The sequence below is a fragment of the Anomaloglossus baeobatrachus genome, chromosome 10 (genome assembly GCF_048569485.1).
Source record: "Anomaloglossus baeobatrachus isolate aAnoBae1 chromosome 10, aAnoBae1.hap1, whole genome shotgun sequence".
Classification (NCBI taxonomy): Eukaryota; Metazoa; Chordata; class Amphibia; order Anura; family Aromobatidae; genus Anomaloglossus; species Anomaloglossus baeobatrachus.
In genome coordinates, this window is record NC_134362.1 from 187,313,065 (window position 1) to 187,375,413 (window position 62,349).

Consider the following 62,349-nt stretch of genomic DNA (forward strand, 5'->3'; position numbering starts at 1 on the left):
CCGAGGAGGGAGAAGCGGAAACCCTCTTGGATATGCTAGCCCAGGTTAGGGCAGGCGGATCCATTGAGGATGTGGAGGTTGGCCACCAGCTCTTGGAGGACCAACGGTCCCAGCTGTGGGCCACCCTCCTCCCCTTCCGGGGGTTGTTTACCAACCAGCCCGGAAGGACTGACTTGGCTGTCCATCACGTGGACACTGGGGATCATCCCCCGATCCGGCGTTCAGCATATCGGGTCTCCCTGGAGGTGCAGCAACACATGCGCCAGGAGATTGACGAGATGCTGAAGCTGGGGGTGATCCAGGCATCCAACAGCGCTTGGGCCTCGCCTGTAGTCCTCGTCCCTAAGAAGGACCGAACCCCTCGGTTCTGCGTGGACTACAGGGGGCTCAATGCGGTCACGGTCGCCGATGCGTACCCAATGCCACGCATCGATGACCTGCTCGATCAGTTGGCCGGGGCTCAGTACCTGACCATCATGGATCTGAGCCGGGGATATTGGCAGATCCCCCTGACTCGCAAGGCCAGGGAACGCTCTGCCTTTATTACCCCATTTGGACTGTACGAGTCCACGGTGATGCCATTCGGGATGAGGAATGCCCCTGCCACTTTCCAGCGGATGGTCAACACCCTGCTCAAGGGACTTGAAGGGTACGCGGCCGCGTACCTGGATGACATTGCCGTCTTCAGTCCCACCTGGGAGGACCACCTAGAGCATGGGATATTGTCCATAACTCAAGCCAGGGGTGGAGCAGTGCTCCCTCTGAGGTCACGAAGGTAGGAGGGGACCTGGATCTGCCCAGGTTGATAACCCTACTTCGGCCATTTTCCAGTGTTCTTTTCGCTGGGGGCACGTGTAGGAAACATCTGTGGGAAGGATCCTAGAAACCTGGGTACAGCGCCCCCCTGTGGCCAGACGCAACAAGGTAACTGCTGGAACTGTGTATGCCTGTTTGTAACCCATGCTTTGATTGTAACTGTACTCTGACCTATGTATATTCTGTAGATTACCTATTGTATATATTGTAGTTTCTAGTGTGCTTTAGGCTGATTAAATTATATAATTAATCTTGGGCTGTTCTGTTATCTCGATCTTGAATCCCACGTCCGTGTGTTCGGCTAATAGTTACCGTAAATCGGTTGGTGGCAGCGAATTGTGCCAAGGATTATTGTGGGGAGGCCAGTGAGATTCGGGGAGATTTTATATATTCCGCCCGCGGAGGTCGGGGGAATATATACCTTACTCTCACCGGGGACCCTTCAATAATCGGCATAAGTAGTATAGCGGCCTCCTTGCTTATGGTCGGGCAATTCCATAATTGGCCTGACTATAAGAGGGGCGCTAGAGAGCGCGTCACGTGCTCTGTCTGTCGGTCGGGAGGTATAAAGGAGGGGTGACCCCCACTTGTTACCCCCCGATTGTGACGTACTGGTAGCCAGCGCGGGGGATTTCTGAGTGACCCCCCCGGTGGTTTGTGACACCCTTCCTGACTGCTCTAACCGTAAAGAACCCTTCCTGACTGCACTAACTGTAAAGAACCCTTCCTGACTGCACTAACCGTAAAGAACCCTTCCTGACTGCTCTAACCGTAAAGAACCCTTCCTGACTGCACTAACTGTAAAGAACCCTTCCTGACTGCACTAACTGTAAAGAACCCTTCCTGACTGCTCTAACTGTAAAGAAGCCTTCCTGACTGCTCCAACCGTAAAGAACCCTTCCTTACTGCACTAACTGTAAAGAACCCTTCCTGACTGCACTAACTGTAAAGAACCCTTCCTGACTGCATTAACTGTAAAGAACCCTTCCTGACTGCTCTAACCGTAAAGAACCCTTCCTGACTGCACTAACTGTAAAGAACCCTTCCTGACTGCACTAACCGTAAAGAACCCTTTGTGACTGCTCTAACCGTAAAGAACCCTTCTTGACTGCACTAACTGTAAAGAACCCTTCCTGAATGCACTAACTGTAAAGAACCCTTCCTCACTGCTCTAACTGTAAAGAAAACGTCCTGACGGCTCTAACTGTAAAGAGCCCTTCCTGACTGCTCTAACCGTAGAGAACCCTTCCTGACTGCACTAACTGTAAAGAACCCTTCATGACTGCTCTAACCGTAAAGAACCCTTCCTGACTGCACTAACCGTAAAGAACCCTTCCTGACTGCTCTAACCGTAAAAAACCCTTCCTGACTGCACTAACTGTAAAAAACCCTTCCTGACTACTCTAACCGTAAAGAACCCTTCCTGACTGCACTAACTGTAAAGAACCCTTCCTGACTGCACTAACTGTAAAGAACCCTTCCTGACTGCACTAACTGTAAAAAACCCTTCCTGACTGCTCTAACTGTAAAAAACCCTTCCTGACTGCTCTAACTGTAAAGAACCCTAACTCACTGCTCTAACTGTAAAGAAAACTTCCTGACGGCTCTAACTGTAAAGAGCCCTTCCTGACTGCTCTAACTGTAAGGAACCCTTCCTGACTGCTCTAACTGTAAAGAACCCTTCCTGACTGCTCTAACTGTAAAATACCCTTCCTGACTGCTCTAACTGTAAAGAACCCTTCCTGACTGCTCTAACTGTAAAGAACCCTTCCTGACTGCACTAACTGTAAAGAACCCTTCCTGACTGCTCTAACTGTAAAGAACCCTTCCTGACAGCACTAACTGTAAAGAACCCTTCCTGACTGCACTAACCATAAAGAACCCTTCCTGACTGCTCTAACCGTAAAGAACCCTTACTGACTGCACTAACTGTAAAGAACCCTTCCTGACTGCACTAACTGTAAAGAACCCTTCCTGACTGCACTAACCGTAAAGAACCCTTCCTGACTGCACTAACCGTAAAGAACCCTTCCTGACTGCTCTAACCATAAAGAACCCTTCCTGACTGCTCTAACTGTAAAATACCCTTCCTGACTGCTCTAACTGTAAAGAACCCTTCCCGACTGCTCTAACTGTAAAGAACCCTTCCTGACTGCTCTAACTGTAAAATACCCTTCCTGACTGCTCTAACTGTAAAGAACCCTTCATGACTGCACTAACGGTAAAGAACCCTTACTGACTGCACTAACTGTAAAGAACCCTTCCTGACTGCTCTAACCGTAAAGAACCCTTCCTGACTGCACTAACCGTAAACAACCCTTCCTGACTGCTCTAACCGTAAAGAACCCTTCCTGACTGCTCTAACTGTAAAATACCCTTCCTGACTGCTCTAACTGTAAAGAACCCTTCCTGACTGCACTAACCGTAAAGAACCCTTCCTGACTGCACTAACCATAAAGAACCCTTCCTGACTGCTCTAACCGTAAAGAACCCTTCCTGACTGCACTAACTGTAAAGAACCTTTCCTGACTGCACTAACTCTAAAGAACCCTTCCTGACTGCTCTAACCGTAAAGACCCTTCCTGACTGCACTAACCGTAAAGAACCCTTCCTGACTGCACTAACCGTAAAGAACCCTTCCTGACTGCACTAACTGTAAAAAACCCTTCCTGACTGCTCTAACTGTAAAGAACCCTAACTCACTGCTCTAACTGTAAAGAAAACTTCTTGACGGCTTTAACTGTAAAGAGCCCTTCCTGACTGCTCTAACTGTAAGGAACCCTTCCTGACTGCTCTAACTGTAAAGAACCCTTCCTGACTGTTCTAACTGTAAAATACCCTTCCTGACTGCTCTAACTGTAAAGAACCCTTCCTTACTGCTCTAACTGTAAAGAACCCTTCCTGACTGCACTAACTGTAAAGAACCCTTCCTGACTGCTCTAACTGTAAAGAACCCTTCCTGACAGCACTAACTGTAAAGAACCCTTCCTGACTGCACTAACCGTAAAGAACCCTTCCTGACTGCTCTAACCGTAAAGAACCCTTACTGACTGCACTAACTGTAAAGAACCCTTCCTGACTGCACTAACCGTAGAGAACCCTTCCTGACTGCACTAACTGTAAAGAACCCTTCATGACTGCTCTAACCGTAAAGAACCCTTCCTGACTGCACTAACCGTAAAGAACCCTTCCTGACTGCTCTAACCGTAAAAAACCCTTCCTGACTGCACTAACTGTAAAAAACCCTTCCTGACTACTCTAACCGTAAAGAACCCTTCCTGACTGCTCTAACCGTAAAGAACCCTTCCTGACTGCACTAACCGTAAAGAACCCTTCCTGACTGCACTAACCGTAAAGAACCCTTCCTGACTGCTCTAACCGTAAAGAACCCTTCCTGACTGCACTAACTGTAAAGAACCCTTCCTGACTGCACTAACCGAAAAGAACCCTTCCTTACTGCACTAACCGAAAAGAACCCTTCCTGACTACACTAACTGTAAAGAACCCTTCCTGACTGCACTAACTGTAAAGAACCCTTCCTGACTGCTCTAACCGTAAAGAACCCTTCCTGACTGCAGTAACTGTAAAGAACCCTTCCTGACTGCACTAACCGTAAAGAACCCTTTGTGACTGCACTAACTGTAAAGAACCCTTCCTGACTGCTCTAACTGTAAAGAACCCTTCCTGACTGTTCTAACTGTAAAATACCCTTCCTGACTGCTCTAACTGTAAAGAACCCTTCCTTACTGCTCTAACTGTAAAGAACCCTTCCTGACTGCACTAACTGTAAAGAACCCTTCCTGACTGCTCTAACTGTAAAGAACCCTTCCTGACAGCACTAACTGTAAAGAACCCTTCCTGACTGCACTAACCGTAAAAAACCCTTCCTGACTGCACTAACTGTAAAAAACCCTTCCTGACTACTCTAACCGTAAAGAACCCTTCCTGATTGCACTAACTGTAAAGAACCCTTCCTGACGGCTCTAACTGTAAAGAGCCCTTCCTGACTGCTCTAACTGTAAGGAACCCTTCCTGACTGCTCTAACTGTAAAGAACCCTTCCTGACTGCTCTAACTGTAAAATACCCTTCCTGACTGCTCTAACTGTAAAGAACCCTTCCTGACTGCACTAACCGTAAAGAACCCTTCCTGACTGCTCTAACCGTAAAGAACCCTTCCTGACTGCACTAACCGTAAAGAACCCTTCCTGACTGCACTAACCGTAAAGAACCCTTCCTGACTGCTCTAACCGTAAAGAACCCTTCCTGACTGCACTAACTGTAAAGAACCCTTCCTGACTGCACTAACCGAAAAGAACCCTTCCTGACTGCTCTAACCGTAAAGAACCCTTCCTGACTGCACTAACCGTAAAGAACCCTTCCTGACTGCTCTAACCGTAAAGAACCCTTCCTGACTGCACTAACTGTAAAGAACCCTTCCTGACTGCACTAACTGTAAAGAACCCTTCCTGACTGCTCTAACTGTAAAGAAGCCTTCCTGACTGCTCCAACCGTAAAAAACCCTTCCTTACTGCACTAACTGTAAAGAACCCTTCCTGCCTGCACTAACTGTAAAGAACCCTTCCGGACTGCACTAACTGTAAAGAACCCTTCCTGACTGCTCTAACCGTAAAGAACCCTTCCTGACTGCACTAACTGTAAAGAACCCTTCCTGACTGCACTAACCGTAAAGAACCCTTTGTGACTGCTCTAACCGTAAAGAACCCTTCCTGACTGCACTAACTGTAAAGAACCCTTCCTGACTGCACTAACTGTAAAGAACCCTTCCTGACTGCTCTAACTGTAAAGAAGCCTTCCTGACTGCTCCAACCGTAAAGAACTCTTCTTGACTGCACTAACTGTAAAGAACCCTTCCTGACTGCAAAACTGTAAAGAACCCTTCCTGACTGCACTAACTGTAAAGAACCCTTCCTGCCTGCACTAACTGTAAAGAACCCTTCTTGACTGTTCTAACCGTAAAGAACCCTTCCTGAATGCACTAACTGTAAAGAACCCTTCCTCACTGCTCTAACTGTAAAGAAAACGTCCTGACGGCTCTAACTGTAAAGAGCCCTTCCTGACTGCTCTAACCGTAGAGAACCCTTCCTGACTGCACTAACTGTAAAGAACCCTTCATGACTGCTCTAACCGTAAAGAACCCTTCCTGACTGCACTAACCGTAAAGAACCCTTCCTGACTGCTCTAACCGTAAAAAACCCTTCCTGACTGCACTAACTGTAAAAAACCCTTCCTGACTACTCTAACCGTAAAGAACCCTTCCTGATTGCACTAACTGTAAAGAACCCTTCCTGACTGCACTAACCGTAAAGAACCCTTCCTGACTGCTCTAACCGTATAGAAACCTTCCTGACTGCTCTAACTGTAAAAAACCCTTCCTGACTGCTCTAACTGTAAAAAACCCTTCCTGACTGCTCTAACTGTAAAGAACCCTAACTCACTGCTCTAACTGTAAAGAAAACTTCCTGACGGCTCTAACTGTAAAGAGCCCTTCCTGACAGCTCTAACTGTAAGGAACCCTTCCTGACTGCTCTAACTGTAAAGAACCCTTCCTGACTGCTCTAACTGTAAAATACCCTTCCTGACTGCTCTAACTGTAAAGAACCCTTCCTGACTGCTTTAACTGTAAAGAACCCTTCCTGACTGCACTAACTGTAAAGAACCCTTCCTGACTGCTCTAACTGTAAAGAACCCTTCCTGACAGCACTAACTGTACAGAACCCTTCCTGACTGCACTAACCATAAAGAACCCTTCCTGACTGCTCTAACCGTAAAGAACCCTTACTGACTGCACTAACTGTAAAGAACCCTTACTGACTGCACTAACTGTAAAGAACCCTTCCTGACTGCACTAACCGTAAAGAACCCTTCCTGACTGCACTAACCGTAAAGAACCCTTCCTGACTGCTCTAACCATAAAGAACCCTTCCTGACTGCTCTAACTGTAAAGAACCCTTCCTGACTGCTCTAACTGTAAAGAACCCTTCCTGACTGCTCTAACTGTAAAGAACCCTTCCTGACTGCTCTAACTGTAAAATACCCTTCCTGACTGCTCTAACTGTAAAGAACCCTTCCTGACTGCACTAACGGTAAAGAACCCTTACTGACTGCACTAACTGTAAAGAACCCTTCCTGACTGCTCTAACCGTAAAGAACCCTTCCTGACTGCACTAACCGTAAACAACCCTTCCTGACTGCTCTAACCGTAAAGAACCCTTCCTGACTGCTCTAACTGTAAAATACCCTTTGTGACTGCTCTAACTGTAAAGAACCCTTCCTGACTGCACTAACCGTAAAGAACCCTTCCTGACTGCACTAACCATAAAGAACCCTTCCTGACTGCTCTAACCGTAAAGAACCCTTCCTGACTGCACTAACTGTAAAGAACCTTTCCTGACTGCACTAACTCTAAAGAACCCTTCCTGACTGCTCTAACCGTAAAGAACCCTTCCTGACTGCACTAACCGTAAAGAACCCTTCCTGACTGCACTAACCGTAAAGAACCCTTCCTGACTGCACCAACCGTAAAGAACCCTTCCTGACTGCTTTAACCGTAAAGAACCCTTCCTGACTGCTCCAACCGTAAAGAACCCTTCCTGACTGCACTAACCGTAAAGAACCCTTCCTGACTGTTCTAACTGTAAAGAACCCTTCCTGACTGCACTAACTGTAAAGAACCCTTCCTCACTGCTCTAACTGTAAAGAACCCTTCCTGACTGCTCTAACTGTAAAGAACTTTTCCTGACTGCTCTAACCGTAAATAACCCTTCCTGACTGCTCTAACTGTAAAGAACTCTTCCTGACTGCACTAACCGAAAAGAACCCTTCCTGACTGCTCTAACTGTAAAGAACCCTTCCTGACTGCACTAACCGAAAAGAACCCTTCCTGACTGCTCTAACTGTAAAGAACCCTTCCTGACTGCTCTAACTGTAAAGAACCCTTCCTGACTGCTCTAACCGTAAAGAACCCTTCCTGACTGCACTAACTGTAAAGAACCCTTCCTGACTGCACTACCTGTAAAGAACCTTTCCTGACTGCTCTAACTGTAAAGAACCCTTCCTGACTGCACTAACTGTAAAGAACCCTTCCTGACTGCTCTAACCGAAAGAACCCTTCCTTACTGCTCTATCTGTAAAGAACCCTTCCTGACTGCTCTAACCGTAAAGAACCCTTCCTGACTGCACTAACTGTAAAGAACCCTTCCTGACTGCACTAACTGTAAAGAACCCTTCCTGACTGCACTAACTGTAAAGAACCCTTCCTGACTGCTCTAACTGTAAAGAAGCCTTCCTGACTGCTCCAACCGTAAAGAACCCTTCCTTACTGCACTAACCGAAAAGAACCCTTCCTGACTACACTAACTGTAAAGAACCCTTCCTGACTGCACTAACTGTAAAGAACCCTTCCTGACTGCTCTAACCGTAAAGAACCCTTCCTGACTGCAGTAACTGTAAAGAACCCTTCCTGACTGCACTAACCGTAAAGAACCCTTTGTGACTGCACTAACTGTAAAGAATCCTTCCTGACTGCACTAACTGTAAAGAACCCTTCCTGACTGCTCTAACCGTAAAGAACCCTTCCTTACTGCTCTATCTGTAAAGAACCCTTCCTGACTGCTCTAACCGTAAAGAACCCTTCCTGACTGCTCTAACCGTAAAGAACCCTTCCTGACTGCACTAACTGTAAAGAACCCTTCCTGACTGCTCTAACTGTAAAGAACCCTTCCTGACTGCACTAACTGTAAAGAACCCTTCCTGACTGCACTAACCGTAAAGAACCCTTCCTGACTGCTCTACCCGTAAAGAACCCTTCCTGACTGCACTAACTGTAAAGAACCCTTCCTGACTGCACTAACTGTAAAGTACCCTTCCTGACTGCACAAACTGTAAAGAACCCTTCCTGACTGCACTACCTGTAAAGAACTTTTCCTGACTGCTCTAACTGTAAAGAACCCTTCCTGACTGCACTAACTGTAAAGAACCCTTCCTGACTGCTCTAACCGTAAAGAACCTTTCCTGACTGCTCTAACCGTAAAGAACCCTTCCTGAGTGCACTAACTGTAAAGAACCCTTCCTGACTGCACAAACCGTAAAGAACCCTTCCTGACTGCTCTAACCGTAAAGAACCCTTCCTGACTGCACTAACTGTAAAGAACCCTTCCTGACTGCTCTAACTGTAAAGAAGCCTTCCTGACTGCTCCAACCGTAAAGAACCCTTCCTTACTGCACTAACCGTAAAGAACCCTTCCTGACTGCACTAACTGTAAAGAACCCTTCCTGACTGCTCTAACCGTAAAGAACCCTTCCTGACTGCAGTAACTGTAAAGAACCCTTCCTGACTGCACTAACCGTAAAGAACCCTTTGTGACTGCTCTAACCGTAAAGAACCCTTCCTGACTGCACTAACTGTAAAGAACCCTTCCTGACTGCACTAACTGTAAAGAACCCTTCCTGACTGCTCTAACCGTAAAGAACCCTTCCTTACTGCTCTGTCTGTAAAGAACCCTTCCTGACTGCTCTAACCGTAAAGAACCCTTCCTGACTGCACTAACCGTAAAGAACCCTTCCTGACTGCACTAACCGTAAAGAACCCTTCCTGACTGCTCTAACCGTAAAGAACCCTTCCTTACTGCACTAACTGTAAAGAACCCTTCCTGACTGCACTAACTGTAAAGTACCCTTCCTGACTGCACTAACTGTAAAGTACCCTTCCTGACTGCACAAACTGTAAAGAACCCTTCCTGACTGCACTACCTGTAAAGAACTTTTCCTGACTGCTCTAACTGTAAAGAACCCTTCCTGACTGCACTAACTGTAAAGAACCCTTCCTGACTGCTCTAACCGTAAAGAACCCTTCCTGACTGCTCTAACCGTAAAGAACCTTTCCTGACTGCTCTAACCGTAAAGAACCCTTCCTGAGTGCACTAACCGTAAAGAACCCTTCCTGACTGCTCTAACCGTAAAGAACTCTTACTGACTGCACTAACTGTAAAGAACCCTTCCTGACTGCACTAACTGTAAAGAACCCTTCCTGACTGCTCTAACTGTAAAGAACCCTTCCTGACTGCTCTAACTGTAAAGAACCCTTCCTGACTGCACTAATTGTAAAGAACCCTTCCTGAATGCACTAACTGTAAAGAACCCTTCCTGACTGCCCTAACTGTAAAGAACCCTTCCTGACTGCACTAACTGTAAAGAACCCTTCCTGACTGCACTAACCGTAAAGAACCCTTCCTGACTGCTCTAACCGTAAAGAACCCTTACTGACTGCACTAACTGTAAAGAACCCTTCCTGACTGCACTAACTGTAAAGAACCCTTCCTGACTGCTCTAACTGTAAAGAACCCTTCCTGACTGCTCCAACCGTAAAGAACCCTTCCTGACTGCACTAACTGTAAAGAACCCTTCCTGACTGCACTAACTGTAAAGAACCCTTCCTGACTGCCCTAACCGTAAAGAACCCTTCCTGACTGCACTAACTGTAAAAAACCCTTCCTGACTGCACTAACTGTAAAGAACCCTTCCTGACTGTTCTAATTGTAAAGAACCCTTCCTGACTGCTGTAACTGTAAAGAACCCTTCCTGACTGCACTAACGGTAAAGAACCCTTACTGACTGCACTAACTGTAAAGAGCCCTTCCTGACTGCTCTAACCGTAAAGAACCCTTCCTGACTGCACTAACCGTAAACAACCCTTCCTGACTGCTCTAACCGTAAAGAACCCTTCCTGACTGCTCTAACTGTAAAATACCCTTCCTGACTGCTCTAACTGTAAAGAACCCTTCCTGACTGCACTAACCGTAAAGAACCCTTCCTGACTGCACTAACCATAAAGAACCCTTCCTGACTGCTCTAACCGTAAAGAACCCTTCCTGACTGCACTAACTGTAAAGAACCTTTCCTGACTGCACTAACTCTAAAGAACCCTTCCTGACTGCTCTAACCGTAAAGAACCCTTCCTGACTGCACTAACCGTAAAGAACCCTTCCTGACTGCACCAACCGTAAAGAACCCTTCCTGACTGCTTTAACCGTAAAGAACCCTTCCTGACTGCTCCAACCGTAAAGAACCCTTCCTGACTGCACTAACCGTAAAGAACCCTTCCTGACTGTTCTAACTGTAAAGAACCCTTCCTGACTGCACTAACTGTAAAGAACCCTTCCTCACTGCACTAACTGTAAAGAACCCTTCCTGACTGCTCTAACTGTAAAGAACTCTTCTTGACTGCTCTAACCGTAAATAACCCTTCCTGACTGCTCTAACTGTAAAGAACTCTTCCTGACTGCACTAACCGAAAAGAACCCTTCCTGACTGCTCTAACTGTAAAGAACCCTTCCTGACTGCACTAACCGAAAAGAACCCTTCCTGACTGCTCTAACTGTAAAGAACCCTTCCTGACTGCTCTAACTGTAAAGAACCCTTCCTGACTGCTCTAACCGTAAAGAACCCTTCCTGACTGCACTAACTGTAAAGAACCCTTCCTGACTGCACTACCTGTAAAGAACCTTTCCTGACTGCTCTAACTGTAAAGAACCCTTCCTGACTGCACTAACTGTAAAGAACCCTTCCTGACTGCTCTAACCGTAAAGAACCCTTCCTTACTGCTCTATCTGTAAAGAACCCTTCCTGACTGCTCTAACCGTAAAGAACCCTTCCTGACTGCACTAACTGTAAAGAACCCTTCCTGACTGCACTAACTGTAAAGAACCCTTCCCTACTGCACTAACTGTAAAGAACCCTTCCTGACTGCTCTAACTGTAAAGAAGCCTTCCTGACTGCTCCAACCGTAAAGAACCCTTCCTTACTGCACTAACCGAAAAGAACCCTTCCTGACTACACTAACTGTAAAGAACCCTTCCTGACTGCACTAACTGTAAAGAACCCTTCCTGACTGCTCTAACCGTAAAGAACCCTTCCTGACTGCAGTAACTGTAAAGAACCCTTCCTGACTGCACTAACCGTAAAGAACCCTTTGTGACTGCTCTAACCGTAAAGAACCCTTATTGACTGCACTAACTGTAAAGAACCCTTCCTGACTGCACTAACTGTAAAGAACCCTTCCTGACTGCTCTAACCGTAAAGAACCCTTCCTTACTGCTCTATCTGTAAAGAACCCTTCCTGACTGCTCTAACCGTAAAGAACCCTTCCTGACTGCTCTAACCGTAAAGAACCCTTCCTGACTGCACTAACCGTAAAGAACCCTTCCTGACTGCTCTAACTGTAAAGAACCCTTCCTGACTGCACTAACTGTAAAGAACCCTTCCTGACTGCACTAACCGTAAAGAACCCTTCCTGACTGCTCTAACCGTAAAGAACCCTTCCTGACTGCACTAACTGTAAAGAACCCTTCCTGACTGCACTAACTGTAAAGTACCCTTCCTGACTGCACAAACTGTAAAGAACCCTTCCTGACTGCACTACCTGTAAAGAACTTTTCCTGACTGCTCTAACTGTAAAGAACCCTTCCTGACTGCACTAACTGTAAAGAACCCTTCCTGACTGCTCTAACCGTAAAGAACCTTTCCTGACTGCTCTAACCGTAAAGAACCCTTCCTGAGTGCACTAACTGTAAAGAACCCTTCCTGACTGCACTAACCGTAAAGAACCCTTCCTGACTGCTCTAACCGTAAAGAACCCTTCCTGACTGCACTAACTGTAAAGAACCCTTCCTGACTGCTCTAACTGTAAAGAAGCCTTCCTGACTGCTCCAACCGTAAAGAACCCTTCCTGACTGCACTAACCGTAAAGAACCCTTCCTGACTGCACTAACTGTAAAGAACCCTTCCTGACTGCACTAACTGTAAAGAACCCTTCCTGACTGCTCTAATTGTAAAGAACCCTTCCTGACTGCAGTAACTGTAAAGAACCCTTCCTGACTGCACTAACCGTAAAGAACCCTTTGTGACTGCTCTAACCGTAAAGAACCCTTCCTGACTGCACTAACTGTAAAGAACCCTTCCTGACTGCACTAACTGTAAAGAACCCTTCCTGACTGCTCTAACCGTAAAGAACCCTTCCTTACTGCTCTATCTGTAAAGAACCCTTCCTGACTGCTCTAACCGTAAAGAACCCTTCCTGACTGCACTAACCGTAAAGAACCCTTCCTGACTGCACTAACCGTAAAGAACCCTTCCTGACTGCTCTAACCGTAAAGAAAGCTTCCTGACTGCACTAACTGTAAAGAACCCTTCCTGACTGCACTAACTGTAAAGTACCCTTCCTGACTGCACAAACTGTAAAGAACCCTTCCTGACTGCACTACCTGTAAAGAACTTTTCCTGACTGCTCTAACTGTAAAGAACCCTTCCTGACTGCACTAACTGTAAAGAACCCTTCCTGACTGCTCTAACCGTAAAGAACCCTTCCTGACTGCTCTAACCGTAAAGAACCTTTCCTGACTGCTCTAACCGTAAAGAACCCTTCCTGAGTGCACTAACCGTAAAGAACCCTTCCTGACTGCTCTAACCGTAAAGAACTCTTACTGACTGCACTAACTGTAAAGAACCCTTCCTGACTGCACTAACTGTAAAGAACCCTTCCTGACTGCTCTAACTGTAAAGAACCCTTCCTGACTGCTCCAACTGTAAAGAACCCTTCCTGACTGCACTAATTGTAAAGAACCCTTCCTGACTGCACTAACTGTAAAGAACCCTTCCTGACTGCCCTAACTGTAAAGAACCCTTCCTGACTGCACTAACTGTAAAGAACCCTTCCTGACTGCACTAACCGTAAAGAACCCTTCCTGACTGCTCTAACCGTAAAGAACCCTTACTGGCTGCACTAACTGTAAAGAACCCTTCCTGACTGCACTAACTGTAAAGAACCCTTCCTGACTGCTCTAACTGTAAAGAACCCTTCCTGACTGCTCCAACCGTAAAGAACCCTTCCTGACTGCACTAACTGTAAAGAACCCTTCCTGACTGCACTAACTGTAAAGAACCCTTCCTGACTGCCCTAACCGTAAAGAACCCTTCCTGACTGCACTAACTGTAAAAAACCCTTCCTGACTGCACTAACTGTAAAGAACCCTTCCTGACTGTTCTAACTGTAAAGAACCCTTCCTGACTGCTCTAACCGTAAAGAACCCTTCCTGACTGCTATTTATATATATACTCGCATATGCATGTACGTATATATATATATATATATATATATATATATATATATATATATATATATATATATTACAGTGGGGATTTAGTCAGCCACAAATTGTGCAATTTCTCCCACTTATAAAAATGAGATTTGCCTGTAATTGACATCAATGGTGACCACAACTGTGAGAGACAAAATAAATCCAGGATATCACCGCGTCTGATTTGGCAAGATTTTTTTTTGCAAATTATGGTGGAAAATAAGTATTTGGTCACCTAAAAACATGCCAGATTTCTAGCTCTCACAGGCCTGTGATTTCTTCTTTAAGAGGCTCCTCTGTCCTCCACTCATGACCTGTAGTAATGGCACCTGATTGAACTTTTTATCAGTATAAAAGACACCTGTACACAACCTCAAACAGTCACACTCCAAACTCCACTATGGTGAAGACCAAAGAGCCGTCGAAGGACACCAGAAACAAAATTGTATCCCTGCACCAGGCTGGGAAGACTGAATCTGCAATAGGCAAGCAGCTTGGTGTGATGAAATCAACTGTGGGAGCAATAATAAGAAAATGGAAGACATACAAAACCAATGATAATCTCCCTCAATCTGGGGCTCCATGCAAGATCTCACCCCGTGGGGTCATAATTATCACAAGAACGATGAGAAAACAATCCCAGAACCACACGGGGGGTCCTAGTGAATGACCTGCATAGAGCTGGGACCACCGTAACAAAGGCTACCATCAGTAACACACTATGACGCCAGGGACTCAGATCCTGCAGTGCTAGATGTGTTCCCCTCCTTCAGTCAGTACAATTCTGGGCCTGTCTGAAGTCAGCTAGAGAGCATTTGGATTATCCAGAAGAGTATTGGGAGAATGTCATATGGTCTGATGAAACCAAAGTAGAACTGTTTGGTAGAAATACAACTTGTCATGTTTGGAGGAGACAGAATGCTGAGTTGCATCCAAAGAACACCATACCTACTGTGAAGCATGGGGGTGGCAACATCACACTTTGGGGCTGTTTCTCTGCAAAAGGACCAGGACGGCTGATCCGTGTACATGAAAGAATGAATGGGGCCATGTATCGTGAGATTTAGAGTGCAAACCTCCTTCCATCAGTACGGGCATTGAAGATGAAACGTGGCTGGGTCTTTCAGCATGATAATGATCCCAAGCACACCGCCCAGGCAATGAAGGAGTGGCTTCATAAGAAGCATATGAAGGTCCTGGAGTGGCCTAGCCAGTCTCCAGATCTCAACCCCATAGAAAACCTTTGGAGTGAGTTGAAAGTCCGTGTTCCCCAGCGACAGGCCCAAAACATCACTGCTCTAGAGGAGATCTGCATGGAAGAATGGGCCAACATACCACCAACAGTGTGTGCCAACCTTGTGAAGATTTACAGAAAACATTTCACCTCTGTCATTGCCAACAAAGGATATAACAAAATATTGAGATGAAATTTTGTTATTGACCAAATACTTATTTTCCATCAGAATTTGCAAAAAAATCTTGCAAATCAGACGCGGTGATTTTTTGGATTTGTTTTCTCATTTTGTCTCTTAGTCGTGGTCACCTATGATGTCAATTACAGGCAAATCTCATCTTTCTAAGGGGGAGAACTTGCACAATTGGGGGCTCAATAAATACTTTTTTCCACACCAGATATATATATATATATATATATAAAATATAATATAATATAATATATATATATATGAAAAATATAATATATATACATATATATATATATATATATATAAAATATATATATATATATATATATATAAAATATATATATATATATATATATATATATATATATATTATATATATATATATATATATAAAAAATATAATATATATATTATATATATATAATATAATATATATAATATAATATATATATATATAATATAATATATATATATAATATAATATATATATATATATATATATATATATATATATATATATATATATCATTGCTATGCGTGCTTTGGAGACCATATTCCAGGCAGATGCAATCAAAGATGGTTTTTTTTATATTTTTTCATATGTCTATATTTATAACGTTAATCTCTACAATAATAAATAATAATAATAATAGTAATAATAATAATGGATTCGTAAATTTGCATTTCTACCACAAGGTGGCGGTATGACTACAGCTCCATAATGAACACATGAATCATTATCCCCACCTGGTGGCCAGAAGTGTGAATGACACCCCAAGCAGCAGCCATAGCACAAGCGCATGCGCAATGAAAACCTCTTCCGTGCGCGTTCGCGAACTGTAGCCGCTTACGTGCTCGCCGCCCCCGGGTGTGAGGCGGAACCATGTCCCGTCGGGCCTTGAGGAGGCTGCGAGGGGATCAGAGGGGGCAAGAAGAACCTGGTGGCCCCGAGGGGATAGAGGAGGAGGAGGAACCTGCACAGCCCGAGCCGCGGAACCGGAAAAACAAGGGAAACCGTAAACTATTGGAGGAGCGGGGCCTGAGCAATCCATTCCAGCTGGTGCGTGCTGCCATCTAGTGGCGGGGCCGGGAACAGCGGCTGTCATTACTAATGTGATGTATTAGGCTGCTCATTGGCCTTGATCCCCCTATTAACCCCTTCCTGGCATGGCCATTTTTAATTTTTACGCTTTTTTTTTCCCCATAACGGGTTTATTATTAAGAAAAAAACATGTAATTTTTAACTTTCACTTTGGTTCCATAGTATTACATCAGGGGTTACCATATGGCGGCATAGCGTAAATTCATGGGGGGCGGCTGTAGAGGATCACCGCCAGCCCCATCATGGAGGATCCCCCCCAGAAAAGTGTCAGATCACAGAGCATACGACTTGTTACCCACAGATCACAGAAGCAGATGAAGACCCCCCGAGTGATGCCGACGCCGGCCGGAAGGCTCAGTCCAGACTGACGGATGGGGATGAAAAGCCTGAAGATGAGCCCGGCGGGCCGGAGACTGCTCAGGTGCGGACCCCCGGACCTCTACTGTGGCCGCTGTTGGACCAGTCGCCTTCTTCACCATTGTTTTTTTCATTGTTACTTGTTTTTCTTTTCAGACTGGTTCTATTAATAAAACAAAGAAGAAGAAAAAGAAAAGGAAAGCAAAGAAGTGCGCAGCAGCTGAGGGTCAGGTATGATGGCCTCCAGATCGTGGAGTTTGTATTCCATATTATTGATCAGCTGTTATCACTCGCGGCGGAGATTGGTGATGGGAATGTTACCCCTGTCTGTATTGTGCCCCCTGTACAGTTTGGTGGCGGAGGGGTAACGCTATGGACTGTTATCAGGGGGGCGGTTAGTTCCAGAGAAGGGAAATCTTAATGTCTCCGCACAAGACATTCCCCGAGACGCCTCCAAAATAATATAGCCCATGGATGTATACTGGAATATCGGAGCTCCTGGAGGTGGAATGTGTAGCCAAAAACCTCCGAGGCCGGGCGTGCGATGCCCCCTGCGCCTTTGAGGCCGGGCGTGCGATGCCCCCTGCGCCTTTGAGGCCGGGCGTGCGATGCCCCCTGCGCCTTTGAGGCCGGGCGTGCGATGCCCCCTGCGCCTTTGAGGCCGGGCGTGCGATGCCCCCTGCGCCTTTGAGGCCGGGCGTGCGATGCCCCCTGCGCCTTTGAGGCCGGGCGAGCGAAACCCTGATCCCTTTTGAGGCCGGGCGTACAATCGCCCTGATCCCTTTTGAGGCCGGGCGTACAATCGCCCTGATCCCTTTTGAGGCCGGGCGTACAATCGCCCTGATCCCTTTTTAGGCCGGCGTGCGATCGCCCTGATCCCTTTTGAGGCCGGGCGTGCGATTTTCCCCCTGCGCCTCCGAGGCCCGGCGTGCGATCCCCCTGCGCTTCCGAGGCCCGGCGTGCGATCCCCCTGCGCCTCCGAGGCCCGGCGTGCGATTCCCCCTGCGCCTCCGAGGCCCGGCGTGCGATCCCCCTGCGCCTCCAAGGCCCGGCGTGCGATCCCCCTGCGCCTCCGAGGCCCGGCGTGCAATCCCTCTGCGCCTCCGGGGCCTGCAGGTTCCGTTCTTGTGCTGTATTGTGATATATTTGTACATTGTTGTTGTGCACAATATGACCTGTCTTCATTTTGTTTTCCTGCCATGTGAAGCCGGAGGTCGCTGCGGAGGGCGGTGATGAGGATGAAGACATCGACAGTATTTTAGAGAAGATAGAAAACACGAATGGAATTGCGCAACAGGTTCAGAGCAACGGGAGTAACGCAGAAAGCCGCCCCCTGCTGTACGTGGAGCACAGGTACAGTCACACAATTCTATCTATGGGGTCCCCGGCACAGGAATATAGTCTGCAGAGCCCTAGGCATGATCCGGGGGGCTCTCCGTGTCTCAGGAGGGTCTACATCTGTCCTGATATCGTTGGAACTTGAATTATTTTTCTTTTGTAGGAACCTGAACCCAGAGACCGAGCTCAAAAAGTTTTTTGGATCTCGAGCAGTAATGGGGGATCAGAGGTGGGTGACAACTGATCTTCTCTGCTACGCTTGTGGGGTGACATCTGATCTTCTCTGCTACGCTTGTGGGGTGACGGGGCATTTACTCGAGGACGTTGACTTATTCCCCTTCTAATGTCAGCAAAGTACAGTTTGCCGCTTTTTTTATTTTTAAGGGGCTTATATTTTTTCATTTAAAGGGAATGTCCACAAGTTTTACATTCAGGATATGTCATCAATATCTGATTGGTTGGGGTGCAACGCCCCGCACCCCCACCCCCACCAATCAGCTGTTCTCGGTGTCGGCGGCCGGAAATGCTCAGTTCCAGAGCTGCCCCTAAGGATAGGCCATCAATGCTAGAGTAGCAGCCAACCCCTAAGTTGTTTTTTATTGGTTATATGCTCCTAAGTACAGAATTAGGCATTTTTCTAAACATTTTGCTGGTGTGAAGCCTGTGTAATTCCTCCCCGTAGGTATCAGCGCTGCTATATCTGACATAGATGCGACTACAGACTGATGCTATCCATGTCCGGTCTTTCTCCTGTGTCATTTATTCCCTTGGTGTTAGAGATAGCAACAGGGAACAGTGTGGAGTGTGGAGAGGGAGGAAAGCATCCAAGTCTTCAGAGAGGGCAGATTACAAGGTCTATAGAGGGAGGAAAGCCCATGAGCAGACTGTAAGTGCTCCACAGCAGTGGGGTGAACCGATCCCTCATGAGGAGAAATCACTCCAGTAATGAAGCTTTACTAACACACTCAATGTAGAGAGGGCATCAGGATCCTTCATATACAGAGCTCACATCCAGCATGTATTACTGGGAGGGACACTCCCACAAGAAGAGTCTGAAAATTGGATCAGACAGATCACTGCATATCAGGGAATTAGGATTGCTAAGTACATAAGGCTAATATCGTATTTTTTGGTTTCAGACACACCCCAAATTTAGAGAGGAAAAAAAAGGGGTCCGTCTTACAATCCGGGGGGCGGGGGCAGCAGCAGTAGAGGATCAGGGTCCGCTGCTGTCAATGAGCCAGAGGCGGCGCGTGTGCAGATGAGATCTTGAGCTGAGAGCTCCGTCTGTGCACGCTGACTCCTGTGCCATTATTTGTAACCTGGACCACCGACCTCTTCAAGACGTTCCTGCCTCACTGGCCAAAGCACCCAGGAGGCCCTAGCACGGTGCCTAGCACGGGCTCCCTGCAGTCCCCAGCACGGGCTCCCCGCAGTCCCCAGCACGGGCTCCCCGCAGTCCCCAGCACGGGCTCCCCGCAGTCCCCAGCACGGGCTCCCCGCAGTCCCCAGCACGGGCTCCCCGCAGTCCCCAGCACGGGCTCCCCGCAGTCCCCAGCACGGGCTCCCCGCAGTCCCCAACATTGCCCCTACCTCCTGCTACCCCTTTCCACCACCCCTCGGTAAACTGCATTCAAATTATAAGACGCACCCCTCATTTTTTTTCCCCAAATTTTTGGGAGCAAAAGTGCGTCATATAATCAAAAAATCCGGTATGCAAAAAAAGCACTACTTTCCGTGCCAAAGATGTCCATGGCCTCCAACAAAATAGGAGCTGATGGGTTGTAATTGTCAACCGCCCTTCTTCTCCTTTACACTAGTTTTAGGGAATATCTCGCAGGCCGACGTTTACTTATAACAAACCCTGATATATCGTCTGTCACATCACAGACCACGTCAGAGACAGCGGCTGCATCACCGGAGCACGTGGCTGACGTCGCCTAAGAACGCGTGGCCGAGGTTCAGTAAAACGGGTGAGTCCTGCTGAGGACAACGTGCCGGGAAGGCTCAGCTTTTTACCACCGGGATCCGATCACCCCATGTATTCTTCCTTTCTTAGGTATTACGATGAGTCTTCTGGAGACCAAGCGCGGGGTCCAGTATTTCACCTTCGAGCACCAGAGAGATTATCAGCAGGTTCAGTTCAAGTTCCTGGACGCTGTCGAGTCAATGGATCCCAATAATATTGTGGTGAGCAATGGCATTAACCCTTTCTAGACAGCCCCAGTCCATATTCCTTTGGGACTAATGTCACTTTATTGGTCCCATCCTTCTGTATCCTCCTTTTTCTTTCCGCAGCTTCTCCTCCAGATGAGCCCGTATCATGTAGACTCCTTGCTGCAGCTCAGTGATGTCTGCCGTCTACAGGAGGACCAGGAAATGGCGCGGGACTTAATTGGTAATTAGTCCGGTTTGCAAATTTTCACTGTATAAGTTGGTATTAATATGACGGTGGGTCCTTAGGGTCATAATATTATTTTTTGCAGAGCGAGCCCTCTACAGTCTGGAGTGTGCGTTCCATCCGGTTTTTAGTCTGACCAGCGGGACCTGCAGGCTGGATTACGTCCGATCAGAAAACAGGTCTGATGTCGCTGCTTACTTTACAATATATAGCGTATTTTTCAGATAATTATGCACGTTTCCTCCCAAAAATTTGGAAGGAAAGTAAGGGGTGCGTCTTATATACCGAATGTAGCTTACTGGGGGGGGGTGGGTGGAGAAGGGTAGCAGGAGGCAGGGGCAATGCTGTGGTGGCTGTGTAGGGGCTGCGGAGGCTGGGCTGTGTAGGGGCTGCGGAGGCTGGGCTGTGTAGGGGCTGCGGAGGCTGGGCTGTGTAGGGGCTGCGGAGGCTGGGCTGTGTAGGGGCTGCGGAGGCTGGGCTGTGTAGGGGCTGCGGAGGCTGGGCTGTGTAGGGGCTGCGGAGGCTGGGCTGTGTAGGGGCTGCGGAGGCTGGGCTGTGTAGGGGCTGCGGAGGCTGGGCTGTGTAGGGGCTGCGGAGGCTGGGCTGTGTAGGGGCTGCGGAGGCTGGGCTGTGTAGGGGCTGCGGAGGCTGGGCTGTGTAGGGGCTGCGGAGGCTGGGCTGTGTAGGGGCTGCGGAGGCTGGGCTGTGTAGGGGCTGCGGAGGCTGGGCTGTGTAGGGGCTGCGGAGGCTGGGCTGGGGATGGGGCTGCGGAGGCTGGGATGGGGCTGCGGAGGCTGGGCTGGGGATGGGGCTGCGGAGGCTGGGCTGGGGATGGGGCTGCGGAGGCTGGGCTGGGGATGGGGCTGCGGAGGATGGGGCTGCGGCGGCTGGGCTGGGGATGGGGCTGCGGCGGCTGGGCTGGGGATGGGGCTGCGGCAGCTGGGGATGGGGCTGCGGCGGCTGGGGATGGGGCTGCGGAGGCTGGGCTGGGGATGGGGCTGCGGAGGCTGGGGATGGGGATGGGGCTGCGGAGGCTGGGGATGGGGATGGGGCTGCGGAGGATGAGGATGGGGATGGGGCTGCGGAGGATGAGGATGGGGATGGGGCTGCGGAGGCTGGGGATGGGGCTGCGGAGGCTGGGGATGGGGCTGCGGAGGCTGGGGATGGGGCTGCGGAGGCTGGGGATGGGGCTGCGGAGGCTGGGGATGGGGAGGATGGGGATGGGGCTGCGGCGGCTGGGCTGGGGATGGGGCTGCGGCGGCTGGGCTGGGGATGGGGATGTGGAGGCTGGGCTGGGGATGGGGCTGCGGAGGCTGGGCTGTGCTGGAGCTGTGAGCGGTGAGGGTTTCAAATAATGGCGCTCAGAGTCATTGCGTGCGCAGATGAAGCTCTTGGCTCAAGATCTCATATGTGCACGCTCCACCTCCGGCCCATTTCTCTCCCAGCAGCGGACATGAGGAAAATTGCACCTGGAGGTGGATCGTGCGCAGATTAGATCTTGGCTTGTCATTTAGTCGATAGCTCAATCTGTGCACACGCCGACTTCGGGCGCCATTTCTTTGAAGCCCTCTCCTCCCACAGCCTCAGCCCAGCCGCTGCCACCACTGCAGACAGCTTCTAGGACAGCATCTGGGACACCCACTGCACCCGCCCGCAGCATCGCCCTACTCCACCACCGCCCCTGCCTCCTGTGACTTTGCTCCACCATTGCTGCCGCCCCCCTCTGGTATGACACCACTGGATTATAAGACTGCTCACCCCACCTTTTTGTTTTTCTCACCCTTTTTTTTTTTTTTTCTTTTCTAAATTTGGGGTGCATCTTATAAACCGAAAAATACGGTATCAGTATATATATATATATATATATATATATATATATATATATATATATATATATATATATATATATATATATATATAATCTATATATCCCCTATAAGAATTTATAGTCCACAGACCGGACACTAGAGCTAACAACCTCATACCGGCAGCCATACTTTGTGATACAAGGACCCGCGGGAGTAATATTCATTGTTTGTTCATAAGCAACGTCTACATGTTTTATAAGTGTTTTTTTTTTGTTTGTTTTTTGTCCACAGAGGGTTTTTCTTGGCTCTTTTCAAGCACGTGATGTTCTTGGAGAAGAGAGGATGTCTGAGGACGGCTCTGGAGTTCTGTAAACTAATCCTCAGGTGAGAAAGAAAAACGCTGCATCATCAACTGTCCCAGAAGGAAGCAATAAATAGACAAACCTAAAATCACTTGAATAAAATAAATCACTTTATCTCTGTAATGATCTCTATCAGCAGAGACCATGAGACTTATTACAGGAAGTGGGGGCTGATCTTTGTTTCTGTACAGGAAGTGGGGGCGGGTCTTTGTCTCTGTACAGGAAGTGGGGGCTGATCTTTGTATCTGTACAGGAAGTGGGAGCGGGTCTTTGTATCTGTACAGGAAGTGGGGACTGGTCTTTGTATCTGTACTGGAAGTGGGGGCGGATCTTTGTATCTGTACAGGAAGTGGGGGCGGGTCTTTGTATCTGTACAGGAAGTGGGGGCGGGTCTTTGTATCTGTACAGGAAGTGGGGGCGGGTCTTTCTATCTGTACAGGAAGTGGGAGCTGATCTTTGTATCTGTACAGGAAGTGGGGGCGGGTCTTTGTCTCTGTACAGGAAGTGGGGGCTGATCTTTGTATCTGTACAGGAACTGGGGGCGGGTCTTTGTATCTGTACAGGAAGTGAGGGCTGGTTTTCTTTGTCGCTCCATTGGGAGACCCAGACAATTGGGTGTATAGGCTATGCCTCCGGAGGCCGCACAAAGTATTACACTTAAAAGTGTTAAGCCCCTCCCCTTCTGCCTATACACCCCCCCGTGCTCCCACGGGCTCCTCAGTTTTTTGCTTTGTGCGAAGGAGGTCAGACACGCACGCACAGCTCCACAGATTGGTCAGCAGCAGCAGCTGCTGACTATATCGGATGGAAGAAAAGTGGGCCCATATAGGGCCCCCAGCATGCTCCCTTCTCACCCCACTCTTGTCGGCGGTGTAGTTAAGGTTGAGGTATCCATTGCGGGTACGGAGGCTGGAGCCCACATGCTGCTTTCCTTCCCCATCCCCCTCAGGGCTCTGGTGAAGTGGGATCCTATCGGTCTCCAGGCACTGAGACCGTGCTTCATCCACAACTCCTGGGAGACTGCTGGATAGGAGCCGGGTATCGTTCAGGGACATGGCCCTGCTACTTGGAGGTACTCTGTGTCCCCGTGGGGACCGCGCACAGCAACACTCCAGCATTGCTGGGTGTGCTGGTGCACCGGGGACCGCGGCGCTGACCGGGTTAATATGTGCCATTACACACTCAGCGCTGCTGAGTGTGTTTATGTATAGGGACTGCCGCACTAACCGCCGCTGCCAGGGAAACACTGCGGCGCGGCTGGGACTTGTAGTGCGCCGGGGACTTTCGCGCCGGCCGCGCTTTTACGGCGGCCGCGTTTATTACTAGAGTCCCCGGCTTTTTGCGGCCTAGTTTCCTTTCCTCCCGCCCACAGCCCTGACAGGCAGGGGAAGGGCGGGACGCTGCACGGAACGAGCAGCACTGAGGGCTGGAGCATGCTTTGCATACTCCACCCCCCTCACTGTGCACAGTGCAGGCACCAGTTCCCGCACTTTCTGGGTCACGCCCACGGCTCCCACCTCTCCTCAGGACGCCGGCAGCCATTCCGGTCAGCTCCTTGGAGGCTACAGAGGGGGACAAAGTCTGGGAGACTCAGGCAGGGACCCTGGTGCCCTCACAACCGCTTTAAGCGGGTGGTAAGCAGCACCTGTGGTGCTAGCCCCATTGTGCAGTAGTGTAACATTATATGTTTATGGTATATATGTTTTACACTGTATGGTGCACAGTTGATTTCTGGCTATATACCCTATTGTGTTACTCAGGGAAGATAATAGCATGGCGCCCACGAAAGGCAGGGGTGCCAAAACACAGGCTTATTATGCTGCCTGCGCCGCATGTATGACCCCGCTACCGGCAGGTTCCACTGACCCTCATTGTGTGCACTGTTCGGCCCCTGTGGCACTTACTCAGTTAGAGCCTCTGCTAAGGGGGGCCCAGGGGGAGCCACCTGCTGACACTGTTCAGGTGACGGGGACGGAGTTTGCAAAACTCTCTGAGACTATGGCTAAGATACTAGAAGCCTTGCAGTCCAGGCCGGTATCTCAGCACAGGGACTCTGTTGAATCTTTGTCCCCTGGCCCACCTCAGTTGGACCAACAATGTCCTCCTGGGGTGTCTCATGGATCCCAGGCTGAGGGTTCTGACACAGACCCCGGCCCCAGACCGACTAAGCGAGCTCGCTTGACAATTCCCTTGACATCCTCATATTGTTCAGGGTCTCAGTGGGGGGAATCTCTGGTTGATGATGCGGACACAGCTGATCAGGATTCTGATCCTGAGGCCGCTCTCAATCTTGATACTCCGGACGGGGACGCCATAGTGAACGATCTTATTGCGTCCATCAATCGTATGTTGGATATTTCTCCCTCAGCTCCTCCGGTGGAGGAGTCAGCTTCTCAGCAGGGAGAAATTCCGTTTCAGGTTTCCCAAGCGTACACCGAGTATGTTTCTGGACCACTCTGATTTCAGAGAGGCAGTCCAGAATCACCATGCTTGTCCAGATAAGGGTTTTTCTAAGCGCCTTAAGGATACACGTTATCCCTTTCCCCCTGACGTGGTCAAAAGTTGGGCTCAGTGTCCCAAAGTGGATCCTCCAATCTCCAGACTGGCGGCTAGATCCATACTTGCAGTGGAAGATGGGGCTTCACTCAAAGATGCCACTGACAGGCAGATGGAGCTCTGGTTGAAATCCATCTATGAAGCTATCGGCGCTTCTTTTGCCCCAGCATTCGCAGCCGTATGGGCGCTGCAAGCTATCTCAGCAGGTCAAGCGCAAATCGACGCAGCCACACGCACGTCCGCGCCACAGGTGGCGTCCATAACCACACAGACTTCGGCATTTGCGTCTTACGCTATTAATGCTGTCCTGGACTCTGCGAGCCGTACGGCGGTTGCAGCCGCCAATTCGGTGGTACTCCGCAGGGCCTTGTGGCTACGGGAATGGAAGGCAGATTCTGCTTCCAAAAAGCGCTTAACCAGTTTGCCATTTTCTGCCAACCGATTGTTTGGCGAGCGTTTGGATGAAATCATCAAACAATCCAAGGGAAAGGATACATCCTTACCCCAGCCCAAACCGAAAATACCCCAACAGAGGAGGGGGCAGTCGAGTTTTCGGTCCTTTCGGGGCGCGGGCAGGTCCCAATTCTCCTCGTCCACAAGGCCTCAGAAAGATCAAAGGAACTCTGATGCATGGCGGTCTAAGTCACGTCCTAAAAAGGCCACCGGAGGTGCCGCTACCAAAGCGGCTTCCTCATGACTTTCGGCCTCCCCACTCCGCATCTTCGGTCGGTGGCAGGCTCTCCCGCTTTTGCGACACCTGGCTGCCACGGGTAAAAGACCGTTGGGTGAGAGACATTCTGTCTCACGGTTACAAGATAGAGTTCACCTCTCGTCCCCCGACTCGATTCTTCAGGTCATCCCCGCCTCCCGAGCGAGCCGAGGCTCTTCTGCAGGCGCTGGGCACTCTGAAGGCAGAAGGAGTGGTGGTCCCTGTTCCTATTCAGCAACAGGGTCACGGTTTTTACTCCAACTTGTTTGTGGTCCCAAAGAAGGACGGGTCTTTCCGTCCTGTCCTGGACCTGAAACTTCTCAACAAACACGTAACGACCAGGCGGTTCCGGATGGAATCCCTCCGCTCCGTCATCGCCTCAATGTCCCAAGGAGATTTCCTTGCATCGATCGATATCAAAGATGCTTATCTCCACGTACCGATTGCTCCAGAGCACCAGCGCTTCTTGCGCTTCGCCATAGAAAACGAACACCTGCAGTTCGTGGCACTGCCGTTCGGCCTGGCAACAGCCCCACGGGTTTTCACCAAGGTTATGGCTACTGTAGTAGCGGTCCTCCACTCTCAGGGTCACTCGGTGATCCCGTACTTGGACGATCTGTTGATCAAGGCACCCTCTCAAGAGGCATGCCAACACAGCCTCGACGCTACCCTGGAGACTCTCCAGAGTTTCGGGTGGATCATCAATTTTCCAAAGTCAAATCTGACACCGGCCCAATCGCTGACATATCTTGGCATGGAGTTTCATACCCTCTCAGCGATAGTGAAGCTTCCACTGATCAAGCAGCGGTCACTACAGACAGGGGTGCAATCTCTCCTTCAAGGCCAGTCACACCCCTTGAGGCGCCTCATGCACTTCCTGGGGAAGATGGTGGCAGCAATGGAGGCAGTCCCTTTCGCGCAGTTTCACCTGCGTCCACTTCAATGGGACATCCTACGCAAATGGGACAGGAAGCCGACGTCCCTCGACAGGAACGTCTCCCTCTCTCAGGCGACCAAAGCTTCCCTTCGGTGGTGGCTTCTTCCCACTTCATTATCGAAGGGGAAATCCTTCCTACCCCCATCCTGGGAGGTGGTCACGACGGACGCGAGTCTGTCAGGGTGGGGAGCGGTTTTTCTCCACCACAGGGCTCAGGGTACGTGGACCCAGCAAGAGTCCTCGCTTCAGATCAATGTTCTGGAAATACGGGCAGTGTATCTTGCCCTGAAGGCGTTCCAGCAGTGGCTGGAAGGCAAGCAGATCAGAATTCAGTCGGACAAGTCCACAGCGGTGGCATACATCAATCACCAAGGCGGCACACGCAGTCGGCAAGCCTTCCAGGAAGTCCGGCGGATTTTGATGTGGGTGGAAGCCACGGCCTCCACCATCTCTGCAGTTCACATTCCAGGCGTGGAAAACTGGGAAGCAGACTATCTCAGTCGCCAGGGCATGGACGCAGGGGAATGGTCCCTTCACCCGGACGTGTTTCAGGAGATCTGTTGCCGCTGGGGGGTGCCGGACGTCGACCTCATGGCGTCCCGGCACAACAACAAGGTACCGGTGTTCATGGCACGGTCTCAAGATCCCAGAGCTCTGGCGGCAGACGCCTTAGTTCAGGATTGGTCGCAGTTTCAGCTCCCTTATGTGTTTCCTCCGCTGGCACTGTTGCCCAGAGTGTTACGCAAGATCAGGGCCGACTGCCGCCGCGTCATCCTCGTCGCTCCAGACTGGCCGAGGCGGTCGTGGTACCCGGATCTGTGGCATCTCACGGTCGGCCAACCGTGGGCACTACCAGACCGACCAGACTTGCTATCTCAAGGGCCGTTTTTCCATCTGAATTCTGCGGCCCTCAACCTGACTGTGTGGCCATTGAGTCCTGGATCCTAGCGTCTTCAGGGTTATCTCAAGACGTCATTGCCACTATGAGACAGGCTAGGAAACCAACGTCCGCCAAGATCTACCACAGGACGTGGAAAATTTTCCTGTCGTGGTGCTCTGCTCGGGGTTTTTCTCCCTGGCCTTTTGCCTTGCCCACTTTTCTATCCTTCCTTCAATCTGGACTGGAAAAGGGTTTGTCGCTCGGCTCCCTTAAGGGACAAGTCTCAGCGCTCTCTGTGTTTTTCCAGAAGCGCCTAGCCAGACTTCCACAGGTACGCACGTTCCTGCAGGGGGTTTGTCACATCGTTCCTCCTTACAAGCGGCCGTTAGAACCCTGGGATCTGAACAGGGTGCTGATGGTTCTTCAGAAACCACCATTCGAGCCAATGAGAGATATTTCTCTCTCACGCCTTTCGCAGAAAGTGGTTTTCCTAGTAGCATTCACTTCACTTCGGAGAGTGTCTGAGCTAGCAGCGCTGTCATGCAAAGCCCCTTTCCTGGTTTTTCACCAGGACAAGGTGGTTCTGCGTCCGGTTCCGGAATTTCTCCCTAAGGTGGTATCCCCCTTTCATCTCAATCAGGATATCTCCTTACCTTCTTTTTGTCCTCATCCAGTTCACCAATGTGAAAAGGATTTGCACTTGTTAGATTTGGTGAGAGCACTCAGACTCTACATTGCTCGGACGGCGCCCCTGCGCCGCTCGGATGCACTCTTTGTCCTTGTCACTGGCCAGCGTAAAGGGTCACAGGCTTCCAAATCAACCTTGGCTCGGTGGATCAAGGAGCCAATTCTCGAAGCCTACCGTTCGGCTGGGCTTCCGGTTCCCTCAGGGCTGAAGGCCCATTCTACCAGAGCCGTGGGCGCGTCCTGGGCTTTGAGGCACCAGGCTACGGCTCAGCAGGTGTGTCAGGCGGCTACCTGGTCGAGCCTGCACACTTTCACGAAACACTATCAGGTGCATACCTATGCTTCGGCGGATGCCAGCCTAGGTAGACGAGTCCTTCAGGCGGCGGTTGCCCACCTGTAGGAAGAGGCCGTTTTACGGCTCTCTTACAAGGTATTATTGTACCCACCCAGGGACTGCTTTTGGACGTCCCAATTGTCTGGGTCTCCCAATGGAGCGACAAAGAAGAAGGGAATTTTGTTTACTTACCGTAAATTCCTTTTCTTCTAGCTCCAATTGGGAGACCCAGCGCCCGCCCCTGTTTTTTTGTGTACACATGTTGTTCATGTTGAATGGTTTCAGTTCTCCGATATTCCTTCGGATTGAAGTTACTTTAAACCAGTTTTTAATTCTTTTCCTCCTTCTTGCTTTTGCACCAAAACTGAGGAGCCCGTGGGAGCACGGGGGGTGTATAGGCAGAAGGGGAGGGGCTTAACACTTTTAAGTGTAATACTTTGTGCGGCCTCCGGAGGCATAGCCTATACACCCAATTGTCTGGGTCTCCCAATTGGAGCTAGAAGAAAAGGAATTTACGGTAAGTAAACAAAATTCCCTTCTTTGTATCTGTACAGGAAGTGGGGGCTGGTCTTTGTATCTGTACAGGAAGTGGGGACTTGCCTTTGTATCTGTACAGGAAGTGGGGGCTGATCTTTGTATCTGTACAGGAAGTGGGGACTGGTCTTTGTATTGGTACAGGAAGTGGGGACTGGTCTTTGTATCTGTACAGGAAGTGGGGGCGGATCTTTGTATCTGTACAGGAAGTGGGAGCGGGTCTTTGTATCTGTACAGGAAGTGGGAGCGGGTCTTTGTATCTGTACAGGAAGTGGGGGCGGGTCTTTGTGTCTGTACAGGAAGTGGGGGCGGGTCTTTGTGTCTGTACAGGAAGTGGGGGCGGGTCTTTGTGTCTGTACAGGAAGTGGGGGCGGGTCTTTGTGTCTGTACAGGAAGTGGGGGCGGGTCTTTGTCTCTGTACAGGAAGTGGGGGCTGGTCTTTGTCTCAGTACAGGAAGTGGGAGCGGGTCTTTGTATCTGTACAGGAAGTGGGGGCGGGTCTTTGTGTCTGTACAGGAAGTGGGGGCGGGTCTTTGTATCTGTACAAGAAGTGGGGGCGGGTCTTTGTATTGGTACAGGAAGTTGAGGCCGGTCTTTGTATTGGTACAGGAAGTTGGGGCTGGTCTTTGTATTGGTACAGGAAGTTGGGGCTGGTCTTTGTATTGGTACAGGAAGTTGGGGCTGGTCTTTGTATTGGTACAGGAAGTTGGGGCTGGTCTTTGTATTGGTACAGAAAGTTGGGGCTGGTCTTTGTATTGGTACAGGAAGTGGGGGCGGGTCTTTATCTATACAGGAAGTGGGGACTGGTCTTTGTAGCTGTACAGGAAGTGGGGACTGGTCTTTGTAGCTGTACAGGAAGTGGGTAAGTAGATCTGTCTGCAGGAAGGGGGGGTTTCTTTAGATGTACAGGAAGTATGGGGGTCTCTACCTGTGCAGAACGTGAGGGGGGGGGTCTCTGTGGAGAAAGTGTGTGGGGTTTTTATCCATGGTGCAGTAAGTGGGGCAGTGGGTCTTTATCTCTGTAGGAAATGGGGGGGCAGGTCTTTATCTGTATAGGAAAGGGGAGTGCGGCTTTACCTTACTAGAAATGACGGCCACTTTTTGTTTTTACTGTCCTGTTTGTTAAACTGCATACAGGTACAGAGTCAGGCGCTCATTTCAAGACAGGCAAACCATCGGACAAGGGCTGGAGGAATGTATGCTGGGAAATGATGGAAAGGGAAGTTCCAGCACCTGTAGTGCTGGTAGAATGCTGCTGAGTAGAAACTGTCCACTGATGGCCAGTGAGGCCGGTTTCACACATCACACATCCGGCTTTTCGCTTGTTTGCCGGATCCGGCGCTCTCCCATACAGTGACTACAGTACACTGACAGCGCAACAAGCGCCGGTCACATGCTGTCATGTGACCGGCGCATGTGACCCGGAAGTTACAGCGCTGTCACTGTACTGTATTGTCTGTACGGGAGAGCGCCGAATCCGGCAAACCGGCGAAAAGCCGGATGTGTGAAACCGGCCTTAGAGTGTATGACAATGAAGGCAGTTCCTGGACATATTAGACTGGCCTGTGATGAGGGCAGCAATACCATACATTTAATCAGGACAGTGACTGTTATTACTAGACTGAGCAATTTGAGACATTTGTTGCTGTTATCCTTTGCAGTTTTGATCCCGAGAATGACCCGCTGTGCATGCTGCTGCTGATCGATTACCTGGCTCTGCGTGCGCGGGAATTCCTATATCTCGTCCGGATGTTTGAGGAGTGGGAGGTGAGTGTGGTGGGGGGGAGGTGTCGTCAGTGAATCGGCTATTATTTAAATATCCTACACATATTATTTGTTATATTTGGTGAGATAATTTTTTTATTTTTTTATTTTTATTTATTTTTATTATTTTTTTTATTTTCTTCGGCGCTCCATTGGGAGACCCAGATGATTGGGTGTATAGCTACTGCCTCCGGAGGCCACACAAAGCATTACACTAAAAAGTGTAAAGGCCCCTCCCCTTCTGGCTATACACCCCCCGTGGGATCACGGGCTGCTCAGTTTTCAAGCTTTGTGCGAAGGAGGTCAGACATCCACGCATAGCTCCACTGTTTTAGTCAGCAGTAGCTGCTGACTATATCGGATGGAAGAAAAGAGGGCCCATATTACTGGGCCCCCAGCATGCTCCCTTCTCACCCCACTTATGGCGGTGTTTGTTAAGGTTGAGGTACCCATTGCGGGTACGGAGGCTGGAGCCCACATGCTGTTTTCCTTCTCCATCCCCCTGAGGGCTCTGGTGAAGTGGGATCTTACCGGCCTACAGACTCTGAGGCCGGGCTCCGTCCACAGACCCGGAGATCCTGCTGGAATGGAGCGGAGTATCGTCAGGGACAGGCCCTGCAACATTCAGGTACTCTGTGTCCCCGTACAGACAGGCACAGACACACGCCAGCGTTGCTGGGTGTTCTAGTGCGCCGGGGACAGTAGCGCTGTGCGCCTGGGTTTTACTCACTGCAGCTTAGCTGAGTGAGTTTATGTTTGGGGAACTGCCGCGCCGCGGAGACTGCGGCGCGGCTGAGACTTGTGGTGCGCCGGGGACTTCGGGCTGACCGTGCTTTTACGACGGCAGCGCTGATAAATCTAGTCCCCGGCTTCTGCGGCCTAGTTACGTTCGTTCCCGCCCCCAGCCCTGTCACTCAGGGAAGGGGAGAGACGCTGTACAATCGTCAGCGCCGAGGGCTGGAGTCTTATTTACATACTCCAGCCCTCTCACTGGGCACAGTGGGACGCCAGTTTCCCGCTCGTTGTCTGCACACGCCCACGGCCCGCCCCTCTTCACAGGACGCCGGCAGCCATTCCTGCACGCAGTCTGAGCTGGAGAACGGACATAGCCCTGGGAGACCCAGACAGGGGATTCTGGCGACCACACACCCGCTATTAAGCGGGCGGTAAGCAGCACCTAAGTGCTGACCCCACTAGTGCCACAGTGTTGTTTTGTTGTGTACTTTTGTTGGTACATATATATACTAGAAGGTGGCCCGATTCTACGCATCGGGTATTCTAGAATTTACGTATTGTGTAGTTCATGTATGATTTTTGTTATATATATATATATATATAGATGTTGTTGTGTGTAGTTACCAAGTGTTTGTGTAGGGCGCTGTACATGTTCTGAGTGTCGCGGGGGGTGAGAGCGGTGTTGTATGTGTGTTGTGTGTGTTGCGTTGTTTGTGGAGCGCTGTGTGTCTGTAGCGTTGTGTGTGTGTGTGTGTGTGTTGTGCGGTTTGTGTGTGTGTGGTGTGTTTTGGGGGGAGGTATGTTTTGAGCAATGTGTGTGTTGTGCAGTATGTGCGTATATTTGTGTGTGCAGCGTTGTCTGTGTGTGTGGGTGTCTGTGTAGGGCGTTGTTTGTGATTCCTAGTGTGTGTGTGTTGTGCAGTGTGCGTGTGTGTGTGTGTTGGGGGGAGGTGTGCACCTCTCATCGTGCTCCATCCCCCATGCTGCGCACCCCCCATCGCGCTGCATCCCCTATGCTGCGCACTCCCAAACGTGCTCCATCCGCCATGCTGCGCACTCCCAAACGTGGTCCATCCGCCATGCTGCGCACTCCCAAACGTGCTCCATCCGCCATACTGCGCACTCCCCATCGTGCTGCATCCCCCATGCTGCGCACTCCCAAACGTGCTCCATCCGCCATGCTGCGCACTCCCCATCGTGCTCTATCCGCCATGCTGCACACTCCCAAACGTGCTCCATCCGCCATGCTGCGCACTCCCAAACGTGCTCCATCCGCCATGCTGCGCACCCCCTATCATGCTCCATCCGCCATGCTCCGCACTCCCAAACGTGCTCCACCCGCCATGCTGCGCACTCCCAAACGTGCTCCATCCGCCATGCTGCGCACTCCCAAACGTGCTCCATCCGCCATGCTGCGCACTCCCAAACGTGCTCCACCCGCCATGCTGCGCACTCCCAAACGTGCTCCATCCGCCATGCTGCGCACTCCCAAACGTGCTCCATCCGCCATGCTGCGCACTCCCAAACGTGCTCCATCCGCCATACTGCGCACTCCCCATCGTGCACCATCCGGCATGCTGCGCACTCCCAAACGTGCTCCATCCGCCATGCTGCGCACTCCCAAACGTGCTCCATCCGCCATGCTGCGCACTCCCAAACGTGCTCCATCCGCCATGCTGCGCACTCCCAAACGTGCTCCATCCGCCATGCTGCGCGCTCCCAAACGTGGTCCATCCGCCATGCTGCGCACATCCCAAACGTGCTCCATCCGCCATGCTGCGCACTCCGAAACGTGCTCCATCCGCCATACTGCGCACTCCCAAACGTGCTCCATCTGCCATACTGCGCACTCCCAAACGTGCTCCATCCGTCATGCTGCGCACTCCCAAACGTGCTCCATCCGTCATGCTGCGCACTCCCAAACGTGCTCCATCCGCCATGCTGCGCACTCCCAAACGTGCTCCATCCGCCATGCTGCGCACCCCCCATCATGCTCCATCCGCTTGGGAGTGCGCAGCATGCCGGATGGTGCACGATGGGGAGTGCGCAGTATATGGCGGATGGAGCACGTTTGGGAGTGCGCAGTATGGCGGATGGAGCACGTTTGGGAGTGCGCAGCATGGCGGATGGACCACGTTTGGGAGTGTGCAGCATGGTGGATGGACCACGTTTGGGAGTGCGCAGCATGGCGGATGGACCACGTTTGGGAGTGCGCAGCATGGGGGATGCAGCACGATGGGGAGTGCGCAGTATGGCGGATGGAGCACGTTTGCTCAGCCTCTCTCCTTCCAGCCTCCCTCAGCATCAGCCTCCCCCTCCCAGCCTTCCCCAAGATCAGCCTCTCTGCTCCCAGCCTCCTCCAGCACGCCGTGCTCCTCTACCGACACTCACCCACACCCGATCGCATCCACTCACCCACACAACCGATCGCATCCACTCACCCACACAACCGATCGCATCCACTCACCCACACACCCGATCGCATCCACTCACACACACCCGATCGCATCCACTCACACACACCCGATCGCATCCACTCACACACACCCGATCGCATCCACTCACACACACCCGATCGCATACACTCACACACACAGACACTGACGATATTGCACATACGCGCTGATACTCACAACATCCGGGGATATCACATGCTTCTGGCCATGTGATCCTCCGTCAGGTCCTGGAAGCTCACAGCACAATATCGCCGCCGAGAAGCAAGCGATATCCCAGGATGTTGTGAGTATTTGGATGCGATGTGATGTGTGAGGTGTGTGTGAGTGTGATCTGATTTGTGTGTGTGTGTGTGTGTGTGTGTGCTGTTATGTTATGTATGTTCCGCAGCTGCAGGACCTTGATGTGTGGATGCGATGTGATGTATGTGTGAGGTGTGTATGAGAGTGAGTGGGAGCCGGTGTACACTGGTAACTATGATACACATCGGGTAACTAAGGGACCTTAGTTACCCGATGTGTATAATGGTTACCAGCTTTCACGGCCTCCGTTAAGATCCCAGCATCGCAAGGTTATGTCTGGCGCTGCCGGGATCCTGACGGAGCCGGTGTAGAAGCAAGCGATATCCCAGCATGTTGTGATGTGTGGATGTGATGTGTGGATGTGATGTGTGAGGTGTGTGTGAGAGTGAGTGTGATCTGATGTGTGTGTACTCACCTGGGAATCGGAGCCCCGTGTCAGTTGGGCCACAGCGAGCGTGCATTGCGTGAGGGGGGCGGGGCCTGCAGAGAGCCGGGGGCGAGAGGCCAATCCGTGTGGGGGGGCGGGGCCATGGCGAGCCCAGCGGCCAATCAGCTTTGTGTCACCGTAAGGACACAATTTCGGAGCATGACAGACAGACAGACAGATAGACAGACAGATAGACAGACAGACAGAATAAGGCAATTATATATATAGATATTGCACTGTACGGTCGCTTCTTGGCTGTATACCCTATATTGCTCTGAGGAGACAACAGCATGTCATCCGCAAAAAGCAAGGGTGCCAAGGCACGGGCTTCATATGCTGCCTGTACCGCATGTGGGGCTGATCTACCGGCAGGTTCCACTGACCCCCATTGTGTGCAATGTTCGGTCCCTGTGCCACTTCGTCAGCCGGAGTCTATGCTAGTAGTGGCCCAGGCAGAGACGCCTGTGAACCCTGCCCCGGTGACGGGGACAGAGTTTGCAGTTTTTGCTGATAAGATGTCTGTGACTATGACAAAAATTTTAGAAACTTTGCAGTCCAGGCCGGTCACTCAGACCATGGACACTGCTGGTTCAATGTTCCCCGGTCCCCCTCAGTTGGAACTAATCCGTGCTCCAAGGGGGTCCCAGGCATCACAGGCTGAAGGCTCTGACTCGGATGACAGTCCCAGGCAGCCTAAGCGAGCTCGCTGGGAGAGACACTCGGCGTCATCACGCTGGTCAGGATCTCAGCGAGAGGATTCTCTGTATGATGAGACAGAAATAGGTGATCAGGAGTCTAATCCTGAGACCGCTCTAAACCTGGATACCCCTGATGGTGACGCCATGGTGAATGATCTTATAGCGGCCATCAATAGACTGCTGGATATTTCTCCTCCAGCGGAGGAGGCAGCAGCACAGCAGGAGAAATTCCATTTCAGGTATCCCAAGCGTAAATTGAGTACTTTTCTGGACCACTCTGACTTCAGAGAAGCAGTCCAGAAACACCACGCTTATCCAGATAAGCGTTTCTCCAAACGTCTTAAGGATACACGTTATCCCTTTCCCCCTGACGTGGTCAAACGCTGGACCCAGTGTCCAAAGGTGGACCCCCCAATCTCCAGGCTTGCGGCTAGATCCATAGTTGCAGTGGAAGATGGGGCTTCACTTAAAGATGCCAATGACAGACAGATGGACCTTTGGTTGAAATCTGTCTATGAAGCTATCGGCGCGTCGTTTGCTCCGGCATTCGCAGCCGTGTGGGCACTCCAAGCTATTTCGGCTGGTCTGGCGCAGGTGGACTCGATCATACGTCCATCAGTGCCGCGAGTGGCGTCCTTGACCTCGCAAATGTCTGCGTTTGCGACTTACGCTATCAATGCGGTCTTGGACTCTACCAGCCGTACGTCAATGGCGTCCGCCAACTCGGTGGTTTTACGCAGAGCCTTATGGTTAAAGGAATGGAAGGCAGATTCTGCTTCCAAAAAATGCTTAACCAGTTTGCCATTATCTCAGAACAGACTGTTTGGTGAGCAATTGGCTGAAATCATTAAACAGTCCAAGGGTAAGGACTCTTCCTTACCCCAGCCCAGATCAACCAAACCTCAGCAGTGGAAGGGACAGTCGAGGTTTCGGTCCTTTCGAGGTTCCGGCAGGACCCAATTCTCCTCGTCCAAAAGGACTCAGAAGGAGCAGAGGGGCTCAGATTCCTGGCGGACTCACTCACGTCCAAAGAAAGCAGCCGGAGGAACCACTTCCAAGCCGGCTGCCTCATGACTTTCGGCCTCCTCTCTCCGCATCCTCGGTCGGTGGCAGGCTCTCCCGCTTTTGCGGCATTTGGCTGCCACAGGTCAAAGACCGGTGGGTAGCAGACATTTTGGCTCACGGGTACCGGATAGAGTTCAATTCTCGCCCTCCACCTCGGTTCTTCAGAACTTCCCCACATCCCAACCGAGCCGATGCTCTTCTGCAAGCGGTGTGCTCTCTAAGGGGAGGGAGTGGTGATCCCTGTTCCTCTTCAGGAAAGAGGTCAGGGTTTTTACTCCAATCTATTTGTGGTGCCAAAAAAGGACGGCTCTTTCCGTCCTGTTCTGGACCTAAAACTGCTCAACAAGCACGTGAAAACCAGGCGGTTCCGGATGGAATCCCTCCGCTCCGTCATTGCCTCAATGTCTCAAGGAGATTTCCTAGCATCAATAGACATCAAAGATGCTTATCTCCACGTGCCGATTGCTCCAGAGCACCAGCGTTTTCTACGCTTCGTTATAGGAGACGAACACCTTCAGTTCGTAGCCCTGCCATTTGGTCTGGCGACAGCCCCGCGGGTTTTCACCAAGGTCATGGCGGCAGTGGTAGCAGTCTTGCACTCTCAGGGACACTCGGTGATCCCTTACTTGGACGATCTACTTGTCAAGGCACCCTCTCAAGAGGCATGCCAACACAGCCTGAACGTTGCGCTGGAGACTCTCCAGACTTTCGGGTGGATCATCAACTTTTCAAAGTCAAATCTGTCACCGACCCAATCACTGACATATCTTGGCATGGAGTTTCATACTCTCTCAGCGATAGTGAAGCTTCCGATGGACAAGCAGCGTTCACTGCAGACAGGGGTGCAGTCTCTCCTTCAAGGCCAGTCGCACCCCTTAAGACGCCTCATGCACTTCCTCGGGAAGATGGTGGCAGCAATGGAGGCAGTCCCGTTTGCGCAGTTTCATTTGCGTCCACTTCAATGGGACATTCTCCGCCAATGGGACGGGAAGTCGACGTCCTTGGACAGGAAAGTCTCCCTTTCCCAGACGGCCAAGGACTCTCTTCAATGGTGGCTTCTTCCCACCTCATTATCACAAGGAAGGTCCTTCCTACCCCCATCCTGGGCGGTGGTCACGACAGACGCGAGTCTGTCAGGGTGGGGAGCAGTTTTTCTCCACCACAGGGCTCAGGGTACGTGGACTCAGCAGGAGTCCACCCTTCAGATCAATGTTCTGGAAATCAGGGCAGTGTATCTTGCCCTACAAGCCTTTCAGCAGTGGCTGGAAGGAAAGCAGATCCGAATTCAGTCGGACAACTCCACAGCGGTGGCATACATCAACCACCAAGGCGGGACACGCAGTCGGCAAGCCTTCCAGGAGGTCCGGCGGATTCTGATGTGGGTGGAGGCCACGACATCCCCGGCGTAGAAAACTGGGAAGCGGACTTCCTCAGTCGCCAGGGTATGGACGCGGGGGAATGGTCCCTTCACCCGGACGTGTTTCAGGAAATCTGTCGCCGCTGGGGAAGGCCGGACGTCGACCTAATGGCGTCCCGGCACAACAACAAGGTCCCAACTTTCATGGCACGGTCTCGCGATCACAGAGCTCTAGCGGCAGACGCCTTAGTGCAAGATTGGTCGCAGTTCCAACTGCCCTATGTGTTTCCCCCTCTGGCACTCTTGCCCAGAGTGCTACGCAAGATCAGGTCCGATTGCCGCCGCGTCCTACTCGTCGCCCCAGACTGGCCGAGAAGGTCGTGGTATCCGGATCTGTGGCATCTCACGGTCGGCCAACCGTGGGCGCTACCAGACCGGCCAGACTTACTGTCACAAGGGCCGTTTTTCCATCTGAATTCTGCGGCCCTGAACCTGACTGTGTGGCCATTGAGTCCTGGATCCTAGCATCTTCAGGATTATCTCAAGGGGTCGTGGCCACCATGAGACAGGCTAGGAAGCCCACGTCTGCTAAGATCTACCACAGAACGTGGAAGATTTTCTTATCCTGGTGCTCGGCACAGGGAGTGTCCCCCTGGCCATTTGCATTGCCTACTTTTCTTTCCTTCCTGCAATCTGGTTTGGAAAAAGGCTTATCGCTCGGCTCCCTTAAAGGGCAAGTCTCAGCGCTATCGGTATTTTTTCAAAAGCGTCTAGCACGACTTCCTCAGGTACGCACGTTCCTGCAGGGGGTTTGTCACATCGTCCCTCCGTACAAACGGCCGTTAGATCCATGGGATCTGAACAGGGTACTAGTTACCCTCCAGAAGCCGCCCTTCGAGCCTCTGAAGAATGTTTCACTTTCTCGGCTCTCACAGAAAGTGGCCTTTCTGGTTGCGGTCACGTCTCTTCGGAGGGTATCCGAGCTGGCAGCGCTGTCATCCAAAGCTCCCTTCCTGGTTTTTCACCAGGACAAGGTGGTGCTGCGCCCGATTCAGGAGTTTCTCCCTAAAGTGGTATCCTCTTTTCATCTCAATCAGGATATCTCCTTACCTTCCTTTTGTCCTCATCCGGTTCATCGGTATGAAAAGGACTTGCATTTGTTGGATCTCGTGAGAGCTCTCAGGATCTACATTTCCCGCACGGCGCCCTTGCGCCGTTCGGATGCACTCTTTGTCCTTGTCGCTGGTAAGCGCAAAGGATCGCAGGCTTCAAAATCCACCCTGGCTCGATGGATCAAGGAACCAATTCTTGAAGCCTACCGTTCTGCTGGGCTTCCGGTTCCATCAGGGCTGAAGGCCCATTCTACCAGAGCCGTGGGTGCTTCCTGGGCATTACGACACCAGGCTACGGCTCAACAGGTGTGCCAGGCAGCTACCTGGTCGAGTCTGCACACTTTCACCAAACATTATCAGGTGCATACCTACGCTTCGGCGGACGCCAGCCTAGGTAGAAGAGTCCTACAGGCGGCGGTTGCCTCCTCGTAGGAGAGGGCTGTTTTGCAGCTCTAACTTGAGGTATTACTTTACCCCACCCAGGGACTGCTTTTGGACGTCCCAATCGTCTGGGTCTCCCAATGGAGCGCCGAAGAAGAAGGGAATTTCTTCGGCGCTCCATTGGGAGACCCAGACGATTGGGTGTATAGCTACTGCCTCCGGAGGCCACACAAAGCATTACACTAAAAAGTGTAAGGCCCCTCCCCTTCTGGCTATACACCCCCAGTGGGATCACTGGCTCACCAGTTTTCAAGCTTTGTGCGAAGGAGGCACACATCCATGCAATAGCTCCACTGTTTAGTCAGCAGTAGCTGCTGACTATGTCGGATGGAAGAAAAGTGGGCCCATATAGGGCCCCCAGCATGCTCCCTTCTCACCCCACTTGCGGTTTGTAAGGTTGAGGTACCTATTGCTGGTACGGAGGCTGGAGCCCACATGCTGTTTTCCTTCCCCATCCCCCCTCAGGGCTCTGGGTGAAGTGGGATCTTACCGGTCTCCAGGCACTGAGACCGGGCTCCATCCACAGACCCAGAGAACCTGCTGGATTTGGAGCTGGGTATCCTCAGGGACAGGGCCCTGCGACATTAAGGTACTCTGTGTCCCCGTACACATCGCGCACACACGCACCAGCATTGCTGGGAGTGTTAGTGCGCCGGGGACAACAGCGCGGAGCGCTTGTGCTATTATTCACTGCAGCTTTGCTGAGTGAATTTATGTATTGGGAACTGCCGCGCCGGCCGCTGCTGGGTGTTTTACACTGTGGCGCGGCTGGGACTTGTGGTGCGCCGGGGACTTCCGCGCCGGCCGTGCACATAGGACGGCCGCGCTTATTACTCGAGTCCCCGGCTTTGCGGCCTAGTTTTCCTTTCGTTCCCGCCCCCAGCCCTGCCAGTCAGGGAAGGGGCGGGACGCTGTACAGTAAGTCAGCGCCGAGAGCTGGAGTCTGCTTTGCATTCTCCAGCCCCCTTCACTAGACTCAGTGGGCGCCGGGTTTCCCGCTCTTGTCTCGGGCACGCCCTCGGCCCGCCCCTCTTCTCTGGACGCCGGCAGCCATTCCGGCACGCAGAGCGGGAAAACGGAGACAAGCGCTGAGCTAGCAGTCACAGGAGGCGCCACACACCTGCGTTTGTGCGGGCGGTAAGCGGCAGCTGCAGTGCTGACCCACTAATGCCGAAGTCTCCTGCTGTACTTTTGTAAAGTCGCTATTCAGGATGCAGGCCTAGAAACAGCAGCTAAAAAGCAGCGGTGCTAAGCACAGACTTTCTATGCTGCTTGTCTTGCATGTGCTGAAGTGTCATGTGTCCTTGGGGCTTGTATGCTTTACATTGCACTGTACTGGCTATTCTTGGCTGTCTACCCGCCTAGATGGCTAGACAGCGGCAGCAAACAGCAAGGGTGCTAAGACACAAGCTTTCAATGCTGCTTGAATTGCATGTGCTGCAGTGTTTATTTTCATGTTTGTATGCTATACATTCACTGTATGTCGCTATTCTTGGCTAATGCTCATAGATAACTTGACAACAGCAGCAGAAAAGCAAGGGTGCCTAGGCACAAGCTTTCAATGCTGCTTGGATTGCATGTGCTGCAGTGTTTATTTTCATGCGTGTATGCTATACATTCACTGTATGTAGCTATTCTTCGCTTCTGCTCCTGATTAACTAGACAACAGCAGCAGAAAAGCAAAGGTGCCAAGGCACAAGCTTTCTAGGCTGTTTGTACTACATGTGCTGTACTTCATGCTTGTATGCTTTCACTGTAAGGTCGCTATTCTTAGCTAATGCTCCTAGATGGCTAGACAACAACAGCAAAAAAGCAGGGGTGCCAAGGCACAGGCTTTCTATGCTGCTTGTACTGCACGTGATACGGTTCCAGGGCCCCCAGTATATGCAATTGCTCAACCGGGGTCTCCGCTACAGGTAGCCAAAAGACCACCTGTGATTCCTGTCCATGGACAGGGATGGAGTTGCAGTTTCCGCTGCTATATTGTCTGTGATTATGACTAATATCTTACAGACTTTGCAGTCCAGATAGACCTTGGCCAAGGTTGATTCAATGCCCCTGGCCACCCTGACTTGGAATAAATCAGGGTTCCAGGGGGGTCCCATACATCCCAGGGTGCAGGCTCTGACACGGACGACAGTCCCAGACGGCCTAAGCGAGCTCCATGGAAACGGCCCTCGACTTCATCACTGGTCAGGGTCACCACAGGAGACGTAGCTGTTCAGGACTCTGATCTTGAGACCGCTCTCAATCCGGATGCACCGGATGGTGACGCTATAGTGAATGATCTTATAGCGTCCATCAATGGAAAGTTGGGTATTTCCCTCTCAACTCCTCCAGTGGAGGGGTCAGCTTCACAGCAAGAGAAATCCCTCTTTCAGTATCTCAAGTGTATATTGAGTATTTTTCTGGTCACTCTGACTCCAGAGAAGCAGTCCAGAATCTCCACGCTTATCCCGATAACAGTTTCTCCAACTGTATTTAGGATACGCGGTGTCTCTTCCCCCCTGACGTGGTCAAGCGCTAGACCCAGTGTCCAAAGGTGGATCCCCCAATCTCCAGGCTTGCGGCTAGATCTATAGTTGCAGTGGAAGATGGGACTTCACTTAAAGATGCCATTGACAGACAGATGGACCTCTGGTTGAAATCTGTCTGTGTAGCTATCAGCGTGTCGGTTGCTCCGGCATTCGCAGCCGTATGGGCACTCTAACCTATTTCAGCTGGGCTTGCGCAGCTGGTCTTGAGCACATGTACATCTGTGCCGCAGGTGGTGTCCTTAACCTCGCAATGTCTGCATTGCGACTTACCCTAGTAATGCTGTCCTGGAGGGACAGTCGAGGTGGGTCCTTCCCAGGCTCGGGCAGGTCCCAATTGTCCTCGTCCAAAAGGGCTCACAAGGCTCAGAGGGGCTCAGATTCCGGCGGGGCTCAATCACGCCCAAGGAAGGCAGCAGGAGGAACCGCTACCAAGGCGGTCTCCTCATGACTGTCAGCTCTCTCTCTCCGCATCCGCGGTTGGTGGCAGAATCTCCCGCTTGGGGACATTTAGCTGCCACAGGTCACAGACCGGTGGGTGAGAGACATTTTGTCTCACGTGTACAGGATAGAGCTCTGCTCTCGTCCTCCGACTCGATTCTTCAGCACTTCCCCCCCCTCCCCCCACCGAGCCGATGCTCTTCTGCAGGCAGAAGAAGTGGTAATCCCTGTTCCTCTTCAGGAACAAGACACGGTTTTTTCCTCCAATCTTATTGGGGTGCCAAAAAAGGGGTGGCTCTTTCCGTTCCGTTCTGGACCTAACACTGCTCACAAGCACGTGAAGGCCAGGCGGTTCCGGATGTAACCCTCCGCTCCGTCATTGCCTCAATGTCGCAAGGAGGTTTCCTAGCATCAATAGACATCAGGATGCTTATCTCCACGTGCCGATTGCTCCAGAGCACCAGCGTTTGCTACGTTTTCGTTATTGAAGACAAGCATCTTCAGTACGTAGCCCTGCCCTTCGGTCTGGCGACAGCCCTACGGGTTTTCACCAAGTTCAGGGCAGCAGTGGGAGCAGTCCTGCACTCTCAGGGTCACTCTGTGATCCTTACTGGGACGATCCACTTGTCAAGGCACCCTCTCAAGAGGCATGCCAACACAGCCTGAACGTGGCGCTGGAGACTCTCCAGAGTTTCGGGTGGATCATCAACTTTTCAAGGTTACATCGGGCACCGACCCAATCGCCGACATATCTGGGCATGGAGTTTTCACACTCCCTCAGCGATAGTGAAGCTTCCGCTGGACAAGCGGGGGTGCAGTCTCTCCTTCAAGGCCAGGCACACCCCTTAAGACGCCTCATGCAGAGGCAGTCACTTTCGCGCAGTTTCATCTGCGTCCACTTCAATGGGACATGCTTTGCCAATGGGTTGGGGAGTCGACGTCCCTAGACAGGAACGTTTCCCTTCTCAGACGGTCAAGGAGTCCATCCTTCAGATCAATGTTCTGGAAATCTGGGCAGTGTATCTTGCCCTACAAGCCTTCCAGCAGTGGCTGGAAGGAAAACAGATCCGAATTCAGTCGGACAATTCCACAGCGGTGGCAGACATCGCCCACCAAGGCGGAACACGCATCGCCAAGCCTACCAGGCAATCCGGCGGATTCTGATGTGGGTGGGGGACAGAGCTCCACCATATCCGCAGTTCACATCCCGGGCGTAGGAAATTGGGAAGCAGACTTCCTCAGTCGCCTGGGTTTGGACGCAGGGGAATGGCCTCTGCACCCAGAATGGTGTCAGGAAATCGGTAGCCGCTGGGGGATGCCGGACGTCGACCTAATGGCGTCTCGGCACAACAAGGTCCCGATTTTCATGGCGCGGTCTCACGAGCAAAGTGCTCTGGCGGCAGGCGCCCTAGTTCAGGATTGGTCGCAGTTCCAGCTACCCTATGTGTTCTACCTCTGGCACTGTTGCCCAGAGTGCTACGCAAGCTTAGCTCCGCTTGCCGCCGCGCCATCCTCGTCGTCCCAGACTGACCGAGGAGGTCGTGGTTCCCGGATCTGTGGCATCTCACGGTCGGCCAACCGTGGGCACCCTCAGACCGGCCAGACTTACTGTACCAAGGGCCGTTTTTTCCACGGAATTCTACGGCCCTGATCCTGACTGTGTGGCCATCGAGTCCGAGATCCTAGCGTCTTCAGGATTATCTCAAGTCGTCATTGCCACCATGGGACGGGCTAGGAAGCTGACGTCTGCCAAGATCTACCACAAGACGTGGAAGATATTCTTCTCTTAGCGCTCTGCTCAGGGAGTGTCTCCCTGGACATTTGCATTGCCTACTTTTCCTTCCTTCCTGCAATCTGGTTTGGGAAAAGGTTTGTCGCTGGGCTCCCTTAACGGACGAGTCCCAGCGCTGGCTGTATTCTTTCAGAATCGCATAGTACGACTTCCTCAGGTACGCACGTTCCTGCAGGGGGTTGGTCACATTGTCCCTCCGTACAAGAGGCCGTTAGACCCATGGGATCTGCACAGGGTACTAATTGCTCTCCAGGAGCCGCCCTTGGGGCCTCTGAGGGATGTTGTTTTCACTTTCTCGACTGTCACAGAAAGTGGCTTTTTTGGTAACGGTCACGTCTCTTCAGAGAGTGTCCGAGCTAGCAGCGCGGTCATACAAAGCTCCTGTCCTGGTGTTTCACCAAGACAAGGTAGTGCTGCGCCTGATTCCGGGGTTTCTCCCTAAGGTGGTACCCCCCTTTCCTCTCAGTCAGGATATCTCCTTACCTTCCTTTTGTCCTCATCCAGTTCATCGATATGAATTGGATTTGCATTTGTTGGATCTGATGAGAGCGCTCAGAATCTACTTTTCCCGCACGGCGCCCCTGCGCCGCTCGGATGCACTCTTTGTACTTGTCGCTGGTCAGCGCAAAGGGTCGCAGGCTTCCAAATCCACCCTGGCTCGATGGATCAAGGAACCAATTCTTGAAGCCTACCGTTCTGCTGGGCTTCCGGTTCCATCAGGGCTGAAGGCCCATTCTACCAGAGCCGTGGGTGCGTCCTGGGCATTACGACACCAGGCTACGGCTCAACAGGTGTGCCAGGCAGCTACCTGGTCGAGTCTGCACACTTTCACCAAACATTATCAGGTGCATACCTACGCTTCGGCGGACGCCAGCCTAGGTAGAAGAGTCCTGCAGGCGGCAGTTGCCTCCCCGTAGGGGAGGGCTGTCTTTGCAGCTCTAACATGAGGTATTTCTTACCCACCCAGGGACAGCTTTTGGACGTCCCAATCGTCTGGGTCTCCCAATGGAGCGCCGAAGAAGGGAATTTTGTTACTTACCGTAAATTCCTTTTCTTCTAGCTCCAATTGGGAGACCCAGCACCCGCCCTGTTTCCTTCGGGATTTTTGGTTTTTTCGGGTACACATGTTGTTCATGTTGAACGGTTTCAGTTCTCCGATGTTACTTCGGATTGAATTTGTTTAAACCAGTTATTGGCTTTCCTCCTTCTTGCTTTAGCACTAAAACTGAGCAGCCCGTGATCCCACGGGGGGTGTATAGCCAGAAGGGGAGGGGCCTTTACACTTTTTAGTGTAATGCTTTGTGTGGCCTCCGGAGGCAGTAGCTATACACCCAATCGTCTGGGTCTCCCAATTGGAGCTAGAAGAAAAGGAATTTACGGTAAGTAACAAAATTCCCTTCTTTTTTTAGGCTCATCGGAATTTATCCCAACTCCCCAACTTTGCGTTTTCGGTGCCGTTGGCGCTGTTTTTCTACAGTCAGCAGGAAGAGGTGTCGCAGCAGGAGCAGCAAAGCAAGAGTGACAGAGCGTCCCTCCTCCTGCAGCAGGCCCTGATAATGTTCCCAGGAAGTAAGTGTCCCGTCCACTACTATGGGGTTTGATCTGTCCTTTTTAAATGTTTTTTTTTTTTTTTCCTCTTTTTTTTTTTTTTTATTTTGGTGCTTTCCGTTTATTTATTTTGTGCTATACATCCCTTTTATTGTCTGGAAGCAATCAGCAAGCTGCCATTTACTGTTTATTGCTCTTTATTGTCCCGCTGATGGTCATGGTGATTTGTTGATTTGTTTTACTTTCTTGGCTGCAGTTCTCATTCCTCTTCTTGATGCTTGTGGTATTCAGCCCGATTCTGATGTCGCTTCACATACGTTTTTCGGAGCCGTGGCCCAAATAAAGTAAGTAAGGTGCATCCCCTCTAGTCAGTATGTCGCCGTTTTGACAAGGGGTTGACTAGTCGAGACAACCCCATAGTCCTATCTGGGGATAGTCCTCCATATATTATGATGCACCCGATTAGTCCTCCATATAATATAATGCAGCCCTATAGTCCATATTGCGTTATGCAGCCCCATAGTCCATATTGCGTTATGCAGCCCCATAGTCCATATTGCGTTATGCAGCCCCATAGTCCATATTGCGTTATGCAGCCCCATAGTCCATATTGCGTTATGCAGCCCCATAGTCCATATTGCGTTATGCAGCCCCATAGCCCATATTGCGTTATGCAGCCCCATAGCCCATATTGCGTTATGCAGCCCCATAGCCCATATTGCGTTATGCAGCCCCATAGCCCATATTGCGTTATGCAGCCCCATAGCCCATATTGCGTTATGCAGCCCCATAGCCCATATTGCGTTATGCAGCCCCATAGCCCATATTGCGTTATGCAGCCCCATAGCCCATATTGCGTTATGCAGCCCCATAGCCCATATTGCGTTATGCAGCCCCATAGCCCATATTGCATTATGCAGCCCCATAGCCCATATTGCATTATGCAGCCCCATAGTCCATATTGCATTATGCAGCCCCATAGTCCATATTGCATTATGCAGCCCCATAGTCCATATTGCATTATGCAGCCCCATAGTCCATATTGCATTATGCAGCCCCATAGTCCATATTGCATTATGCAGCCCCATAGTCCATATTGCATTATGCGGCCTTTAAATATGGCAATCAATTATATAGCCTATCTATAAGATCAGTGGCAGTCCAAACGTTGGGGACCATCACTAATCACAAGAATGGAGCAGAAATGCACATGCACAACCACCAAACTCATTTCCTTTGGTGAGCAATGGTCATGCATGTGCACTACGGTGTCATTCATACAGGCTTGGGACCTCCATTTTTAGGATCGGAGGGGGTTCCCCCACCAATTATACTTTAACTCTTGCCTCAATAGTTGTACCAATATGCATGGGGGTCATCTTGAGCCCATGGTACCAGACTATGCTGATCGTGAGATAACTCCTTCAACACCGGTCAGTTAAGGGCATCAATAGTTATTTTACTGACCGGAATGAATGGAGTTAAGCTGCAATACCAGACACAACCAGGGGGGCGCTGTTGCATTTTATATAATAGACTATGCAATATAAGTACCAGTAGATGCATTTTTACAATATTTTTTTGTATTTTCCGCAGCCAGCCCCCTGCCCTATCCCAGTTGACCTCTCTGTATATTGGAAGATGTCAAGGCCTCTGGAAGGATCCTTCAGTCATGGGCTGGTTGGAGCAGAATGTCCGAGACGTTTTGCACAAAGTTGATAATAATGATCCGATAGTGAAGGAGTGTGAGCTCAGGTGAGAACAGGTCGACTTGGGTTTTTTTTTTTCTAAGTAATGGGCAAGTCTCTATTTTGGAGGTAGGGGGCAATAGATAAAAATGCATCCTACCAGGTGATACCGACAGAGGTGCCATAATCACGCCCCTATCATTAAAGGGATTGTGCACGTGTAGGGAGCAGTGAATACATTACTCACGCCAGCGTTGATGGTCTTTGATTACTTTCCTGGAGCGATGATGTTTTCAGCCCTTGCTTCTGTAGCCTCTCTTCTTTTGCACTGCTGGCCGCAGAATGAGTTATCGAAGAATCGGTCAGTGAGCTGGCAGGAGAATTGATCCCTCTTCTCCTGAATGTCCCTCAGCTGATTACGACCACAAAGTCCAGCTTAACTTTCACGTGGTCCATTCTTTAACGAGAACCGCCAAGCCAGCCGGGTGCCTTATGCCCTCCAAGCCTGCCGGGCGCCTTATGCCCTCCAGGCCAGCCGGGTGCCTTATGCCCTCCAAGCCAGCCGGGTGCCTTATGCCCTCCAGGCCAGCCGGGCGCCTTATGCCCTCCAGGCCAGCCGGGCGCCTTATGCCCTCCAGGCCAGCCGGGCGCCTTATGCCCTCCAAGTCAGCAGCTTTAACATTCGCGTGTCCAAATTCCCGCCCTAACCATCTCTGTATGATGCCATTCTCTAAAATATAACTTAAACCAAAAATGTATTACCTCTGTTTTTCTTATTCAAATTAGGCCTGCGACCAGTAGCAGGGGCCTTTTTTCTGTGTTATTACGCCTCTGTGGGCTTGATAACATGATTTTCATTAGCCGACGTCACCACCTGCTAATGGAGATCTTGCACATGCGCGGCTCATTCCGGGCGTGTCGGTACGTCTTAGAGGCAGGGTGGACACCCCCAGCTTCAGAGGGTGCACTGCGCATGATCTGAGGTTTTCTACACTTTCGATTGTGCGCAGTGTACCTCTGTAGCCGAAAAACAAACGCCTGGCTTCAAAAGGTGCACTGACGCGGCCGGAATGAGTCGTGCGCATGCGCAAGATCTTACATCCGGCTTTAAAGGAGCACTGATATGGCCGGAATGAGTCGTGTGCATGCGCAATATCTCCAGGAGCTGGTGGTGATGCTGCTTTTAGAAATCATGATATCAAGAGCACACAGAATAAGGGCTGACTAGTCTGGGGAAACTGACGCCCCATCTATTAGTCACAGTCCTAAATTGAATAGGGAACACAGAGGTAATAAGTGTTTTAACGTTTTATTTTAGGGAATGGTGTCATACAGGGATTGTTAGGGAGGGGATTTGAATAGGCAAATGTAAATGCTGCTTGCTTGGAGTGCATAGGACACCTGACAGGTTCCTTTTTAAAGGGGTTGTCCACTTCTTTTACATTGATGGCCTATCCTTAAGACGGGTCATCAATGTCTGATTGGCTGTGGTCTGACACCCCGCACCCTCGCCGATCAGTCGTTTTCAGTCCTGGCGGCGGCAGCATGCAGCCGGGAATGCTCAGTTCCGGAGCTGCTCCGTCTTCTCTGTCGTCATTCTAATTAATAGGAGGCGGATGTGCAGAAACGGAGCAGCACCGGAACTAAGCATTGCCGGAACCGAGAATTGCGGATCGGCAGGGGTGCGGGGTGTCGGACCTCAGCCAATCCGACATCGATGATCCATTCTAAGGACAGGCTATCAATGTAAAAGTAATGGAAAAATCCCTTTAAGTAATATATAAATAAGTTCTTCCTGCAGAAGGGGGCGCTACTGTCCAAAAAAATGTGGGTTTTAACGAAGGGAGCAGATGACATCCTTGAATTAGCACAATATGTAAGATGTCAGTCTGCCCGGCTGTAGCCTCGCTGCCGGTATTTCCAGCACACTGATGAACCCGCAGAGCTGGACCCCTGCCACGTATATTCCGGGATCCTGCTTTATCTTTTGGCAGTAAGCGTCGGCTATAAAACTAAATGATACTTCCTAGCCTCTGTGTCTGCAGAGTGGGCGGCCACAGGGGCTCCCCCTGCCATAAAAGTCTATGAATCCAAATAATTTAGGAAGCTATGGCACAGAAAATCCCATTTTCGCGCTGACGGATCAGGAGGCTCTTGCCAAGGAGTCAGGCTGCGAGGAGTGTGAACATTCGGGAACAAGAGCCATTGATGAGATGAAAGCCCAATCTCTGGGTATAAATAGCCGGATTTAGAAAGACTTGTGATTGTTGCATTTTTTTATTTATTTTTTTTTTTCCATCGCCAGGAGAAAGACTCGGTACCAGAGCGCCCCCAGGAACATCCATCGTCATGTCATCCTGTCCGAGATCAAGGGGGCGAACTCCGCGTTGCCCATGGTGAGTATCCCTCCCCCCTGCTAAAAGCAAGAGGGCGGATTTTTTTTTTTTTTTTTTTTGCCCCCCCCCCCCCCTTCTTATCCTTTTTTTCACAATTTTCATTCTCCAAGATCCTAATGTTCACGGTATCACAAGATGTCAAGTGTTTCTTGTTACGGTGAGATGTCATTGCAAACAAAGCCTTTTTGTGGAAGCTCAGACAATACTAAGAATCTGCAGCGAACACGTCCTCGGGCTGATTTTTCCAAGCCAACGCTTTCATTTCCATAACGTAATCACCAAAAGATACCTCTGATGCTTAGTGCGTTTTGAGCGAAGGAGTGGTGTAAAATTGCTAATTTTTTCCATAACTTGTTTTTTTTTTTTTTTTTATTAATATAATTTGATTATGGCATTAATTCTTCTAGGTCCACTTGCACAAAGTTAGGAATTACCGCCGCAGCCGGGTTGCGTCCTCCCCCGCACTCCCCTGGTCATCCACATGTGCGGCTACCTCCTTCCCCTCCCGGGCCCTGTACATGCTGCACAGGGTTCCCAAGAGTGCACCTAAGACGCGCACACACCGATCCTCCTCTTAAAGGGTCAATGTACTGTTTAGAGGAAATGCTTCAGCCTGTGGCTGAAAGGCACAGTGTATTTAAGGCACCCTCCCATTAGGGGAGGTGCCTGGGCAATACTTCTAATTAGTCAGTCTCCAGTGTGCTACCTAGATAGTTGTCAGGTCCTGTTAACCCTGCGTCCATTTAAAGTACCTGCCTTCCCATATCTGTCTATCCCTTCCCATGCCCACCATTCCTGTCCGTGCCTGCCTGTATAGCCTGCCTCAGTCACCCCACCTGTACCTGACTATTCCTGAGTCCATCACCTGTCCTGCAAGTTAGCTGCCGCAGTCACGTCACTGCCCTGGGAGTGGTTCCTGGCGTCCGACTCACAGTGGGCACTTAGTTAAGCCCCACTAAGGGGTAAGTCTAGTGGTCCCATGGGTCCACTAACCCCGCTTGCTGCCTCTACACCGTCTGTGAGCGTTACAGTACAATTATCATAATATTTGTTGGTTGAAACAAAAACAGAACCAGCCTTGTAGGTTGCTTAAAACTGGGTGAGGAACAGCCAATCTACTACAATGGTGAGGTTGTGGAAGACAGGTTCATGTCACAAGCAATAAGAAACAAGGTAGTTATACTGAATCGGCAAGGTCTCGCCCAGGCAAAGCTTACAAAGCAGCTTAGGTTTTAGGATGTGCTGTTAAAGCTTTTTTGAAGAACAGGACAATATTGAGAACAGTGGTGGACTGTTCTGAGAAATCCGATCCAGAAGTCATCTTCATGGAAGAATCATGGCCAAAAAGACAAAGCTTCGACATGAAAAGAAGGCAAAGCAATTCAATAATGCATAGAAAGACTAAATTACTTACCGGTAATGGGAGTTTCCGGAGTCCACGACAGCACCCACGTGTACAGGGTGCTGTCGTGGCGAATGGAAAAGACTAAATTACTTACTGGTAATGGAATTTTCCGGAGTCCACGACAGCACCCTGTACACGTGGGTGGTGTCGTGGCGAATGGAGAACTGAGGTACAGAAAAATGGCAGGAGGTGTTCTGAACTAATATTTAGCTGTAACAGAAGACAGCTTTCTCCATCTTTTGAGGATGCTGCCACATCAGGGTGCCGCTGTTCCCACAGTTGAGAGGCCACCAAAAGTGTGACCCTATGGACGTCGGAAGGGTGAATATAATCCGACCCTCATCTTCCTTTATTTCTGCTTAGGGTCTTTCCCCTGGAGGGTCTTCCTCCTTTTTATTTCCCCTAGACCATCCTTCATCCCCAATCCAGATGATCTTTTGGTGAAGGTTCCATCCGTGGAGGAGAACCTTGGATTCCTCGGTGCTCTTCGGTTGAATCATTCAACAGACAAAATGATTTCGGATGCCAGTCCAGCTAGCGTGACCTTCGACATCTGAGTGGGTCGTGTGTTTCTTCCACCAGGGAATTTCGACCTTCTCCAAGCCACAGTGTCACTTTTGTGGATGGAAACCTCAAGCTTCATTTGTTTTGAAAAGCGTTATACAGGGCTGGTTAGGCAGGGAATTTGGGCAGGTAGCAATGCTGCTGGGTTGGATGGTAGAGCGGACCTGACAGGTTCCCTTTAAGACAGTAAAATGATGTAACATATGAGACATGGTTCTATTTTCTGCAGGACCCTGTCGCGTTGCGGACATTTACGGACCGCGCTAATACACTGTTCGATATTGATTGGGGACGGCTGATGCTGTGAAATTGCCGCTCTAAAGGGGACATATCATGGGTCTTCTCTGTGGATAATTGAATTTAGCACGAAGTCTCGACGAGGCCGATCTTACATAATACAGATAATATCTCCTCTTCATCTTCATTCCTTCCTCTCCTGATCTGCGCATGGCGGGAAAATTGCGACCCGTAGAAAACTGTCATCCGCCTCTCGGTGGTCGTGACATCCCTTGTGATATCGCGACAAGCAGAAGTAGAAGGGCGCACTCGTGGGACAGTCGCACGGGGGAGGGGAGAGACTAAAGATGGGGATCCCAGCAAGGTCGGAAAACTTAAAGGGATCCTGTCAGATCTGTATGCACCCAGTACCACCAGCAGTTCTGGGTGCATATTGCTAATCCCTGCCTAGATAATGGGATCTATAAAATGAGTATTTCTAAAGATCTTTTATCATATGCTAATGAGGCCAGGGACTAGTCACATGGGCGATATTCCCCTTGGCTAGTCGGCCTCCTTAATATATTGGGACGTCCCTGTGAGCATAATAACATGCTAATGAATGTGCAGCGTCAGAGGCATGGTCGATCTCACCGCTCTCTGCTGCCACCGCGCCCAACACTGGATTTCGGCTCAGTGCGCATGACTTCCAGTCATGCGTACTATGAAGTCGGGTTTACGCGTCCCGGGTTCAAATTGGTGTAGTGCACATGACCAGAAGTCCAGGGACGTTCTGATCATATGCATAGAGTTGAAAACCACAAGGTGGCAGCAGAGGTGAGAGCGACCATGCCTCTGATGCTGCATATTCATAAGGGGGCCAACTAGCCAAGGGAAGTAACGCCCCTGTGACTAGTCCCTGGCCTCATTAGCATATCATAAAGGATCTTTAGAAATACTTTTTCTAAAGATCCCTTTATCTATGCTACTAGATACAGGGACGGTTAGGCAGGGATTAGCAATATGTACCCAGAACAGCTTGTGGTTCTGGGTGCATATTGGACCTGACAGGTTCCCTTTAAAGTCCCACTGAGGTGCCGTCTTATATCAGAACACTGCATCTTAAGCCATAAAATCCAAGATGGTAATCTTATTCTTAATGTACATTTCTCCCGTCCTCAGGACGTCCTCTCTCAGCCGGTGCTCAGCTTTGATCCGTTACCCCCTCTGGACTCTGTGGTGTCCTACACAAGGCCGGAGAGGTAGGTGCCATCTGCTTGTTGGTTTCTAGTCTTTGTTGTGTTTTTTGTTTTTTTACTATTCTACTCTTCTTCCCTTCCAGGACGCAGCGGCCATCCAATGAAGGAACCTTATCTCTGTTCTTTAGATCACTTTTGCCAAATTTTAACATGCAGGTGGGTGAGAATGGGATTCTCCTCCATGTATGCTGCCCTTTGATGCTTTTTACTGTTTGCTCCCATTTGTGTACATCTCCAGCTGCCAGTGATGATATGCTATAGCAGCGCGTGACCGCTGCTGCCAGTCAACGACTTCAGCGGTTACGTGCCATACTACTGTCATCACCTCTTGCAGCCTGTTATGCCACGCACTGGTACCATTTATTATGGGAGGTCTGTTCATGTACCGTATTTTTCGGATTAGAAGACACACTTTTCCTCCCAAAAATTTGGGAGGAAAATGAGGGATGCATCTTATAAGCTGAATGTAGCTTACCAGGAGGTAGGGGAGAGGGGGTCACAGGAGGCAGGGGCGTGCTGCGGGATGTACTGTGCACTATGGGTGGTGAGGCAGGGGCTTGCTGCAGGCTGTACTGCGGGCGGTGAGGCAGGGGCGTCCTGCAGACTGTACTGCGGGCGGTGAGGCAGGGGCTTGCTGCAGGCTGTACTGCGGGCGGTGAGGCAGGGGCGTCCTGCAGACTGTACTGCGGGCGGTGAGGCAGGGGCATGCTGCAGACTGTACTGTGGGCGGTGAGGCAGGGGAGTGCTGCAGGCTGTACTGTGGGCAGTGAGGCAGGGGAGTGCTGCAGGCTGTACTGTGGGCGGTGAGGCAGGGGAGTGCTGCAGGCTGTACTGTGGCTGGTGAGGCAGGGGCATGCTGCAGGCTGTACTGTGGCTGGTGAGGCAGGGGCATGCTGCAGGCTGTACTGTGGCTGGTGAGGCAGGGGCTTGCTGCAGGCTGTACTGCGGGCGGTGAGGCAGGGGCGTCCTGCAGACTGTACTGTGGGCGGTGAGGCAGGGACATGCTGCAGGCTGTACTGTGGGCGGTGAGGCAGGGGCTTGCTTCAGGCTGTACTGTGGGCGGTGAGGCAGGGGCTTGCTTCAGGCTGTACTGTGGGCGGTGAGGCAGGGGCATGCTTCAGGCTGTACTGTGGGCGGTGAGACAGGGGCGTGCTGCAGGCTGTACTGTGGACGGTGGGCTCTGCTGTGCTGTGGGTGGTGAGGCCGGGGCCGCCACCTTAAATTTTGGCGGTGTGGGCTTCAACATTGGTGCCCGGAGTCAGCGCATGCGCAAATGGAGCTTTCGGTTTATGATCTCATCTGCGCATGCACCGCCTCCAGCCCAATGATCTCCTAGCAGCGGACTAAAGGGAAATAGCGCCTGGAGGCGATGTATGTGCAGATTGAGTTGTCGGCTCGAAATCTTATCTATGCATGCGCTGCTTCTGGCTCATTGATCTTCCAGCAGCGGACTAAAGGGAAATTGCGCCTGGAGGCGATGCGTGCACAGATGGAGCTCTCTCTGCTCATGCTCTCATCTGTGCATGCGCCATCTCCGGCCCATTCATGTCCCAGCAGCGGACTAAAGGAAAATGGCGCATGCGCAGATGAGATCTCGGCTTATGATTGAGGTATCTGCTCAATCTGCACACGCGCCAACTCCGGGCATCATTTCTTTGAAGCCCGCACCGCAGAGAGTTCCTGGATGCTCCTCCTGCCTGACAGTGCCGCTGTCTGTAGCGAGAATCCGGGACACCCCCAGCACCGCCTGCAGCATCGTCCTACTCCAGCACTGTCCCTGCCTCCTCAAACCCCGCTGCCGCCCCCCTCCTGTAAGACACTACCGGATTATAAGATGGACCCCATTTTTTCCTCTAAGTATGGGGTGCGTCTTATAAAACGAAAAAATACGGTACTCAAAGAGCAAGCGTGAAATTGATTTACTCCCCCTTGAATTCTTTTTTTAGAACTCGACGTGATATTCCTCTGTCATTCCTCCTGGAAATATAGGACTCAGGTTTCAATATACAAAGTAGATGATTTGCAGTGATCTAATATTGCTAAGACGGCCATTTTTAAAGAGACAGATACCCCCCTTTTACTATTGGGAGGGGATTAGTACTAGATAGGAGGTTTGTGTTAGGCTCTTTGGGGACATCCTTAGTGCTGGATGGCCAGGAGGCACAATAGAACATTTCGCCCCTTTCCCGTACCCTGTGTATGGTGTAAATCTCGGCCATGTCTCACGGATGTATGAATTGCTGTTGATGAGCAGCGTATGTTCTGTGTGTTTCTATCACACACCCATGTTATTGTCGGAATCGGCCAAAAATACACACAATGCCTCATTTTATCCTAATTTGTCCCTGGGGTGGGAGCAGCATCTTATCAGTTTTCTTCCCCGGCTGCAGCTGTTTATCCCTGTACAGATCGTTTCTGGAGAGGGGCGATGGGTACACTCATGTGACTGTTTTTCGGGGTAGGGATGGAGATAACGAGGAGAAAGAGAACTATGGGTGTGAGTAGAATGGGGGCTACACACTGAAAGGCGATGGAGGGGCGATCAGATGGTGCAGGGAAGTGGTTGGGTCCCTACATATAAATTAAAAGCAGCTGGATTGCAAGATGGCAGCTGGAAAGTAGAGGGTTTCCCAGATGTTAAAAACTAATATGAGGGGTGTACCACTCCTTTGAACAAAAAGTTGGAAGTTACAATTGTCCACAACGTCTTGTGCTGAAGAATTAAGATTTCGATTTGGTGATGTATGGCTCGGCATTGTGCTTGGTGATGTACGGCTCGGCATTGTGCTTGGTGATGTACGGCTCGGCATTGTGCTTGGTGATGTACGGCTCGGCATTGTGCTTGGTGATGTACGGCTCGGCATTGTGCTTGGTGATGTATGGCTCAGCATTGTGCTTGGTGATGTATGGCTCGGCATTGTGCTTGGTGATGTATGTCTCAGCATTGTGCTTGGTGATGTACGGCTCAGCATTGTGCTTGGTGATGTACGGCTCGGCATTGTGCTTGGTGATGTACGGCTCGGCATTGTGCTTGGTGATGTACGGCTCGGCATTGTGCTTGGTGATGTACGGCTCGGCATTGTGCTTGGTGATGTACGGCTCGGCATTGTGCTTGGTGATGTACGGCTCGGCATTGTGCTTGGTGATGTACGGCTCGGCATTGTGCTTGGTGATGTGTGGCTCGGCATTGTGCTTGGTGATGTGTGGCTCGGCATTGTGCTTGGTGATGTATGGCTCGGCATTGTGCTTGGTGATGTGTGGCTCGGGATTGTGCTTGGTGATGTGCGGCTCGGCATTGTGCTTGGTGATGTGTGGCTCGGCATTGTGCTTGGTGATGTATGGCTCGGCATTGTGCTTGGTGATGTGTGGCTCGGGATTGTGCTTGGGGATGTACGGCTCGGCATTGTGCTTGGTGATGTACGGCTCGGCATTGTGCTTGGTGATGTACGGCTCGGCATTGTGCTTGGTGATGTACGGCTCGGCATTGTGCTTGGTGATGTACGGCTCGGCATTGTGCTTGGTGATGTATGGCTCGGCATTGTGCTTGGTGATGTATGGCTCGGCATTGTGCTTGGTGATGTATGTCTCGGCATTGTGCTTGGTGATGTGTGGCTCGGGATTGTGCTTGGGGATGTACGGCTCGGCATTGTGCTTGGTGATGTACGGCTCGGCATTGTGCTTGGTGATGTACGGCTCGTCATTGTGCTTGGTGATGTACGGCTCGTCATTGTGCTTGGTGATGTACGGCTCGTCATTGTGCTTGGTGATGTACGGCTCGGCATTGTGCTTGGTGATGTACGGCTCGGCATTGTGCTTGGTGATGTACGGCTCGGCATTGTGCTTGGTGATGTACGGCTCGGCATTGTGCTTGGTAATGTACGGCTCGGCATTGTGCTTGGTGATGTACAGCTCGGCATTGTGCTTAGTGATGTACGGCTACTTCAGCTGCTCGGCCATGAAGCTCCCAGCGAAGTGTTTGTGGTGATGTTACTGGAGGAGGTTTGGACTCTGCAGTTATGGGGTCAGCAGAGCGGTGGGCACTTTTCTGCTCCTCAGCACTCGGCCCCCGCTCTGTAACATTACTTTGTGGCTGAGTTGCTGCGATTCCTTCCACTTCTCAGTAATATCAGTCACAGGTGATGAGGAAGATTTAAAAGGGAGAAATGTCATGAACGGATGTGTTATCCCGGAGACTCCTATTACAGGATGCGCTGGTATCAGTGATCTCTGCAGCACCAGCCTATCCGTCACATGTTAGTAAAGGCATAAGGAATATGTCGGGGGAGGGGAGGATATACATCGGGAAGGGCCAGATGTTATACATTGGGTGCCAGATGTTATTCCCTGGGGGTGGCGAGGGACGGGATGTTATACACTGGGAGTGGCAAGGAGCTGGATGTTATACACTGGGGGGGGGGGCGCGTGGGGTCAGATGTTATACCCTGGGGGTGGCAAGGGACGAGATGTTATACACTGGAGGTGAGGGGCTGGATGTCATACACCGGGGTAGGTGAGGGGCCGGATGTTATACACTGGGGGGGAGGGGGGCAAGGGGTGAGCTGTTATACACCCGGGGGGGTGCGGCGCCTGATCTTATACATTTTATAGTGCTCCCCCATTGCACTGCCTTTTGCAGACGTTGTCCCTGAATGCTCTCCCTTCTGGGAATCACATTTTATCACAATCTATCACATGAATTGTTCCTGCTTCTGACATGAACCCTCCGAGCGTCAGGCATTGGACATAATAGATATAATCTCATTACTATTTCCGCGTTTGGTGGGTGCTATGATTGGGATCTACTGACGTCTTGAGACGAGTAAGCGGAATCTTTGATTTCATCTTTATGTCTTTGATGATTCGGAGTGGCTGAATTTCATGCCTTGTATTATGAGCTATTGTTCTCTGGTGTCCATGTACCTAAAAATATCTCCTTATCCGGTATTTTTTTTTTTTTGTAGGGCGAGGCCGCCACCGAGGGTGAAGTGGCCGGAGCTGTCCAGGACTTGAATCGAGGGGTGAACCGGCTGATGGCAGCGATGAGGGACATGCTGGCGAATATCCAGTTCCAGGAGCCTCCGCGGGAGGACAACCCCGATGGGGAAGGAGATGAGGAGTGGGACTGACGCCGGGTGCAGCCGTCCCTCCTCGTCATCCGCACACTTTTCACACGAACTGTACAGTATAATAAATATAGCCGCACCACACAGCGCCGGTGTCGTGATGATGCGTTTGGCGGCTCCGGGTCTGGATCACGTGTTTTGTGTCCGTCCAGCAGCGAGGACACGTGAGCGTCCGGCAAATCTCATGAAGTGTGAAGCCGGGAGCTCCAGTATTCGGCTTGGTAATGTGTCTCATGTGAGGTATGGCAGGCTCTGCAGAATTAGACCCAATCACATGGTAAACATCAAATGACGATTGTTCCGGACTTGACAGGGCTGGGAATACGGAATATGGCTGTGATGCCACAATGCCACCGAGCCTAAAGGTCCAGATACAGAGAATAAGGCACAAATGTACGACCCTAGTGCCACGATAAGCACACCAGCTGCTGGGGAACTACAACTCCCCGCATGCCCTTAGAACCCGTGAATGCTAATGCTGGCGGATCCCTGCCAGGGAAATCCCACCCCAATATCATCTCAGAGCCTCTTGACATTTGCCCTTCTGACTGCTAAAGTCTTCATAGGGCTTTCCACCGCTGTCTCTGAGGGGTCCTTGCCCCATTTTCAACTTCAGTTCCCACGCGTTTCTCCAGTGCTGCGGAGGCTGAGTGCTCGTTTCGGCGCAGCGGTTCAGCTACGCGACTGGTCCAAATTGGAGCGCAATTAAGAGCTCCAGTTCCAACTCTTACCCCTTCTCCGCTGATCTGGGCATCCTCGCCCCTCTCTGGACACACTGGAAAAAATGTTTTATACTGGGGTGATTGGGTGAGCAGGAATTTTGGAGGAGCACAGGCCACGGGGACTGCGGGAAAGAACAGGAACAGATGCTGTATGGCATTCTGCCTGAAAAAGGGCTTGAAAAATGCTAAAAAAAATATATATATGCACTGCAATGTGAAGACAATTTGCTGTGCATTTTTAGTCTTTTTGAACTTCTTTTAAAGGGAAAATTTCACCAGATTTGGCGACTATAAGCTGTGGCCACCACCAGTGGGCTCTTATATACAGCATTCCAGAATACTGTATATAAGAGCCCAGGCCGCACTATGTAATGTAAAAATCACTTTATAATACTCTTTATAATACTCACATGGGGGAGGCGGTCCGGTCCGATGGGTGTCGCTACTCTCCGGTCCGGCGCCTCCTCTCTGCTGCGATCTCCGTCCTCCTTCTTCTGAGGCCCGTTTGCATGACGCATTCTAAGTCATCCACACAGGCCGACATTGAGGTCCTGCGTAGGCGCACTCCCAGCTCATACGAAATCGAAGTACTGTAATGTGCAGACGCAAGGAAAGGATACAGACCGCCCGCACATGCGCACTGCAATACTTTGATCTGCCCTGAGCTGATCACAGTGCGCCTGCGCAGGACCGCAATGCTGGCCTATCTGGATGATGTAGGATGCATCATGCACACGAGCCTTAGAAGGAGGAGGTCGGCGATCACAGCAGAGAAGAGGTACCGAACAAGAGAGCAGCGACACCCATCGGATCAGAGAAGAGGAGGTGCTGGACTGGAGAGCGGCGACACCCATCGGACCGAATCGGAGAAGAGGAGGTGCTGGACTGGAGAGCGGTGACACCCATCAGACCGGATCGGAGAAGAGGAGGTGCTGGACTGGAGAGCGGTGACACCCATCGGACCGGATCGGAGAAGAGGAGGTGCTGGACTGGAGAGCGGCGACACCCATCGGACCGAATCGGAGAAGAGGAGGTGCTGGACTGGAGAGCGGTGACACCCATCAGACCGGATCGTAGAAGAGGAGGTGCTGGACTGGAGAGCGGCGACACCCATCAGACCGGATCGGAGAAGAGGAGGTGCTGGACTGGAGAGCGGCGACACCCATCAGACCGGATCGGAGAAGAGGAGGTGCTGGACTGGAGAGCGGTGACACCCATCAGACCGGATCGAAGAAGAGGAGGTGCTGGACTGGAGAGCGGTGACACCCATCGGACCGGATCGGAGAAGAGGAGGTGCTGGACTGGAGAGCGGCGACACCCATCGGACCGAATCGGAGAAGAGGAGGTGCTGGACTGGAGAGCGGCGACACCCATCAGACCGGATCGGAGAAGAGGAGGTGCTGGACTGGAGAGCGGCGACACCCATCAGACCGGATCGGAGAAGAGGAGGTGCTGGACTGGAGAGCGGCGACACCCATCGGACCGAATCGGAGAAGAGGAGGTGCTGGACTGGAGAGCGGTGACACCCATCGGACCGGACCGTAGAAGAGGAGGTGCTGGACCGGAGAGCGGCGACACCCATCGGACCGGATCGGAGAAGAGGAGGTGCTGGACCGGAGAGCGGCGACACCCATCGGACCGAATCGGAGAAGAGGAGGTGCTGGACTGGAGAGCGGCGACACCCATCGGACCGAATCGGAGAAGAGGAGGTGCTGGACTGGAGAGCGGTGACACCCATCAGACCGGATCGGAGAAGAGGAGGTGCTGGACTGGAGAGCGGTGACACCCATCGGACCGGATCGGAGAAGAGGAGGTGCTGGACTGGAGAGCGGCGACACCCATCGGACCGAATCGGAGAAGAGGAGGTGCTGGACTGGAGAGCGGTGACACCCATCAGACCGGATCGTAGAAGAGGAGGTGCTGGACTGGAGAGCGGCGACACCCATCAGACCGGATCGGAGAAGAGGAGGTGCTGGACTGGAGAGCGGCGACACCCATCAGACCGGATCGGAGAAGAGGAGGTGCTGGACTGGAGAGCGGTGACACCCATCAGACCGGATCGAAGAAGAGGAGGTGCTGGACTGGAGAGCGGTGACACCCATCGGACCGGATCGGAGAAGAGGAGGTGCTGGACTGGAGAGCGGCGACACCCATCGGACCGAATCGGAGAAGAGGAGGTGCTGGACTGGAGAGCGGCGACACCCATCAGACCGGATCGGAGAAGAGGAGGTGCTGGACTGGAGAGCGGCGACACCCATCAGACCGGATCGGAGAAGAGGAGGTGCTGGACTGGAGAGCGGCGACACCCATCGGACCGAATCGGAGAAGAGGAGGTGCTGGACTGGAGAGCGGTGACACCCATCGGACCGGACCGTAGAAGAGGAGGTGCTGGACCGGAGAGCGGCGACACCCATCGGACCGGATCGGAGAAGAGGAGGTGCTGGACCGGAGAGCGGCGACACCCATCGGACCGGATCGGAGAAGAGGAGGTGCTGGACTGGATAGCAGCGACACCCATCGGATCGGCGAAAAGAAGGTGCTGGACTGGAGAGCAGCGACACCCATCGGATCGGAGAAGAGGAGGTGCTGGACCGGAGAGCAGCGACACCCATTGGACCAAATCGGACAAGAGGAGATGCTGGACCGAAGAGCGGCGACACCCATCGGACCGGATCGGAGAAGAGGAGGTGCTGGGCTGGAGAGCAGCGACACCCATTGGACCGAATCGGACAAGAGGAGGTGCTGGACTGGAGAGCGGTGACACCCATCAGACCGGATCGTAGAAGAGGAGGTGCTGGACTGGAGAGCAGCGACACCCATCGGAGAAGAGAAGGTGCTGGACTGGAGAGCAGCGACACCCATTGGACCGAATCGGACAAGAGGAGGTGCTGGACTGGAGAGCGGTGACA

The 62,349-nt window shown here is 51.3% G+C and overlaps 1 protein-coding gene across 1 annotated transcript; it reads left to right on the top strand.

Moving 5' to 3' along the window:
• Positions 1 to 16,205: 16,205 nt before the first annotated feature.
• TCF25 (TCF25 ribosome quality control complex subunit) lies at positions 16,206 to 58,802 on the top strand. The gene is made up of 18 exons (XM_075325981.1): positions 16,206 to 16,452; positions 16,796 to 16,915; positions 17,008 to 17,082; positions 18,059 to 18,204; positions 18,353 to 18,418; positions 20,080 to 20,162; positions 20,249 to 20,379; positions 20,488 to 20,587; positions 20,676 to 20,769; positions 22,690 to 22,782; positions 31,059 to 31,164; positions 45,929 to 46,088; positions 46,324 to 46,411; positions 47,664 to 47,822; positions 50,061 to 50,151; positions 53,519 to 53,598; positions 53,679 to 53,751; positions 58,557 to 58,802. Exons 1-18 carry the CDS (start codon positions 16,276 to 16,278, stop codon positions 58,719 to 58,721), a joined length of 2,007 nt encoding a protein of 668 aa, XP_075182096.1. The 5' UTR covers positions 16,206 to 16,275; the 3' UTR covers positions 58,722 to 58,802.
• The last annotated feature ends 3,547 nt before the right edge of the window (positions 58,803 to 62,349 follow it).

Bases quoted from the DNA above. Each gene is read 5' to 3' on its own strand.
- TCF25 (XM_075325981.1), top strand. From the start codon at position 16,276: ATGTCCCGTCGGGCCTTGAGGAGGCTGCGAGGGGATCAGAGGGGGCAA. The intron at 20,380-20,487 runs GTGAGCAATGGC...TTCTTTCCGCAG, and splicing joins TGGATCCCAATAATATTGTG to CTTCTCCTCCAGATGAGCCC. The intron at 50,152-53,518 runs GTGAGTATCCCT...TCCCGTCCTCAG, and splicing joins CGAACTCCGCGTTGCCCATG to GACGTCCTCTCTCAGCCGGT.